The sequence below is a fragment of the Rutidosis leptorrhynchoides genome, chromosome 7 (assembly GCF_046630445.1).
Source record: "Rutidosis leptorrhynchoides isolate AG116_Rl617_1_P2 chromosome 7, CSIRO_AGI_Rlap_v1, whole genome shotgun sequence".
NCBI lineage: Eukaryota > Viridiplantae > Streptophyta > Magnoliopsida > Asterales > Asteraceae > Rutidosis > Rutidosis leptorrhynchoides.
Window position 1 is genome coordinate 332,958,152 of NC_092339.1, and position 72,089 is coordinate 333,030,240.

Here is a 72,089-nt window from a genome sequence, read left to right on the forward strand (position 1 = left end):
GCTGGAAATCCACTGACCTCAGCATCAAACAGGGTCGCCAAGTGGTCAGACTTATCCTAACCATGAGAGGATCTGTCTCGTACAATGGGGGGCACCGTGCAAATTAGCTTATGAGACTAATAAATCAGATCCCCAGAAAGGATAATCTCCTTAAAGATCAAAAATCAGCTTTTAAGACTGATATTACTCAATCCTTGAGATTGACCTTAAAGATTGAGAATTCAAACTCATGGAATTCGATGATATCTAAACTCGAGCTTGAACGAGAAAATATTTTGATCAAAATTACAAACCGATTTGTTTTCTGAAAACCCATTTTCAATGCGTTCATTACCATTGAACGTAAAATCCTAGGAATTCACCTGGAATTCATTAGGTCACCTGAACCAAATCGAGTGTCAACCGTAAGAACGGTGGTTGCATAGCATGGTCAAAGATAGGACCTTGTGCCAGACCGGAAAATTATAAGGGTGAGTTTTACTATTGCTCCTACAAAGGATAGTAATTGCATCTGATATGTTATAGACCATAATTAAAAGCATGTCAGGGGACATTGCCTTAACGGTTGCTTGTTCAACGCTTTCCTTTACAACCGGACAGTAGTTTACCGAAAGGTAATATACGGAGTAAGTATACTGGACGTGTTGCTTTCCTAATACAAGGGTAGCAAGTGGGTGACACAAAACCGCAAGTTTTGAGCTAAAATTTTCAAATCTGAAACCCACCAAACCCACAAAAAGAATTTGCAAACACCGGTGAAGGGTTATTCCTGAAAACTTATCTTGGGTAAAAACTTGATTGAATTTTCAAAAAGATCAAATGTTTTCATAAAGATCCAATTTCGTTAAAGATCTAAATTTTTATAGTCATGTGGGACTGTAAATCATAACGTTACTACCATTGTTCATACCACCGTAATGAAATCACTGATGTACAAAGTGTGAAGAATAAAGAAGTGATTATAGTATATTTCAAGACTATATTGCTTGAGGACAAGCAACGCTCAAGTGTGGGAATATTTGATAATGCTAAAAACGATCATATATTTCATCGCATTATCCCTCAAGAAAGACAAGCTTTTAGTTGCAACTGTTCTATTTACAAGTGATATTCGTTTAAATAATAAAAGGTGAAGACAAAAGACAGATTCGACGAATTGAAGACGCAAACGACCAAAAAGCTCAAAAGTACAAAGTACAATCAAAGTGGTTCAAATTATTGATGAGAAACGTCTCAAAATTACAAGAGTACAAGACGGAAAACGCAAAGTATAAGATATTAAATTATACGAAAGGACGTTCGAAAATCTGGAACCGAGACATGAACCAGCTTTCAACGTACGACGCAACGGACCAAAAGTTACAAATTAATTATGTATATAAATATAATATAATATATAATTAATTATATAAATTATATATTTATATTATATTTATATAATAAAATCCGTCGGCAAGCTAGGAGCCAAACTTGTGTGAGCTGGATTCCACAGCTCCGCACTCGCGGAGCTTATAAAGGTAAAACCCACCGCACTCGCGGAGCACACAAAAACAGTAATCTGCCTATAAAAGGCCATGCAATTCGACTGATTATTTACTTCTTTTTCTTTTCTAATATACGTAAAATATATATATATATATATATATATATATATATATATATATATATATATATTATAATTTTAATTTTAATTTTAATTTTAATTCTAAATTCTAATAATAAGGATATGTTAGCGAATGTTGTAAGGGTGTAAGTCGAAATTTTTTCCGTGTAACGCTACGCTATTTTTAATCACTGTAAGTTATGGTTAATGTTATTTTTTAATGTCTCGTAGCTAAATTATTATTATGCTTATTTAATGCCAAAGTAATCGTGATGTTTGACTAAAAATATTAAAATTGGGTAATTGGGCTTTGTACCATAATTGGGGTTTGGATAAAAGAACGACACTTGTGGAAATTAGACTATGGGCTATTAATGGGCTTTATATTTGTTTAACTAAATGATAGTTTGTTAATTTTAATATAAAGATTTACAATTGGACATACCTATAAATAACCATATACACTCAATCGAACACGATGAGCGGGATATTTATATGTACGAATAATCGTTCATTTAACCGGACACGAGAATGGATTAATAGTCTATGGAATTATTAAAACAGGGGTGAAATTATGTACAAGGACACTTGGCATAATTTATAACAAAGTATTAAAACCTTGTTACAGTTTAAGTCCCCAATTAGTTGGAATATTTGACTTCGGGTATAAGGATAATTTGACGAGGACACTCGCACTTTATATTTATGACTGATGGACTGTTATGGACAAAACCCAGACAGACATATTAAATAATACAGGACAAAGGACAATTAACCCATGGGCATAAAACTAAAATCAACGCGTCAAACATCATGATTACGGAAGTTTAAATAAGCATAATTCCTTTATTTTCATATTTAATTGCACTTTTAATTATCGCGCTTTTATTTATTGTCATTGTATTTAATTTCACTTTTAATTTTCGTACTCTTTAATTATCGTAATTTTATTTTATCGCACTTTTATTTATCGCAATTTCATTATCGTTATTTACTTTACGCTTTAAATTAAGTCTTTTATTTATTTAATATTTTACATTAGGTTTTAACTGCGACTAAAGTTTTAAAATCGATAAACCGGTCATTAAACGAAAAAAAACCCCCCCTTTTATAATAATAATATTACTTATATATATTTGTATTTTTATAAATTAAAACTAATATAGCGTTAAACTTTGTTTAAAAGATTTCCCTGTGGAACGAACCGGACTTACTAAAAACTGCACTACTGTACGATTAGGTACACTGCCTATAAGTGTTGTAGCAAGGTTTAGGTATATCCATTCTATAAATAAATAAATATCTTGTGTAAAATTGTGTCGTATTTAATAGTTATTTTCTAGTAGAATATACACTATTTCATATACACCTCGCATAGCATCAATCTTCTCTGAGACTTGTTAGATGTGATTGCATTAGATATGCTCATCATGATTAGTGAAAATTTTTGGTTTTATATTGGGTATGAAATGCATTTCCCTTTGTCTAACGGGACACACTTAGTGGTCCGTAGAGTTCGAAATTGGGACAGCGCGTTTTTATGGATGAATAATTTGAACATGGTGTTCCGTTGTTATGTTTTATGTGATTGCATGATATGTAGGTCAAAACTGAACTGCGATATGTGACAAGTGCCATATTGTGTAGTTATGCATGGTATCTAATTTATGTGACATGTTGCCATGCTCTTAGTAAGTAGTCCATTAGTCTAAACCTGATATATTGTTATGTGTGGCTTGATAGTGTTGTATAGGGATTATATGAGGTGTTGTTCCTTTACAGTTGACAGACGAAATGTACGTAGTGACCCGTAGGGACTGGCTAGGGTAGTAGTCCCCTTAATTGTTGACCAGAGATTTGGATTTTATTGAGTGACTTTATGAGGCGCGTACTCTACATGCTTAATACACCGTGATTGAATCAGTGAGTGTGACTGGTTTAATGATATTATAGTATGACTGAACTTATTGTGTAGGATTCGTAGGGTTGTCCTAAGGATCTGTCTTCCTTTCCTGGCCTGACGTGACCTTTCATGTGGTCCTTAGAATAAATGTGGGCGACTTTCCTTGAATTGGTCTCTTGGGAAAATAGAGACGAACTTTGACCTGACTGAGGACTAAGTTTTTTGGTGTGGGTTAACCTTGAGACTAGGGCGAGTGTTAGACTAAGATTGAGGAATTGTGAGTAGTTTTTGTGGGTTATATTTAGACATCAGGGAAACCCTTGACTAAAATGGGGGTTGTTATTGGGTAGATGTTAAGACCTAAAAATAATGTCGAGTGTTCTACCCCATTTGGAATTGTGACCACTATGTCAATAAGATGGAATGATTTGACATGATAAATACTTATGCTATGGAAGTCGTGTAACAGCTTCAATTGATGGCTGAAATTTTTTGGAAATTAACTTGTAGTATATGGTTAATTGTTGCATTAGTGAACCCTGAAAAATCGGTAAATCTAAGTTCAACGATCATGGAATTATTGATGTGAGTGTGTCTGCGAATAATAATTGAACGTAATTTGAGATAGTATATGTTTATGGGTTAATTGTGTTTTGAACTAAGAGTTCTTACAAATTGTCATATGTTGTCAACGTGACCGATTCATTGTTGGAGTTAACCAAAGAAAGATGTGACTTTAGGTGGAACTTGAAATAGAGATTGACTCTTCCAGTGCTGTATAGCTAAATGTGATTTTAAGACAGTGAGATCTTGGAAACTGTCAGATGTTATCAGATCTGGTTTATTTATAGAGTTGGATTAGAAAGAGACGTTAAATGTTTAATCTTCGGGATACTTCATAGTCCAAAAAACCTGAGGTTGTAAGAAGCACTAGAATGGGATTTTCAGTATGAATAAGAATGGTGTGATTGTGAATAAGGTGTCGACAATCAGTAAGTGTTATAACTGTGTGTTAAAGTATAGGTTTGTCAACCTTGTGTTCTTTGGAAATTACTTATTGTTAGTGGGTTGTAACTAACAGTGACTCATGAACGTAGTAATGGATAGACTGTTGAACATGATTAGGATCTTGCTCCGAGATATTTGAAATGAAATTATGATTTGAGACAATGTATTGCGTCTGGCCAACGAAAATACATTGTAGTGAATCATATAGTAGTTTCAAAAGTCGGAGAAGATATAGTAGGTGAAGGATATGATGTTGATTAACAGTGTTGTATGTTGTGACCAGGTGAGATTGGATATATTGATTGGAAAACATTGTATCAATGGGTTGAAAATTTTAAGTTACATTGAGATCAATATTATCTTCTGGAGGGAACTTGATGAGATATGACATATGATTATTCGTGGAATTTCCCTTAATGTCGATTTATTACGATTTTCTTAAGAACTTGACAGGGAGTTAACCCTTCAGACATGGTAATGATCATTGAGTTGGATCTAGATGTTGAATTATTATTAGTTAATCAGGGTTAAATTGTGAGTTCTGATGGAGTTTTAACTAAGTGATGACTTTACAAATGCTGAGTGGGTGGTGTTACATTCGTGTATCGATGTTATTTGATGGAAATAACGTGTGGATATTTGTACCATGGAAATATTAGTAGAAGTTCGCTATAAGGAACCATTAACGGTATAATTGAAAGTGATTTGATATTTGTGTTTGTAATAATTCTTACTATTGACGGTATGATCAGAGACATGTTTTAGTTGATGGAACATCTGGTAAGTAACGACATTGTTGCGAGGAATATGAGAAATTTCTTAAATACCGGGTTGAGAATGGGTATTTGATTATAGATTTGGGTAATTTCAACGAAATTAGTACTGTTATTGTGAGGAAATTAGTGTTGATATTGTGTTTTCCTGTGAGACGATGGCAACATATTGATGACATGGAACGACAGAATTGGAAAATTTGACGGAGTCATCTTATGGGTAATCTCGAGAACCTAACTAAATGGTTTGGTTAGATGGTTTATAGGTGAATTACCGATGGAATCTACGAGAATTAGTGTGCAATGTCAGTTTTGACGTGGACTTTTCATAAAACACCATAGAAACCAGATTGTTGTTATAAATTGATGGGCTAAATAATGGACAGTTACCTATGTTTCTAGAATTTAGTAGTTAAATAGAAACGTGATATGACTCACTTTGTGGAAATTTATTAGATCGATGATGGGTCGACGTATTGTTTATGAGTTGTCTCATGTTGAAATGGTGCTAATCATAATTGAAGTAGAATTGATGGATCGTTATCCTTTTAACTTAAACACTCAGATAGAAAATGACTTGCGCAGTTTTTGGTATACGTCTGATTGTTGGTATGTGGTTACTTCTGAAAAGGACGAGTGTGATACTGTAGGTAATCGTGTGATAGATTGTCTTACTGTCGTGTTGGGTAAAAGTAAATAGTGGAACAACTTATGTCAGAATTGACCATTTGATGGTAATCGTAATTGAAAAGTTGGTGTTTGACTTGGTGGTAGTAAGAGTTCAATTTGATAAATTTCGATGATAAGTTGCCATATGGGAAGACTCGTCGAGTAGTGAACCTAATTCGGTAGTGTCCGTGGCAATAAAACGCGTTTTGATCTGGTTCCTGGAGTGACCAATGGTGTAAGGTTTGTTAACTTGGAACCTGGTGTTTATGACTGACCAGATTCCGAGGACGGAATCTCTTTAAGGATGGTGGATTTGTAACAGACAGAAACCTGGGCTAGACGTAAGATGAGTATTTTGCCCTTAGGTTTATTTTTGTTTGATTATATGCTTTTATTTTAATAATAAGTTTATTACTAATTGGCTATGTGGTTAAGACCAGTTTATGACAAGGGTCACAGAACAGGTTTGTTTTTTGAGTTTGGGCTCCGTTAGAGTTGCCAAACTAAGTACGAAAGATAGCAGATAACTACTAAATACCCGTGTGTTATGAGGTATGGGTTTATTGCCCATTTATGTGCATGTTCTGGACACTTCTTAATCATCTTCCCTAATTGAGAAAACACACACACCGTACCTAAATTCTTTCACTTTGAAACCATAATTGATTCAAGACTTGAATTGGATTTATAAGCTTTAGAATCTGATTTCTTTCATCCTTGTGATCATCAAATCAGGTTTGTTTACTTGAATCCTTGCTTTGATTCTTATTAAATGGGTTTTTGTGTTCTTCAATAAAAAGTGTGATTTTGAGCTTAAATCTTCATGATTTGTGTTAGTTATGTTTAATTGATGTTACATATATGTTATATAGTTGTTATATGAAGTTTGTAAGTGAGTTTTGTGACCAGAACAAGCAAAAATCAAGATTTGGAGTCAAAAACGCGTGAGGACGAGTCAAAAATGAAGGGTTTCGAGGTCTCGTTTCGAAAAATTTTTGGGACAAACGGCCTACGGCGGTTTGCCAACGGATAGATCTCGAAAATATACACGATTTCAAAAAAAAACGGTGACTAAATCGGAGCTAAGGGTTAAAAGATATGATAGATCCAACATTTTGGCCAAAGACACAAAACACCAAGCACCACACACCGTCATTGGTGTTTGGTGCGCGGTACGAATTTGCGAGGAAATTTGTCTTTTTTGAAATCTACACGACCTAGAATGGCGAGCACGTTCAAAGAGTCTTGCTCTTTGGGCTGTTTTAGGGTGAACTTGAGAATTTCTGAACAATCTGAAACCTAAGGTTATGCGCCGCTAAATGTTACTCCATCTAGCGGCGCATATTAATGATTTATTAACCGTGTTTAATGAAGTGAAATTATATTCAAAATTATATGCGTTATATAAAATTACATTATGAGTGAAATAATAGGCCTTAAAACTATATATATCATGCTAGGTCATAAATACACAAAAGTAATAATACGATATATATTGAAAACGTTCAAAAAAGTACATTAAAAATGAATAAAATGTCTTTTTTGGGCATCGTGACGACCTCGAATGGCTAGACACATTCCTAGAGTCTTGATTTTAGGGTGATCTCGAGAATGTCTGAACAATCTGAAACCAAAGATTAGGCGCCACCAAATGTTACTCCATTTGGCAGTGCATATTAATGATTTAAAAGTCGTGTTTAATGAAGTGACATTACATTCAAAATTATACGCGTTATATATAATTATATTATGAGAGAAATAATAGTCCTTAAAACATGCTAAGTCATGCATACACAAAAGAAATAATATGATAGAAATTCAAAATGGTCAATAGAGCGTCAAAATCGAAAAAAGGCAAAAGTAAAGGTTTTCGAGGTCTCGTTTTGAAAAAAATTTGGGACAAACGGCCTATGGCGGTTTGCCAATGGATAGATCTCGAAAATATACACGATTAAAAAAAGTGACTAAATCGGAGCTACGAGTCAAAAGATATGATAAATCAAACATTTTGGCCAAAGACACAAAACACCAAGCACCACGCAACGTCGGTGGTGTTTGGTGCGTGGTGCGAATTTGTGAGGAAAGATGTCTTTTTCGAAATCTACACAACCCAGAACGGTGAGCACGTTCAAATATTCTTGCTTGTTGGGCCGTTTTAGGGTGATCTTGAGAATTTCTGTATAATCTAAAACCTAAGGTTATGCGCGCGCCAAATGATTTAAAAAGCGTGTTTCATGAAGTGACATTAAATTTAAAATTATACGCATTATACATAATTACATTGTAAGTAAATAATAGGCCTTAAAATTCTATAGATCATGTTTGGTCATGCATACACAAAAGTAATAATACGATATATATTGAAAACGTTTAAAAAAGAACATTAAAATGAGTAAAATGTCTTTTTTTCGGCATCCTGACGACCTCGAATGGCTAGACACTTTCCTAGAGTCTTAATTTTTGGGTGATCTCGAGAATTTCTAAACAATCTGAAACCAAAGATTAGGCGGCGCCAAATGTTACTCCATTTGGCGGCGCATATTAATGATTTAAAAATCGTGTTTAATGAAGTGACATTAGATTCAAACGTATATGCGTTATATATAATTACATTATGAGAGAAATAATAGGCCTTAAAACAACATTTATCATGCTAAGTCATGCTTACACAAAATGAATAATATGATAGAAATTAAAAACCGCCAATAGAGCGTCAAAATCGGAAAAAAGGCAAAACTGAAGGTTTTTGAGGTCTCGTTTCAAAAAAATTTCGGAAAAATGGCCTACGACGGTTGGCCAATGGATAGATCTAAAAAATATACACGATTTCAAAAAAAATGGTGACTAAATCGGAGCTACGAGTCAAAAGATATGATAGATCCAACATTTTGACCAAAGATACAAAACACCAAGCACCACGCACCGTCGGTGGTGTTTGGTGCGTGGTGCAAATTTGTGAGGAAAGATGACTTTTTCGAAATTTACATGACCTAGAATGGTGAGCACGTTCAAAGTGTCTTGCTCGTTGGGCCGTTTTAGGGTGATCTTGAGAATTTCTGTACAATCTGAAACCTAAGTTACGCGCCGCCAAATGTTACTCCATCTGGTAGCGCATATTAATGATTAGAAAAGTTTATTTAATGAAGTGCATTAGATTCAAACTTATATGCGTTATACATATTTACATTGTGAGTTGTAACACCCGTTTTTCTAGTTACATCGCATGGAGCATCTCATGTAGTCCAAAGGTATGTAATTTAGTGTTTAAAATGCATCTACATAGTTACATATGACTTAAATGGTTTCAGATTTTAGTTTGGGGTGCTTACTGGTAATCTGTCGCGTTTATAGGGGGTTTATCGCGTTTGGGCATGTCGCGAAACGCGACATGCATGCTTGGAACGCACCATACGAAATACCCAATCCCTGATTTACCTATCGTGTTTCAGTCAGTTTATCACGTTTGAGTGTGTCGCAGATCGCGACAGGTCGTCGCGGAAGGCGACCCGTGTGTAGATCTGGTATTTAATTCAAATTTAATGCTTACTTTTGGGGGTGTTTTGGTCTTTTCACTTTGTGGACGGTTTGAGCCATATGAACTGATCCAAAGCTTATCCTTATCTCATTTCTTACTCTTTCACCTACACACTTTCATTCTAGAGAGAGAGTTAGAGTTTTAGTGTGAGAGCTCATTTTGGGGAAGAAAGAGACCAAATCTTGCCCGAGTCCAAGTTTTAAGTTGTTCCCTACATCTCTAGCTACGTTTTGATAGTATTGGTAAGTTTTAACTCCGAGTTTCAAGTTCAATTTGAATTATAGCTAGAGTTTGTTCATGTGTAGCTTGTAAGACCCATTTTAGGGTTAAATTGGCGAATTTAGGGTAAACTTGATGTATGAAAACCCTAAGGTTTGTAATCTAGGGTTTAGCCATGTGATTTGAAGTTTGTATAGTTAATTGCGTTGTCGAATCACTAACACACTTATGTGTTAGTGAAAGATTTGTTATTGGGGTTCATGGTTGACTTGAAATGGGTCAAATGGGTAAGTTTGACCTAGTGCAATAAATTGGGTATTAAAACACCCTAGACTTGTATTAATGGAAGTCTTAGAACCTTAATCACTAGCTTTTAGTGATTAGTTGTGGACTTTGACCTTGTTTGAGCGATTTTGGTGCAAGTGGGTCATAAATACCCTTGTGGGTCATAAATGCACTAGTGGGGTTAGTTGGTAAATAGTCCAACTTGTTATGTGAATTAATTGGGCATTAATTGTATTAGGTGACTTGCTTTGAAGGTTGCAAGTTTCTTGTTGGAAATCTCACCAAGACGATAAGGTGAGTGGAATATTTATGTTTGTATGTATGTATGTATGTATATGATTTATTTGCCTGTATTAATTGTACACATAGTCGTGTTTGTGCACATGATTGTGAGTAATAGCCGTGTTTTACTCACACGTTGATTAAGTGTTGCGATAGCCGTTTTTCGTGCACTTGGGGGTGATACCATAGCCGTTTTTGGGACACCTCGGGGTTAGCATACCATAGCTGTTTTTAGGCGCTAATGGTTGTTATGAAAACTGATGACCCGTTCGCGAGGTCATTCCCTTGCGATTTTGGTTAACCGTGGTTTATACTTGTTGATTTTTAGCATTTCATTATTATACTGAATTGGAAGAGCAAGAACAAGTCTCTCCATTTTTTTGGGGGAGCAGGGATAGGCGGCCAACCTCCTGGAGAGAGCGATGTGCATGTTATGATTATTGTGCTAATGATGTTGCTAGTTGTACGATTTGACGATATTAGCTTTTGTTATGAGATGATACATATTTATTTTACTCACTAAGCTTTAGCTTACCCTCTCGTTGTTTACATTTTCAGATACATGGGGCGGATCGTGGCAAGGGTAAAGTTGTGGACTAGGTGTTTCCCCTTTAGTGCCTAGTGGAATGCTTTTGGAAGTTCGACCTAATGTTCAAGTAGTTTAACCCCAAACCCATGCTCTAGTGATGTTTGGAACTTAAACTAATTGGTCGAAACTAATTTTTTTGGGATTTGTAAAATGGGTCATTGAACCCGAATGGTTATTTAAAGTTTTAATTGTGTTGTATGCACCTTTTGAACATGTAACAATTAAACATGATGTGATGGTTTGATGAGTACGAAGACATGATATATTTAAAAAAAAAATATGTACGTTTTTCTTAATATAATGGGTTGGGTCGTTACAAGTGGTATCAGAGCATGGTCTAAGGGATTTAGGTGACTTGAGATAGGCGCCTAGACTTAGACTTTTGTGTTGCTATTTTATATGCGGGACTAGTAGGACTACGGGTCGGTACGGGTTTTTTTTAGTGCCTTGGTAAATAGGTGGACTAACTTTGCTAATGTCAAGATGTTACTAATTGTGCTTCATTGTTTTGAACACCGAGCAAGATGGTTGTGGTACGTTTGAGCGTGGCATGGCGTGCGAACGTAATAGTGATTCGCGACCACTATTACAGTTGCAAGTCAAGTCAAGCAAGGACATGCGACAAGTATTGAGCTAGGTGTGATATGCGCGGTGATATGTTTATGTGTGTGTGTGTATATATATATATATATATATATATATATATATATATATATATATATATATATATATATATATATGTATATATAGTGTTTTGTTGGTGGTGTCTAATCCATTTCGATCTTTAGAATGAAGACGAGAAATGGAACGGAGACAGTCAACGGTGGTGGTCCTCAACACGAGGAAGTGGACAAAATGACCACCTAAAAAGAGGCCGCTCTAGAAAACTACGTCTCGGTTTTCTCCCAAAAAGTTAAACAAATACTCGAAGAGTCTGTTTCGAAACATGTGGTTCATTTGATTCGAGAACAAATGGCCGATGCCGTGAAAGAAGAAGTTGAAAGGAGGTTTCCTAGACCTCAAAATGGGGGCGAGATGGTGTTTAGCTACAAAAATTTTACGGCGACTAAGCCTCCTCACTTTTACGGGGATCCCGACCCTATGAAAAGTACGGCTTGGATCTCCGATGTTGAAGGTTGTTTTCGCACTAGCGAATGCCCACCCGAAAAAAAGACAAGGCTTGCCACTAGTTTGATGAAGGGCAATGCTAAAGATTGGCTTGATGGTAAAATTTACATGGTGGGTGAAGCGGCTTTTGTAGGGTTGTCTTGGGAGGAGTTCAAGAAAGAGTTTTTCCTTGAGTATCGTATGCAAGCGGATTTTTCTAAATTGTGCAACGAGTTAAGAAACATGCGTCAAGGGTCTTTGGACCTAAACACTCTTAAAACCAACTTTCTCGCCAAAGAACGTTTTTGCCCCGAGTATGTGGGGAATGACCAATTGTTGATGGAAGGTTTTCATGTGACCCTTAGAGATGATATGAAGGGTAAGATTAGTATTGGTCATGTTGAGATTTTTGCTAAGCTCTTGGCGGTTGCGAAAGGGTTTAAAGTGCAAGCTCCGAGTCCGGTTGGTTATGTGTCGAGTAAAAGAAAATTTAAAGCATCTAGTTACTCCAACAAGAAAAGCAAAGGTGTGTCCGAAAGCGTCGGAAGTGTGAAAAAGGGTGGTTCGAGTAGTTTTTCACCTACGTGTTATAGTTACAGGAAGAAGATTCACTACTCCCGCGATTGTTTGAGTAAGACGGTCACGTGCTTTAATTGTCAAAAAGCGAGGCACCGGAAGTCAGAATGTCCCGAATTGTTAGGTGACCAAGTGCAGAAGCTTGAGAAGGCGGCGGGTACGGCTAGGGGAAGAAACTACTTGATGACCAATGATGAAGCCAAACAATCCAATGAAGTTGTCTCAGGTACTTTCATGGTTAATTCTAATCCGGCAATGATACTATTTGATAGCGGTGCTAATTTATCATTTGTGCCTCCATGATTTTTGTCTAAGCTTAACAAACCGCTAGCTAAGTTAAGTCATCCAGTAGAATTTAAAATAACGGATGGTAAGACGGTGCTAGGGGTTGATGTGTGTAAAGATTGTAATGTTGTGTTTGGTGCCAAAACCTTTAAAATCGATCTTATCCCGATGACTTTGGGTGAGTTTGATATTGTTGTGGGTATGGGTTGGCTCGATCGTTATAGAGCCGATATTGCATGCCATAAAAATTTTATTCGTGTAAAGGCCCCTAGTGGGGGAGAGTTAATTATTCATGGCGATAAGCGAAGGAGACTCGTATCATTATGCACTTATGCACGAGCGCGTCGTTTCCTTAATAGTGGTGGCATGATTTTTCTTGCCCATGTAGTTGATACTCGTTAAGAGCCAGCATCCATTCGTAAAATCCAGTGGTTAATGAATTTGAAGATGTGTTTCCAGATGAGTTATCGGGTGATCCGACGGAAAGACAAGTTGAATTTCTCATTGAGTTGATTCCGGGAGCTAATCCCATTGTTAAGATGCCTTATCATTTAGCACCAGTGGAAATGCAAGAATTGATGAACCAAACCCAAGAGTTGCTAGAAAAGGTTTTATTCGACCTAGTGCTTCACCATGGGGTGCTCCGGTTTTGTTCGTGAAGAAGAAAGATGGTAGTATGCGGATGTGCATTGACTATCGGGAGTTGAACAAAGTGACGATCAAAAATTGTTATCCATTGCCTAGGATCGACGATTTGTCTGACCAAATCCAAGGTGCGACTTACTTTTCTAAAATTGACTTACGGTTCGGTTATCACCAAATGCGGGTCCGTGAAGAAGATAGTGAGAAAGCCGCCTTTCGAACTGGTTACGGGCATTTTGAATTTGTAGTTATGCCTTTCGGTCTTACGAATGCACCTGCGGCATTCATGTATCTTATGAACCGAGTGTGCCAACCTATGTGGGACAAGTCGGTAATTGTGTTCATTGACGACATACTTGTCTATTCCAAAAGTATGAAGGAACATGAACACCATTTGCGTGAGGTGTTGAAGACATTGCGAAAGGCGAAGTTGTATGCTAAATTCTCCAAGTGTGAATTTTGGCTAAGGGAAGTGCAATTCCTTGGCCATGTTGTGAATAAAGAAGGCATTCAAGTAGATCTGGGGAAGATCGAGACGGTAAAGAGTTGGGGACAATCGACTACACCTACGAAAATCCAAATTTTTCTCGGATTGGCCGGCTATTATCGTCGGCTTATCCAAGATTTTTCTAAGATCGCCTCTCCATTGACAAAGTTGACAAGGAAGAACGCGAGGTTTAATTGGGAAAATGAGCAAGAGATTGCTTTCAAATTGTTGAAAGAGAAATTGTGTCAAGCTCCGGTCTTGGTGTTGCCAAAAGGTGTATAAGATATGACGGTGTATTGTGATGCCTCACTAAATGGGATCGGGTGTGTTCTAATGTAATGGGGTAAAGTTATCGCTTATGCCTCTAGACAATTAAAGGAACATGAAAAGAATTACCCGACGCATGATCTCGAATTAGCGGTGGTGGTCCATGCTTTAAAAATTTGGCGCCACTACTTGTTTGGTGTCAAGTGTACGATTTATTCGGATCACATGAGTTTAAAGCATCTCTTTGACCAACGGGATTTGAACTATCGTCAACGTAGATGGATGGATGTGGTAAAGGATTATGATTGTGAGATACTTTACCATCCGGGTAAGGCGAATGTGGTCGCGGATGCGTTAAGTCGAAAGAGTCAACATCCGGCGATACGAGTGGGATCGTTACACATGATTATTACTAACGATTTCCTTGTAAAGCTTGGGGAGATTCAAATTGAAGCTTTCGTTAATAACAAGCATGAGGAAAGAATCAAGGGACAAATGGATTCTATTCAATTAGGCCCTCACGGGTTGTTGTCCTTTCAAAATAGAGTGTGGGTGCCAAAGATGGGGGATTACCGAAAGGTGCTTCTTGATGAAGCGCACAAGTCGAAGTATTCCATTCATCCGGGTGCAACGAAAATGTACCTTGATTTGAAGAAAGAGTATTGGTGGCCCAGAATGAAACGCGATGTGGTTAAGTATGTTGAACAATGCATTACGTGTTTGCAAGTAAAAGCTGAACATCAAAAACCTTATGGTAAATTGCAACCTTTAGAAATTCCGAAGTGGAAGTGGGAGCATATTACCATGGACTTTATTACAAAGTTACCGAAGACGGCGAGGTCCCAATATGATACTATTTGGGTAATTGTTGATCGATTGATGAAGAGTGCTTTGTTCCTTCCGATTCATGAAGCGATTACGTCGGAGGCACTTTCAAAGTTGTTCCTTAGAGAGGTGGTAGCGAGACATGGAGTTCCCGTGTCTATTGTTTCGGATCGAGACACCCATTTTACATCTCGATTTTGGAAAAAGTTTCATGAGGACATGGGTACGAGGATGAACATGAGCACGGCATATCATCCTCAAACGGATGGTCAAACCGAACGTACTAATCAAACCTTGGAAGACATGTTGCGGGCATGCATGATTGATTTTGGAGGTAGTTGGGACGAACATTTACCATTGGTGGAATTTTCGTACAATAATAGTTTTCATACTAGTATTGGAATGCCACCATATGAGATGCTATATGGTAGAAGGTGTCGAACCCCGATTTGTTGGGGTGAAGTGGGTCAAAGGGAAGTCAGGAGCACCGACTTGGTATTAGAGACTAATAGTAAGATCCAAATGATTTGGGCTCGTTTGAAAGCGGCACAAGATAGACAAAAGTCTTTTACGGATAAACGTAGGCGACCGATCGAATTTGAAGAAGGTGATATGGTGATGCTTATGGTTTCACCATGGAAGGGTATTATACGGTTCCGGAAACGAGGGAAACTTGCTCCTCGGTTTATTGGACCTTTCCAAGTTTCAGCTCGAGTTGGTGAAGTGGCGTATCGGTTGGAGTTGTCCGAAGAACTTGCCGGGATCCATAACACAATTCATGTTTCCCATCTTCGTAACTGTCTAGCGGATGACTCGACGTGGGTTCCTTTAGACGAGATTGTGTTGAACAACAAGTTGGAGTGTGTTGAAGAGCCGATTGCAATACTAGATGAGAAAGTGAAGATATTGTGAAACAAAGAAGTTAGAACTTACAAAGTGTAATGGCGACATCGAAAGGGTTCCGAGTTTACGTGGGAACCCGAAGAGTTTGTTTTGGTGTATCTTCCGGCTTGTCATGCAGCTTGAATCGTGAGGACGCGCTCCGATTCAAGGGGGGAGAGTTGTAACACCCATTTTTCTAGTTACATCGCATGGAGCGTCTCACGTAGTCCAAAGGTATGTAATTTAATCCTTAAAACGCATCTACATAGTTACATAATACTTAAAGGGTTTAAGATTTTAGTTTGGGGTGCTTACTGGTAATCTGTCGCGTTTAAAGGGGGTTTATCGTGTTTGGGCATGTCGCGAAACGCGACATGCATGCCGTGAACGCGACCACTCGAAATATCCAATCCCTGATCTACTTATCGCGTTTCAGTCGGTTTATCGCATTTGAGTGTGTCGCGGATCGCGACAGGTCATCGCGGAACGCGACCCGTGTGCAGATCTGGTATTTAATTCGAATTTAATGCTTACTTTTGGGGGTGTTTTGGTCTTTTCACTTTGTGGAAGGTTTGAGGCCATAAGAACTGATCCAAAGCTTATCCTTATCTCATTTCTTACTCTTTCACCTACACACTTTCATTCTAGAGAGAGAGTTACAGTTTTAGAGAAAGAGGGAGCTCATTTTAGGGAAGAAGGAGACCAAATCTTGCCCGAGTCAAAAATTTAAAGTTGTTCCCTACATCTCTAGCTACGTTTTGATAGTATTGGTAAGTTTTAACTCCGATTTTCAAGTTCAATTTGAATTATAGCTAGGGTTTGTTCATGTGAAGCTTGTAAGACCCATTTTAGGGTTAACTGGGCGAATTTGGGGTAAAGTTGATGTATGGAAACCCTAAGGTTTGTAATCTAGGGTTTAGCCATGTGATTTGAAGTTTGTAGGGTTAATTGTATTGTCGAATCACTAACACACTTATGTGTTAGTGAAAGATTTGTTATTGGGGTTCATGGTTGACTTGAAATGGTTCAAATGGGTAAGTTTGACCTAGTGGAATAATTTGGGTATGAAAACACACTAGACTTGTATTAATGGAAGTCTTAGAACCTTAATCACTAGCTTTTAGTGATTAGTTGTAGACTTTGACCTTGTTTGAGCGATTCTACTGCAAGTGGGTCATAAATACACTTTTGGGTCATAAATGCACTAGTGGGGTTAGTTATGTGAATGAATTGGGCATTAATTGTATTAGGTGACTTGCTTTGAAGGTTGCAAGTTTGTTGTTGGAAATCTCACCAAGACGATAAGGTTAGTGGAATATTTATGTATGTATGTATATGATTTATTTGCCTGTATTAGTTGTGCACATAGCCGTGTTTGTGTACATGGTTGTGAGTAATAGTCGTGTTTTACTCACACGTTGATTAAGTGTTGCGATAGCCGTTTTTCGTGCACTTGGGGGTGATACCATAGCTATTTTTGGGACACCTCAGGGTTTGCATACCATAGCCGTTTTTGGGCGCTAACGGTTGTTATGAACACTGATGACTCGTTCGCGAGGTCATTCCCTTGCGATTTTGGTTAACCATGGTTTATACTTGTTGATGTTTAGCATTTCATTATTATTATGATTATTATGCTAATGATGTTGCTAGTTGTACGATTTGACGATACTAGCTTTTGTTATGAGATGATATGCGATTAAATTCATTGTATAATGTCGTGGATGCATGTAGGTAAATTGTATATGCATGTACATATTTATTTTACTCATTAAGCTTTAGCTTACCCTCTCATTGTTTATATTTTTAGATGCGGGAGCGGATCGTGGCAAGGGCAAAGTTGTGGACTAGGTGTTTCCCCTTTAGTGCCTAGTGGAATGCTTTTGGAAGTTCGACAGAATGTTTAACCCCAAACCCGTGCTCTAGTGATGTTTAGAACTTAAATTAATTGGTAGAAACTTATATTTTTGGGATTTGTAAGATGGGTCATTGAACCCGAATGGTTATGTAAACTTTTAACTATGTTGTATGCGCTTTTTGAACATGTAACAATTAAACATGATGTGATGGTTTGATGAGTACGACGACATGTAATATTTAAAAAAATATGTACGTTTTTCTTAATATAACGGGTGGGGTAGTTACGTGAGTGAAATTATAGGACTTAAAACTATATATATCATGCTAGGTCATGCATACACAAAAGTAATAATACGATATATGTTGAAAACGTTCAAAAAGAACATTAAAAATGAGTAAAATGTCTTTTTTCGGAATCCTGATGACCTCGAATGGCTAGACACTTTCCTTGAGTCTTGATTTTAGGGTGATCTCGAGAATTTTTTAACAATCTAAAACCAAAGATTAGGCGCTGCCAAATCTCCATTCGGCGGCGCATATTAATGATATAAAAATCGTGTATAATGAAGTGACATTAGATTTAAAATTATATGAGTTATTTATAATTACATTGTGAAAGAAATAATAGGCCTTAAAACAACATGTATCATGCTAAGTCATGCATACACAAAAGGAATAATATGATAGAATTTCAAAATGGTCAATAGAGCATCAAAATAAAAACAAAACTGAAGGTTTCGAGGTCTCGTTTCGAAAAAAATTTGGGATAAACGGCCTACGGTGGTTTTCCAACGGATAGATCTTGAAAATATACACGATTTCAAAAAAATGGTGACTAAATCGGCGCTACGAGTCAAAAGATATGATAGATCCAACATTTTGTCCAAAGACACAAAACACCAAGCACCACGCACCATCGGTGGTATTTGGCGTGTGGTAAGAATTTGCGAGGAAAGATGTCTTTTATGAAATCTACATGACCTGGAATAGTGAGCACATTCAAAGAGACTTGCTCGTTGGGCCGTTTTAGGGTGATCTTGAGAATTTCTGTACAATCTAAAACCTAAGGTTATGCGCCGCCAAAGGTTACTCCATCTGGCGGCGTATATTAATGATTTAAAAACCGTGTTTAATAAAGTGAAATTAAATTCAAAATTATATGTGTTATACATAATTACATTGTGAGTGAAATAATAGGCCTTAAACTATATATATCATGCTAGGTCATGCATACACAAAAGTAATAATACGATATATATTGTAAATGTTCAAAAAAGATCATAAAAAATGGGTAAGGCATCCTGACGACCTCGAATGGCTAGACACTTATCTCGAGAATTTTTGAATAATCTGAAACCAAAGATTAGGAGCCGCCAAATGTTACTCCATTTGGCGGCGCATATTAATGATTTAAAAATCATGTTTAATGAAGTGACATTAGTTTTAAAATTATATGTGTTAAACATAATTACATTGTGAGATAGAAAATAGGCCTTAAAACAACATATATCATGGTAAGTCATGCATACACAAAAGGAATAATATAATAGAAATTCAAAACGGGCAATAGAGCGTCAAAATCGAAAGAAAAAGGCAAAATTGAAGGTTTGCGAGGTATCGTTTTGAAAAAAATTTGGGACAAATGGCATACGACAATTTGCCAACGGATAGATCTCGAAAATATACACGATTTCAAAAAATGGTGACTAAATCGGAGCTACGAGTCAAAAGATATGATACATCCAACATTTTGGCCAATGACACAAAACACCAAGCAACACGAACCGTCAGTGGTGTTTGGTGCGTGGTGCGAATTTAAGAGGAAATATGTCTTTTTCGAAATCTACATGACCTAGAATGGTAAGCACGTTCAAAGAGTCTTGCTTATTGAACCGTTTTAGGGTGATCTTGAGAATTTCTGTACAATCTGAAACTTAAGGTTATGCGCTGCCAAATGTTACTCCATCTGGCGGCACATATTAATGATTTAAAAAGCGTGTTTAATGAAGCGACATTAGATTCAAAATTATATGTGTTATACATAATTACATTGTGAGTGAAATAATAAGCCTTAAAACTATATATATCATGCGAGGTCATGCATACACAAAAGTAATAATACGATATATATTGAAAAAGTTCAAAAACGAACATTAAAAATGAGTAGAATGTCTTTTTTGGCATCCTGACGACCGTCAAATGGATAGACACTTTCCTAGAGTCTTGATTTTAGGGTGATCTCGAGAATTTCTGAACAATCTAACACAAAAGAGTAGGCGTCGCCAAATGCTACTCCATTTGGCGGCGCATATTAATGATTTAAAAATCGTGTTTAATGAAGTGATATTAGATTCAAAATTATATGCGTTATACATGATTACATTGTGAGAGAAATAATAGGCCTTAAAACAACATGTATCATGCTAAGTCATGCATACACAAAAAGAATAATATGATAGAAATTCAAAACGGTCAATAGAGCGTCAAAATCGTAAGAGAAACGTAAAACTGAAGGTTTTTGAGGTCTCGTTTTGAAAAGAATTTAGGACAAACTGCCTACGGCGGTTTACCGACGGATATATCTCAAAAATATACACGATTTCAAAAAAAACGGTGACTAAATCGAACCTACGAGTCAACATATATGATACATCTAACATTTTGGCCAAAGACATAAAACACTAAGCACCACCTAGCATCAGTGGTGTTTGGTGCGTGCTGCGAATTTGCGAGAAAAGATGTCTTTTTTGAAATCTACACAACCTGGAATGGTGAGCACGTTCAAAGAGTCTTGCTCATTGGGCCGTTTTAGGACGATCTTGAGAATTTCTGTACAATCGGAAACCTAAGGTTATGCGCCGCCAAATGTTACTCCATCTGGCGGCGCATATTTATGATTTATAAAGCGTGTTTAATGAAGTGACATTAGATTCAAAATTATATGCGTTATACATAATTACATTGTGAGTGAAATAATAGGCCTTAAAACTATATATATCATGCTAGGTCATGCATGCACAAAGGTAATAACACGATATTTATTGAAAACGTTCAAAAAAGAACATTAAAAATGAGTAAAATGTCTTTTTTCGGCATCTTGATGACCTCGAATGGCTAGACACTTTCCTAGATTCTTGATTTTCGGGTGATCTCGAGAATTTTTGAACAATCTGAAACCAAAGATTAGGCGCTGCCAAATGTTACTCCATTTGGCGGCGCATATTAATGATTTAAAAATCGTTTTTAATGAATTAACATTAGATTCAAAATTATATGCGTTATATATAATTACATTGTTAGAGAATTAACATGCTTTAAAACAACATTTATCATGCTAAGTCATTCATACACAAAAGGAATAATATGATAGAAATTCAAAACGGTCAATAGAACGTCAAAATCGAAAGAAAAAAGAAAAATTGAAGTTTCCGAGGTCTCGTTTCGAAAAAAATTTGGGCCAAACGGCCTACAGCAGTTTGCCAATGGATAGATCTCTAAAATATACGCGATTTAAAAAAACGGTGACTAAATCGTAGCTACGAGTCAAAAGATATGATAGATCCAAAATTTTGGCCAAAGACACAAAACACCACGCACCGTCGGTGGTGTTTGGTGCGTGGTGCGAATTTGAGAGGAAATATGTCTTTTTAGAAATCTACACGACCTAGAATGGTAAGCATGTTCAAAGAGTCTTGCTCGTTGAACCGTTTTAGGGTGATCTTGAGAATTTTTGTACAATTTGAAACCTAAGGTTATGCGCCGCTAAATGTTACTCCATTTGGCGGCACATATTACTAATTTAAAAAGCATGTTTAATGAAGTGACATTAGATTCAAAATTATATGCATTATACATAATTACATTGTGAGTGAAATAAAAGGCCTTAAAACTATATATATCATGCTAGGTCATGTATGCACAAAAGTAATAATACGATATATATTGAAAACGTTCAAAAAAGAACATTAAAAGTGAGTAAAATGTCTTTTTTCGGCATCCTGATGACCTCGAATGGCTAGACTTTCCTAGAGTCTTGATTTTAGGGTGATCTAGAGAATTTGTAAAATGTCTTTTTTCGGCATCTTGATGACCTCGAATGGCTAGACACTTTCCTAGAGTCTTGATTTTAGGGTGATCTAGAGAATTTCTGAACAATCTGAAACCAAAGATTAGGCGCCTCTGAATGTTACTCCATTTGGCGGCGCATATTAATGATTTAAAAATCATATTTAATGAAGTGACATTAGATTCAAAACTATATGCGTTATATATAATTACATTGTGAGAGAAATAATAGGCCTTAAAACAGCATGTATCATGCTAAGTCATGCATACACAAAAGGAATAATATGATAGAATTTCAAAACGGTCAATAGAGCGTCAAAATCGAAAGAAAAACGCAGAATTGAAGGTTTTCAAGGTCTGGTTTAGAAAAAAATTTGGGACAAACGGCCTACGGGGGTTTGCCAACGGATTGATCTTGAAAATATACACGATTTCAAAAAAATTCGGTGACTAAATCGGAGCTACGAGTCAAAAGATATTATAGATCCACAATTTTGGACAAACACAAAAAACACCAAGCACCACGCACCGTCGGTGGTGTTTGGTGCGTGGTGCGAATTTGCGAGAAAAGATGTCTTTTTTGAAATCTACACAACCTATAATGGTGAGCACGTTCAAAGAGTCTTACTCGTTGGGCCGTTTTAGGGTGATCTTGAGAATTTCTATACAATCTGAAACCTAAGGTTATGCGCCGTCAAATGTTACTCCATCTGGCGGCGCATATTAATGATTTAAAAAACGTGTTTAATGAAGTGACATTAGATTCAAAATTATATGTGTTATACATATTTACATTGTGAGTGAAATAATAGGCCTTAAAACTATATATATCATGCTAGGTCATGCATACACAAAAGTAATATCCGATATATTGAAAACATTCAAAAAAGAACATAAATAATGAGTAAAATGCCTTTTTCGGCATCCTGACGACCTCGAATGGCTAGACACATTTCTAGAGTTTGATTTTAGGGTGATCTCGAGAATTTCTGAACAATCCGAAACTAAAGAATAGGCGCCGCCTAATGTTACTCCATTTGGCAGCGCATATTAATGATTTAAAAATCGTGTTTAATGAAATGACATTAGATTCAAAATTATATGCGTTATATATAATTACATTGTGAGAGAAATAATAGCCCTTAAAACAACATGTATCAAGCTAAGTCATGCATACACAAAAGGAATACTATGATAGAAATTCAAAACGGTCAATAGAGCGCAAAATCGAAAGAAAAAGGCAAGATTGAAGGTTTTCGAGATCTAGTTTCGAAAAAAATTTGGGACAAACGGCCTACGGTAGCTTGCCAACGGATAGATCTCGAAAATATACAAGATTTAAAAGAACGGTGACTAAATCGGAGCTATGAGTCAAAAGATATGATAGATCCAATATTTTGGCCAAAGACACAAAACATCAAGCACCATGCACCGTCGGTGGTGTTTGGTGCGTGGTGCGAATTTGAGAGGAAATATGTCTTTTTCAGAATCTACACCACCTAGAATGGTAAGCATGTTCAAAGAGTCTTGCTCGTTGAACCATTTTAGGGTGAACTTGAGAATTTTTGTACAATCTGAAACCTAAGGTTATGCGCCGCCAAATGTTACTCCATCTTGCGGCGCATATTAATGATTTTAAAAGCGTGTTTAATGAAGTGACATTAGATTCAAAATTATATGCGTTATACATAATTACTTTGTGAGTGAAATAATAGGCCTTAAAACTATATATATCATGCTAGGTCCTGCATGCACAAAAGTAATAATACGATATATATATAAAACGTTGAAAAAAGAAAATTAAAAGTGAGTAATGATACGCATATCCGCAAGGTTGTGCGGATGTGCATCCAAAGCATTTAATCACACACAAAGGCATACAATACGGGTATAGCCGCATGCTATGCGCCTATACCATCTGGTGCGAGTTTCGTATACTTGCACAGGGGTCCGGTACATTCTAGAAGAGTGTACGGTATAATCAAGTCGGATTCTCTTCCTTAAATAACGAAAGTTAGTTAAGGATGAGATTGCATTTAATTAGGGAAAAGATTCTACCGAAACCCTAATTGGTGAGCCTATAAATATATAGCTCATAAACCCTAAAAACATAGACGTTCACTTGTTTACTCATACGTAAACTACAGCATACAAATCTCTATCATACGAACAAAGCTTCTTACGATATCTAAAGACTTTCAGGCATGTATTGAACTATAAAACCTTCATGTATTTGGGCCACTCAACCTCGTATGCTAGGTTGTTGATGGACTCTCAAATCGGCCACCCTGTCGGAATCAAAACGATACCGATGTGGGTTATCCATGACTAAGCGTCGAAGGTTCGAATATTGTTAGTCCTTAAACCTCTTTTATGCACTCAAGTGTAGGTTCACCTTGACCCCGTGAAAATATGTTTGATCATTTGGCACCATCCGTGAGACCGGTTATATGAAACAAAGAAGATTGGAATTTATGTTGTATCTGATTTCGTACCTTTTTTCGATAAAACTTTTTTGTTTAACTAATCGATCACTTTCAGGTTTTTCTTTATTGTCAGCAAGAATGGGTGGAGGAAGTAAGAGTGCAAAGAATCAAGGGCGATCGGACTCTCCAGGAAGTCCAGGGTTTCAAACACCTACGGCGACTGGTACGAACACACCGTCGACGCCGCCAGCACCAACCAAAGGCACATCAAAGCCTCCATCAACACCAAGTGTTAGAACAGGGCCGGTTACATTAGAAACTGTCCTGAATGAGTCATCTAAGGGATGGTGGCACACTCTCGATGGAAGTTTACTGGAAACAGGAACTGGCTTTAAACCATTCAAGGATCTGTCACCAAAAATCCTGAGCTTTGGTTCTCCAAGTAAAACGAATTATCACCTCGGTGGGTCTGAGAAATCCAGATGGTTCATACATCATGCTGACACCACAACAAAGGTCAACGGCACGTGCGTCTCCGCAATCAGTCCATACTATTGCAAGCAATCAATATAGCGGAACGAACTATGCCGCAACCCAGTCAAATAGCTTCATATCTCAATTACCGCAAGTCGCGCCACCACACTTGGCACCCGCTTTCAATGAGCCAGTGCGGGTACAAGAGTTTATGAGCAATTGGTTCGCAGTGATGCAAGGGCAAAAAGCTAAGCAAAGTCTTGAGCTAGCTCCTACAACAGAAAAGTTTGTGCCGCACATCACCAATCATCCCTTCACAGTCGCACCGGTGTTGCCTCTAACACTCTAAAGTTATGATGGGTTATCAGATCCGGATGACTTTTTACAAAAATTTGAAGGAACCGCAAGAACACACAGTTGGGGTGATGCAGTAGCATTCCATATGCTATCAATAGTGTTGCAAGGAGTGGCAAGGGAATGGTTCAATAATTTGCCAGCCCAAAGCATTACAGGTTTTGCGGATTTGAGCTCAAGGTTTTTATTGAACTTTCACAATTTGCGAGTACGCAAAAGAACACATGTCGAATGTTACGACATTAAGCAGAAATTGAAAGAGAGCTTGGGAGAAATAATAGACAGATATACTAAAGAGGTGGCTAAGATACAAAACTTGCCAGAAAGCCAGAAGGTATCCGGCTTTATTCATTGTATAGATACTGACAGACACCTGTCTTTGTGGCAACGGCTACGAAGAAGAGTGCCTGAAACTTTCGTGGAAGCCGTAAAAGAAACGCATGACTACATGCGGGCACAAGAAGATATAAAGCATAATTGCGGAAATACCTCTTCAAACATGGACATCGATGATGAATATTATCGAGTGCAGGGAAGAGGTTCGGAGCCGGGTAAACGTTATGGTGGTAATGGCTAACCTAGGGGTGGTACCTATCATAATGATAAGTATCGCAAGTTCAACAACAGTAAAGGGGGAGGAAGCCAGAGGTTCAAAAGCAGCCATGCTGAAAATGTTGCGTTAATAAAAGACCTCACCAAAACACCAAAAGAAATTTTGGCTACAGAGGCAGTGTGCAAAAGTTTCGACCCCCCAGTGCCTTTGTCAAAGTATTATGGAAACAGAGACAGAAGCAAATTTTGTGATTTTCACGATGATTACGGTCATGAGACCAATGAATGTCGGCACTTAATTGAAAGAGTTGTTGCTGAACTCAGAAAAGGAAGATTGTAACACTTGAAGAAAAGAGCAAGAGCACATGCTGACAAGCCAAAGGGAGAAAAAGAATATCCGTGGTAAAAGAAGAATGAGGGAAAGGAAATGGATAAAACCATAAACATGGTAACCAGTGGACGGATAAATCAGAGGCGCAAGTTAGAGGTATCTGAGGAATGGGAAAATACTCCCATCACATTCTCGGCCATAGCACAGGAACCCTCGAATGCGCACATTTCAATTAAAGGACGTGTCAAAAGTTGCGGGTACATCATCAAGCGATTGCATGTAGACACCGATTGCGGTGTTGATATAATGTACGAGCACTGTTTTCGCTTGTTACCAGGGGCTGTGCAAGCCAAGCTAGTGGCTCCTAACACTGCGTTATCAGGATTTTCTGGTGAGTCCGCATGGCCAATCGGGATCATTGAATTAGAGTTGGAGCTGGTGGACGATGATAATAAGGAATTAGTGAGAAGTACGACAGTAGAATTTTCCGTTGTAAGGTCCTACTCAAAGTATAATGCGCTTTTGGGTTGCACGACTTTGCAAAAATTAGCAGCTATCCCATCTACGGTACATGTCCTTATTAAATTCCCAACACCATTGGGAATTGCAACGATCATGTCAGAAAAGCAAGATGCAAGCATTGCAGCCGTGGAACATGCAGAGCAGCAGCCGAGTGAGGCAGAGCAACTTAGAAGCTGCATGATCATTGCAAACCCACGGCATCCAGAGCAGAAAATTAAAATTGGCGGAGGATTGTCTGATGAGATGAAGTTTAAGCTTCGCAATATATTAGCTTCTAATACAGACGTATTTGCTTGGAAAGAAGCAGACATGACGGGTGTACCAAGGGAAATTGCTGAGCACAAGCTTAACGCAAATCCTAGTCTGACGCCAGTACAACAAAAGAAACGCGGCATGGCTCCTGAAAGAAGCGAATGGTTGAAAGCAGAAGTCGACAAGTTGGTCAAAGTAATCATCTTATGAGAAGTAAGGTATCAAACGTGGGTAGCAAACCCAGTGTTGGTAAAAAAGCCTGATGGGTCTTGGCGTATGTGTGTTGACTTCACGGATATTAATAAAGCTTACCCTAAAGACAATTATCTACTGCCAGAAATAGACTGGAAAGTTGAATCGTTAGCTGGCTTCCGATACAAACGTTTCCTAGATGCGTACAAAGGATACCATCAAATACAGATGGCAGCGGACGATGAGGATAAGACTGCTTTCCACACAAGTCAAGGCATATACTGCTACACAAAGATGCCATTTGGTTTAAAAAATGCTGGAGCAACTTACCAACGGGTAATAGATGAAGCTTTCAAAGGTCAGATTGGAAGAAATTTAGAAGCATATGTTGACGACCTGGTCATAAAAAGCACAATAGAACAAGGTTTGTTGGAGGAAATATTAGAAACGTTTGGGTCGTTAAGAAAGATTGACATGAAGCTTAACCCGTCGAAGTGCAGTTTTGGAGAAGAAAAAGGGAAGTTTCTTGGTCATATAATAACTGAGCGAGGGATACGTGCAAATCCAAAGAAAATAGAGGCAATCGAGAATATGTCGTCACCAAGAAATAAAAAAGAAGTGCAAAGCTTAACGGGTAAGTTGGCGGCCTTGACAAGGTTCCTATCCAAATCCGCAGAGCGGTCACTCCCCTTTTTCGGAACATTGAAGAATTGCTTGAAGAAAACGGACTTCAAGTGGACGGAGGAAGCAGAAGTGGCGTTTCAAGAAATGAAAAAGTTGCTGAAAGAGCAGCCAACAATGACTGCACCAATTGCTGGAGAAACGTTGATACTGTACTTAGCGGCATCGAAGGAAGCAATAAGTTCAGTGTTAATAGCGGACAGAGGACAGGTGCAAATGCCTGTGTATTTTGTTAGCAAAGCTTTGACAGGGAGCGAATTAAATTATCCTGCAATCAAAAAACAGGTTTATGCACTCGTGCATACGGCAAGGCGCTTGCGGAGATATTTCCAAGCGCACCCAATAGGGGTCCTAACAGATCAGCCGATAAAGCAGGTGCTATATAAACCAGAAAATTCTGGTCGCATGGCCAAATGGGCTATTGAATTAGGAGAGCATGAAATAAGTTTCTCATTACGAAGTGCGGTAAAAGGACAAGTCATAGCAGATTATCTGGCCGAAACAGCCGGAGATATCGAAGTCTCGCATGAATCGAAAGAAATACCACCTCTGTGATGACCCCGGAATTTCCAACCAAATTTCAACTTAATCTTTATATTATTCCGATACGATAAGCAAAGTCTGTAATGTCAAGTAATAAAGTTTGTAAACTACATTCATAATATCATTTGACCTTTGACTAATCCCGACGATTCACGAACAGTAGTTTACGATTAGATCAGCATATGTATACATATGACCTTATGCAAAACAATTACAAAATATTAATTGATATACTATAAGATAATTGTATCAATACATGATTAATATATTTAACTACTCGATATTTAAAACTTAATTTTATATATATATATATATATATATATATATATATATATATATATATATATATATATATATATATATATATATATATATATATATGTATATGTACCTGGTTGCTGAAAATGATTACTGACTATTTTATATTAAACTAAAATGTATAAATATTAATATACAAGATATCTTATTATGTGATATATAAGTAGCAATATATAATGTTAATACATTAAATTTAAGTATAAATTAAAATATAGTTTTCTTATTAACACTAATAACATCATATGTATATTATTATCAATATTAGTATTATTGATATAATTATTATAAATATAGATATTAATAATTCTAATAAAGGTTATGATAATAAAAAAAATATAATGATAGATATAAATATTATTAGGAGAATAATTAAAACTATAATTTACATTTAAAATAAATTATCTACTATTAATAAGACTTATCATATTTTTTTCACCAAAATTATTATTGTTGTAACTTATTATTAGTATTACTATTATTATTACTAATTATTATTGATATTATTATTATTTGTATTTAAATTATTGTAAATATAATTATAATTGGTAATTTTTAATAAAAATAGTATAAAGTCTTATGCTTGAATCCAAATCAGTTCAAGATAATCATCAAACTGTATCATGCTTTGTTTCTATCCCTAATCTGTTACGTATCATTATCAGTTATACAAATCCAATCACCTTTACAGCTTAAATTTTTGGTTATTTAGTCCTTGATTGAATTGATCCTGTCTCCAATTTGTTAAATGTCTGAATCAACTCAGAATATAAACAAAAGGATTTACTGCATCTAATATTCGATTATTATTTGTATATAACTCAACCTTACACCAATATCTTCATATTTCTATATCTTCTCCATCTCTCTCGTAATCTAGGAAAAACTATCACAATCTTTTTACGATAACCATCACCACCTTCGGTTCATTTGAACATCACCCTACTCCTTCAAACAATCACCACTTCAATACCGTTTTAATATCATCCCTTGATATTGTTTCTTCTGCGACTAGCCACCCTCTCCAACTTCGAATCACAACCACCAAAACCACCGGGAACACCATTACCTTTAAACGCAAAACCACCACCTTCCCTCTTTTGTTGCAACCGTATGTTACCTCCACTCACTTTAATTCTGTATATACATGTGTAAATCACTAACTAGCAATCACACCTTTTACAAAGCCAAATCACTATCGCCACTATCTCTTGCATTCCATTCTTTAAGTGTGCGAAACAGTGGCAGTCTATCGAAGAGCACATGATTGATATAGGAGACGAAACAATAATCGTTTGTTGGGCTTGATTAAACGAAACATGATGATACATACGCGTTGCTGCAATCCCTTATTCATTTTTCTGATTAAAGGAACATTGAAAAGGTGATCTTTATAATTATATGTTAATTATCAAGGGACAAGAAGACATAAGGTGGATGATTGGTGTCATTTTCTTTTGTTTTCTTTTAAAAAGTGATATACACTATGAGTATCCATGAAAAATGCAGTGCACTATAAAAAACGATTAAATGATGATTATGAATAAAGTAGGTCGATGCCTTTTTGCTCTTGGTTAAAATCGAAGGTCCCACCCACTAAGTTCCTGTCAACATGTTTGATTCACCAGGCTAAGCATTTATTTATTGAACCGTGATAATTATTTTAATCCATTATGGGTCGGTTGCAAATAAACAAAAACCCTATTTCTCTACGTCACTGTACGACCCTTTTCTTGTTTATATCGACTAAGGAGTTCAACCGGAATTTTTTTTGGTTATTCATGGGCTTAGGGATCCAATTTAACACATACATGGATTATTATATAGTTGGGCCGAGTACTTGTTTTCGTATTGGACTGTATTCTGCTGTTGGGCCGAAAGAAGATGTAGAAACAGAAAAGAAATACAGGCTAAATGATTATAAGTTGAATATAACATAAGAAAAACATATTTGCTTGGATGGTTTATGGGTGTGTTCGGGTAAAGAGAGGTCGCAGGTACGAAACTGGTCGAATGCAAAGATTTTTTTTTTTTTTTTTTTTACAAAAGCTGGCTGCGCTGTTATGTTATTGGGCCGTTGATGGAACAAAGACGATAAATGAGTTCAATAGAGTGAGGCTGCATATAGGAATAGAAAAAAAGCAGATACACGAGTGGTTTGGAGTGTATCTAATTAACTGAAGGTCGTGGGTTCAATCCTAGTTCATGCCATATTTTTAGAAAAGCTTGAAGGTAGTTATATCATTATTATTATTAATATTCTCATCAATATTATAACTATTATTATCATTAATACTATTTGTATTATTAACATTAACTACCATCAAGTATTATTAGTATTAAAAGTTATTATTAAGAATTATAATTTTTATGGTAAAAATAATACAACTTTTTATTTTGTTATCATTATTGTTAAAATTATCAGTTTTACTAAAACTATATTTTAATAAAAAATAACATTTTTAATAAAATTATCATTCTTATTATTATTTGAATTGACATTATTGATATCATTATTATTATTATTAATATCATTATAAAGAGATTACACATTTTTAATTATTAGCATTAGTATTATTTTACCAAATAACAATTTGTACATAACACTATATTTAATACACATAACATAACAAAATTTATATTTTATTTTATATAATATGAATATATGAACCATATAGGTTATTAATATAAAATGATATAACTAATAAATTTATATATAAATTTGCTCGATTACAATTATGTGTGTTAATATACATAATTGATATAGGTTCGTGAATCCAAGGCCAACCCTGCATTGTTCAGTTGTTCAATATAGTCATATGTATTTTACTACAAAATACATTAGGTGAGTTTCATTTACTCCCTTTTTAAATGCTTTTGCAATATATATTTTTGGGACTGAGAATACATGCGCTTTTATAAATGTTTTACGAAATAGACACAAGTATTCGAAACTACATTATATGGTTGAATGATCGAAGCCGAATATGCCCCTTTTTGCTTGGTAAACCAAAGAATTAGTAAACCGATCTACTAATTGACGCGAATCCTAAAGATAGATCTATTGGGCCTAACGAACCCCATCCAAAGTACCGGATGCTTTAGTACTTCAATGTTGTTTTTATCATGTTCGAAGGATTTCTCGGAATGATAGGGGATATTCTTATATGTATCTTGTTAATGTCGGTTACCAGGTGTTCAATCCATATGAATGATATTTTTGTCTCTATGCATGGGACGTATATTTATGAGAACTGAAAATGAAAATCTTGTGGTCTATTAAAATGATGAAATGATTATTTATGTTAAACTAATGAACTCACCAACCTTTTGGTTGACACTTTAAAGCATGTTTATTCTCAGGTATGAAAGAAGTCTTCCGCTGTGCATTTGCTCATTTTAGAGACATTACTTGGAGTCATTCATGGCATATTTCAAAAGACGTTGCATTCGAGTCATTGAGTTCATCAAGATTATTATTAAGTCAAATATAGCTGGATGTATTATGAAATGGTATGCATAATGTCAACTTTCGATGAAAAGAAAGTTTGTCTTTTAAAAACGAATGCAATGTTTGTAAAATGTATCATATAGAGGTCAAATACCTCATGTAATCAACTATTGTGAATCGTTTATAATCGATATAGACTTCGTCCGGATGGATTAGGACGGGTCTCTACAGTTGGTATCAGAGCGGTGGTCTTAGCGAACCAGGTCTTGCATTAGTGTGTCTAAATGATAGATGTTTAAATGCATTAGTGAGTCTGGACTTCGACCGTGTCTGCATGTTAAAAGTTTTGCTTATCATTTGGTGTCGAAAATTATTGCTTATCATCCTTAAAGTCTAGACACATCTTACTGCCTCTATTGCATAGATAGTGAATAGACAAAATTCATATCTTAGCGTATCTGATAATTCATATCTTCGTGTATCTGATAATTCATATCATAGCGTATCTTTTACTGTAGACATTGCTTGACAACTTCCGTAGATTCCTCCGTAACTTATGGGATTTTAGTATTATATATGCATATGTAAATTATGTATTGCAGGGTACTAATCTACATCCTATAATCTATTTCTTATCGAAAATCCTTCATCTGATTGTACGAGATGAATCCCTCAACCAGTTCGAATTCCTCGGATTCCGACAGCTATTCCGATATGGAGTTTCACCTAAGCTCCGAAAGCAGTGTCACCAGAATGAATCAACCAATTCATCTGATGGGTTCGTAGCCTACTTAATCATTGGATACAAAAAGAAGGTAATCCTTTCCATCAACCAAATTCACCCCTTGGCGAAGAACCTGAAGCACTTACCGGTGAACCAGTCCGAAATACCATTTTCACCCTCATTTCCTGAATATCTCGTCATGATTACATACTATCTCAGATTCTAAACCTTATTCATTCGCTCGTTCTTACCGACAATCATCCCGGAGTAATAGCAAAAGTCAACGAACTTCGCGCCCAAGTCATAGCCTTGGAAAATATAGTGCAAAACGTACCAGCTTCAGCAACATCATCGGCACCAACAGTACCATCAATAAACAGCACCAGTACCATCAACAATCCATGCCTCAACATCTCATTCTGTACCTCGAATATGATCTTCGTTCTATCGTTCTACATCCTTGATCTTTGCTCGACATGATGATTATGTAATCTCTAGTGTTTTAGAGATTATATATTCTTGTTCTAAAGATAAATCAAATGAGTTTAATATCATATTAACTCATTAAATCCATGATTACATCTGAAGAAAATATATATGTATATATATTTTCATAAGGATTGTAATTAAAAATTCTTTTGTACAAACTGTTAATGGTGAAAATATTTTAACGGGTAGGTAATACCCGAGGAATATTTAGATTTCACATTTATATGTACATTCTTCGAATCTGATTCAACAGTCATTTACTATCCTACTCACATCCACCGTTATACGAATCCGTTCATCACAGAGTAATCATTTTCATTCAATTTCATATTTAGATTTTGACTTATCAGAATCCAACAAGTGGCATAATGAAGAAAACATTAGACAAAATAAAATTTGTTAGAAACAAACAAATTAACTATGAGAAATTTTATTAAGAATCAACGCTAACTGTTCCTAGCTAACTGTTAATTCCGTATTACCTTTTATTTATCGCAATTTATTTATCGCGTTTTATTTATCGCAATTTTATTTATCATCATTTAAATTCTGTTATTTACTTTACGCACTTTATTTATCGTCATTTAATTTCTGCTATTTATTTTTACGCACTTTAAATATCGGGACACGTATACAAGGTTTTGACATATCATATCGACACATCTATATATATTATTTGGAATCACCTTAGACACTCTATATTCAGTAATGATCGAGTTCTCTATACAGGGTTGAGGTTGATTCTCAAATAATATATATACTTTGAGTTGTGATCGAGTCTGAGACATGTACACGGGTCACGATACATATTAATTAATTTGAATATTATATATTAAACTATATATGAATTATTGAATTGCTAACTGTAGACTATCAACTGAGGACTACCAACATTGGACAATTAAAATGAATTAAAATATTGATTATAACATATGAAACTAAACAATTCTTCAAGTTTGTCACTTGATTTCATCTTAAACCTCATTTGTATCTTGACAATTAAAATCTGCGTTCAAACCTTTCATGATTCTTGAAAACACCTCAATCGAGAGGATAAACCAACCGCACTTCATCTACGGAAGAAAAGATTGATGCATATAGCTATTCACCTGAGAAACTCTCGGCAACTGAGTAACCGTTTAAAACGTAGCTACGCTAATTTCTTAGTGTTTATTATTACCCAAAATAACTTTGCAATCCCTTTCTAAAATTAGCAAATTTTGTCACAGCTCCAGCAAGTCAACTTTGACTTTTCGTTCGAAACAACCTTATTATAACCTTGATTTATATGTGTGCTCTTTTATAGTTACCGGGGAACCTTTTATTATATTCCACCATATTACCAGCAGATGTACCAGCAACCTCGTCGCTCCTTGGTTTAAATCTCTTCGAAAAATCACTAAATTTATCTAATGAAGTCTCATCATGTACTCATCCACATCTTGTAACAAGAATTGCCATACCAATTACCGGAAATCAGAAAATCTGTATTGTGAGTCTCGCAACGTTTCCACAACAACAGTTATATGTATCCATATAACATTTATCTCTTAGAACTATGATCTTTCATTCTGAAATTCTGAAAAGCACTCAATCTGCGAATTAATACTATGAATTTTGAAAAGTTGAATGAAGCAACAAAAATTGTAAACGACCTTAATAGCTGGAAGTTTGATGATAAAGAATAGTATGTTGGAAAAGCTCAGAAAAGTTGGAACTGGAAAACGGATTGAGCTAACCACGAAGGAGACTAAGGACAAATACAAGGACCATACCCTATATTCAAAGAATCCAGGTAATTCTGGATCCGTTGAAATCTTTAGAGAATATCTTGCTCCGAAGTCATGTTAAAATCTTGCGAAAATTTTTTCTTAATCAACCTTCGAACTTGGAAATTCCAAAATATCATCTAAATATCTTCGATATTTCTGAGGATATTTTCATAAATATTCTCGTCCGATAGTAATTGTCTCTCCGCACTATCTGTGATATATCATAAAAAGGAAACTATTTCAATTTCTAAATTCTAAAAAATTCGAACTTAAATTATGAATGGTTTTGAAGTAGTGTTGGGAACTGGAGCATGGGTTAGTATAATATAATGACACTTGATCAACGTGATTATATTACAGTAAGTCATGCTGAGTTTCTAATAGGACGTGATGATTCACAGATTATAACGTCATCACGTGCCATGTTACATAACTCTTTCATTCTGCTTAACTTCTAAACATATCAAGAAAGTATATTCTTGATAGTTCTATTCTCAGTGATTCTGGTAATTTGACAAATCAAATTGTGCTATTACGTTCTCTCTTATTTAGAACATTACGTTAATTCGACACTCTATACCTACGAATTCTGGATCATTACTTGCGAAAAGAAAACAAAAGCATGAAGCTCCGAAATAGAAAATGGGTATAAATCATAGCAAATAAGAGAGAGCATTAACCGTGAATGACAATGATTATAGAAGACGGGAGCAGGGACTCCGAAATATAAAGGAGAATATAACGGCTGATAACAACATATAAATTACAAACCGTGTATATCAATGTTTATCGCAACATAAAGACACGAGAGAATTAAAAATACTATAACCCCAAGGGCGAAGTAGAAGAAAACAGATTCCTCAGGTGGAAGTTGGAAAAGGAGAATGATTGTTGTGATAGTAAGGATTAGTAAATATCTATTGGATGTATAGTAAGGATTAGTAAATATAGTAAGGATAAGGACAAGGATTAGAACTGGATTAAGTATTTTCACAATCTTTTGGATGTATGAACTAAGAAAGAAAGTATAGGAATAGTAATAATAATGGAACGGAAGAGTTTAATTTATAATAGAAATATCAGACAGAGTAATCGAGGTAGATCACCGTATTTAATTATAAAGATCTTAATTTCCGTACTCGTCGAAGAATCAGATCCTATAGATTTTGAAACTTTTCTTTTAATTCCTTGAATTTCGGAAATCCACCGTGACTACATCAAAAGTTAAATATCTATCTCAAAATTTTATGACAGCTTCACTCATATGCTTCGAGTAAACGAATCGTTTTATCCAAATTATTCAATGATGATAAAACTCTATTTATCAACTCATATTCGTCATGAAAACATGTTTATTGTTAGCCATGACCACCTCACTCAAATTTCGGGACGAAATTTCTTTAACGGGTAGGTACTGTGACGACCCTGGAATTTCCAACCAAATTTAAACTTATTCTTTATATTATTCCGACACGATAAGCAAAGTCTGTAATGTCGAGTAATAAAGTTTGTAAAGTACATTCATAATATCATTTGACCTTTGACTAATCCCGACAATTCACGAACAGTAGTTTACGATTAGATCAGCATATATATACATATGACCTTATGCAAAACAATTACAAAATATTAATTGATATACTATAAGATAATTGTATCAATACATGATTAATATATTTAACTACTCAATATTTAAAACTTAATTATAAATCTATATTAGTTAATTATATATATATATATATATATATATATATATATATATATATATATATATATATATATATATATATATACCTGGTTGCTGAAAATGATTACTGACTATTTTATATTAAACTAAAATGTATAAATATTAATATACAAAATATCTTATTATGTGATATATAAGTAGCAATATATAATGTTAATACATTAAATTTAAGTATGAATTAAAATATGGTTGTCTTATTAACACTAATAACATCATATGTATATTATTATCAATATTAGTATTATTGATATAATTATTATAAATATAGATATTAAAAATTCTAATAAAGGTTATGATAATAAAAAAAATATAATGATAGATATAAATATTATTAGGAGAATAATTAAAACTATAATTTACATTTAAAATAAATTATCTACCATTAATAAGACTTATCATATTTTTTTCACCAAAATTATTATTGTTGTAACTTATTATTAGTATTACTATTATTATTACTAATTATTATTGATATTATTATTATTTGTATTTAAATTATTGTAAATATAATTATAATTAGTAAATTTTAATAAAATGGTATAAAGTCTTATGCTTGAATCCAAATCAGTTCAAGATAATCATCTAACTGTATCATGCTTTGTTTCTATCCCCAATCTGTTACGTATCATTTTCAGTTATACAAATCCAATCACCTTTACAGCTTAAATTTTTGGTTATTTAGTCCTTGATTGAATTGATCCTGTCTCCAATTTGTTAAACGTCTGAATCAACTCAGAATACAAACAAAAGGATTTACTGCATCTAATATTCAATTATTATTTGTATATAACTCAACCATACACCAATATCTTCATATTTCTATATTTTCTCCATCTCTCTCGTAATCTAGGAAAAACTATCACAATCTTTTTACGATAACCATCACCACCTTCGGTTCATTTGAACATCACCCTACTCCTTCAAACAATCACCACTTCAAGACCGTTTTGATATCATCCCTTGATATTGTTTCTGCTGCGACTAGCCACCCTCTCCAACTTCGAATCACAACCACCAAAACCACCGGGAACACCATCACCTTTAAACGCAAAACCACCACCTTCCCTCTTTTGTTGCAACCGTATGTTACCTCCGCTCACTTTAATTCTATATATACATGTGTAAATCACTAACTAGCAATCACACCTTTTACAAAGCCAAATCACTATCGCCACTATCTCTTGCATTCCATTCTTTAAGTGTGCGAAACAGTGGCAGTCTATCTAAGAGCACATGATTGATATAGGAGACGAAACAATAATCGTTTGTTGGGCTTGATTAAACGAAACATGATGATACATACGCGTTGCTGCAACCGCTTATTCATTTTTCTGATTAAAGGAACATTGAAAAGGTGATCTTTATAATTATATGTTAATTATCAAGGGACAAGAAGACATAAGGTGGATGATTGGTGTCATTTTCTTTTGTTTTCTTTTAAAAAGTGATATACACTATGAGTATCCATGAAAAATGCAGTGCACTATAAAAAAAATGATTAAATGATGATTATAAATGAAGTAGGTCGATGCCTTTTTGCTCTTGGTTAAAATCGAAGGTCCCACCCACTAAGTTCCTGTCAACATGTTTGATTCACCAGGCTAAGCATTTATTTATTGAACTGTGATAATTATTTTAATCCATTATGGGTCGGTTACAAATAAACAAATACCCTATTTCTCTACTTCACTGTACGACCCTTTCCTTGTTTATATCGACTAAGGAGTTCAATCGGAATTTTTTTTTGTTATTCATGGGCTTAGGGATCCAATTTAACAAATACATGGATTATTATATAGTTGGGTCGAGTACTTTTTTTGGATTGGGCCGTATTCTACTGTTGGGTCGAAAGAAGATGTAGAAACAGAAAAGAAATACGGGCTAAATGATTATAAGTTGAATATAACAAAAGAAAAATAGATTTGCTTGGATGGTTTATGGGTGTGTTCGGGTAAAGAGAGGTCGCAGGTTCGAAACTGGTCGAATGCATAGATTTTTTTTTTTCCAAAAGCTGGCTGGGCTGTTATGTTATTGGGTCGTTGATGGAACAAAGACGATAAATGAGTTAAATAGAGTGAGGCTGCATATTGGAACAGAAAAACAGTAGATACACGAGTAGTTTGGAGTGTGGCTGATTAACTGAAGGTCGTGGGTTCAATCCTAGTTCATGCCATCTTTTTAGAAAAGCTTGAAGGTAGTTATATCATTATTATTATTAATATTATCATCAATATTATAACTATTATTATCATTAATACTATTTTTATTATTAACATTAACTACCATCAAGTATTATTAGTATTAAAAGTTATTATTAAGAATTATAATTTTTATGGTAAAAATAATACAACTCTTTATTTTATTATCATTATTGTTAAAATTATCAGTTTTACCAAAACTATATTTTTAATAAAAAATAACATTTTTAATAAAATTATCATTCTTATTATTATTTGAATTGACATTATTGTTTTCATTATTATTATTATTATTAATATCATTATAAAGAGATTACACATTTTTAATTATTAGCATTAGTATTATTTTACCAAATAACAATTTGTACATAACACTATATTTAATACACATAACATAACAAAATTTATATTTTATTTTATATAATATGAATATATGAACCATATAGGTTATTAATATAAAATGATATAACTAATAAATTTATATATAAATTTGCTCGATTACAATTATGTGTGTTAATATACATAATTGATATAGGTTTGTGAATCCAAGGCCAACCCTGCATTGTTCAGTTGTTCAATATAGTCATATGTATTTTACTACAAAATACATTAGGTGAGTTTCATTTACTCCCTTTTTAAATGCTTTTGCAATATATATTTTTGGGACTGAGAATACATGCGCTTTTATAAATGTTTTACGAAATAGACACAAGTATTCGAAACCACATTATATGGTTGAATGATCGAAGCCGAATATGCCCCTTTTTGCTTGGTAACCTAAGAATTAGTAAACCGATATACTAATTGACGCGAATTTAAAGACAGATCTATTGGGCCTAACGAACCCCATCCAAAGTACCGGATGCTTTAGTACTTCGATGTTGTTTTTATCATGTCCGAAGGATTTCCCGGAATGATAGGGGATATTCTTATATGCATCTTGTTAATTTCGGTTACCAGGTATGCATGGGACGTATATTTATGAGAACTGAAAATGAAAATCTTGTGGTCTATTAAAATGATGAAAATGATTATTTATGTTAAACTAATGAACTCACCAACCTTTTAGCTGACACTTTAAAGCATGTTTATTCTCAGGTATGAAAGAAGTCTTCCGTTGTGCATTTGCTCATTTTAGAGATATTACTTGGAGTCATTCATGGCATATTTCGAAAGACGTTGCATTCGAGTCGTTGAGTTCATCAAGATTATTATTAAGTCAAATATAGCTGGATGTATTATGAAATGGTATACATAATGTCAACTTTCGATGAAAAGAAAGTTTGTCTTTTAAAAACGAATGCAATGTTTGTAAAATGTATCATATAGAGGTCAAATACCTCGCGATATAATCAACTATTGTGAATCGTTTATAATCGATATGGACTTCGTCTGGATGGATTAAGACGGGTCTCTACAACCTTCGTCCGAACAGCTGTGGGAAATGCACACAGATGGGGCTTGTGGTCCAGAAGGCGCAGGGGCCGAAATAGTCCTAAAAATTCCAGAAGGGGAAGAGTATACCTTCGCACTGCGATTCAGCTTCCCTGTCACAAATAATGAAGCTGAATATGAAGCATTGTTATCTGGGATGTGGGTAGCAAAATATCTGGAGGTTAAAGAACTATCAGTATATGTTGATTCGCAGTTGGTTGCAAACCAATTTAACGGAATATTTGAAGCACACGATGAGTCGATGCAAAAATACTTAAAGCTTGTGCAAGAGCTAGCAACCAACTTCGATTTATTCCAGTTAACTCGGGTTTCGAGGACGCTGAATAAAAAGGCGGATGCTCTAAGTAAGTTAGCCGCATTAACATTCAGTCATTTTAAGAAAGAATTTTGGGTTGAGGAAGTTAAAGTAAAATCTATTGAAGAAGACAGTGTTTCAGCTGCGGTTGAAGAAGAAGAGCGGAGTTGGATGACACCAATTATAGAATTTCTAACCAAAGGTATGTTGCCGATAGATTCAAGTGAAGCAAGAAAGATTAAGATGAAAGCACCAATGTATCTGTTGGACAAGGGAGATGAAAATCTTTTCTGGGGCCTCATTTGCGGTGTCTCAATCCTACTCAAGCGGAGTCAATTATACGGGAAGTACACGAGGGAATGTGCGCACTGCATTAGGGACACAAAATATTTGCGTCCAAAATAATGCGGATTGGATATTACTGGCCGTCAATGTACAGAGATGCCGCAGAGGTAATACGCAAGTGTCAATTGTGTCAACTTCATGCACCAGTAAGCAAGGCTCCGCGACATCCTATGATACCGGTCGCGTCTCCATGGCGGTTCTGCAAGTGGGCAATTGACATAGTGGGGCCATTCCCCGCAGGACCAGGGGGTGTAAAATTCCTGGTAGTGGCCATTAATTATTTCACGAAATGGGTAAAGGATAAACCGCTAAAGACAATTTCGGGCAAGCAAATTCGAAATTTTATGTGGAAAAACATCGTCTGTCGGTTTGGAATACCAAATGAAATAGTAAGCGACAATGGTACGCAATTCGAAGGAAATCCATTTAGTGGCTGGTGCCAAGAATTGAATATAAAGCAAACATTTACATCAGTCGCACACGCTCAGGTGAATGGTCAATGTGAGGTTACGAATCGGGATATCGTTTTAGGAATCAAAGCAAGGCTGGGATTGTGTCGAAGGGGTTGGATAGACGAATTGCCTAACATTTTGTGGGCGCACCGCACAACTCCGAAGGGCGCAACTATTGAAACACCCTTTAGTTTGGTGTACGGGTCCGAGGCTGTAATACCCGCCGAAATAAATGTTCCAACCATGCGCATAACATCCTTCGATGAAAGTAGCAACAGCGAAGGACTGCGTGAAAATCTAAACTTAGTTGAAGAACGTAGAGAAATGGCGGCAATAAAAGAAGCAATCAACAAACAAAGAATCACAAGCTACTATAATAAGCGCGTCCAACCATTATCCTTCCAATTGGATGATCTGGTGTGGCGAAAAAATGAAGCAAGCAGGGCAGAGGATACAGGTAAGCTTGGACCTAAGTAGGAAGGACCTTACAAGGTTATTGGCGTAAGCGATACAGGGGCGTATCAACTAGCAAGTTTGGATGGAAGAGCAATAAAGCGCACTTGGCATGCGCAAACACTAAAACGGTGCTACATATGAAAAACTGCAGAGGGACTGATCACCCCACATAACTGTTTAAAGTTTTTATTATGTGAATTTTTTATTTTCCATTGTAAACATGACTGCTAAGTGCTGGTCAAAAGACATGTTTGAAATAAATTGAATTATGCAATTTAAGCCATTAACTTGATTTTTTACATTTGTTGATTGCATGCCCCTTAAGCTGCACAGGTAGTTTGGTTACTAATACTATTTTTAATGGTGACAGTAGTAAAACATTGGTTTATTTCAAACGCTTGTACACCGTGCAAGACGGAGACTTGCACAGTCTAGACTATAAATTACAAGTTTGGTTACTTGTTTAAATAACCCGGACATTGGTGTGGCCGGAAGACTCTTGTGTATAGACATTGGTTTGTCTATAGTACGGGTAATTTGCATTGGATTGTATACGCGTACATACTTATAAATTTTTTTATAAAAGTCTTGAGTATAAACTTATAAGCATTGGTTTGCTTACTTTTGCGTACAACATTGGATTGTTGACGCAAGAATAAAACGATCATGAAATGATTGAAGGGTCGCTCCCATCATGAAATCATGGCATTTATTCTACATATGAGTTATTGAATGCATCATATTGTAACAAATCATTATAACCACCATTTTGATTTCGTAAAAACACAAGAAATGCACCTTAACCAAAAAAGTCATCAAAATTATATTCAATCAAAATATAACATATTACAGTTGGAGAATATTAAAATCAACCGCTTAGCATAAAAGTGGGACAAACACCAAAATTTGACCTAATATATGTCAATATACGCTATAAGCTAATAAAAAAAGGGGGTGGCAATTGGCGAGAACATTTGCCCTACACTAAGGAGAGTATGCCAGCCTCGTACGCAGCGATCAGATGCATACTCCGCTGTAAACATAAAAAGAAAATATATTATAGGGATGCGAAACCTTCGAGACTGCAAGGCCCATCCCTCGCTGGCAAAAAACAAGCCACCATGAATGGTAAAAAGTAACCACCCAAGGTAGCTTCACAAACTCAATCGAGTTTGTCGGAAATTATCTCCTGAGAGGAGATGCTGGGATCATTGACAAGAACTTCGAGACGGGGGATTGAAATATGTTGGAGTTGGGAACAAGCTTCATCACACTTTTCTTTGGCTCTATCAACAAGCAACTCAGCAATATTGGGGGGAATTACTAGAGGTACGCACATCTCCCAGCAAATGACATTCCAAAACAAGGTCCGCTCATAGGCGCGAGCAGCGACCATTGCTGCGCTAAAACGTTGCTCAACCGCTTTACAGTCGAGAGCGTGTTGGACAATTGTCAGAATGCCCTGACGGAGAATGTCGTATTGCGCTTTTATAACACCGTGTTTTGCACCTCAGGACTCCTGTGCTGAAATCCAGTCGCTAAAGCTCTCATTCAAAAACACGACATGGCTCTCTGCCTCTTTAAGCTTTGCAGAAAGAGCCGCAATCTCAGACTCCATGAATGCCTTCTCAGACATGTGCTAATCTTCCTCCTGATGCCTCTTGAACATCATCACATTAATTTGCTCCTCTGCTTGCTTGTGCGGGGTTACAGCAACCGTAAGTTGAGCAGTGAGTTTGGCATTTTCCTGTTGTAGTGTAGTCTCTGTTGGTGATGGCTGAGGTGGATGTGCAAGCACAGTAGATTTAAGTTGCAAGCGGTTGAGATCTTTGGAAAAAATTGAAAAATGTTGTTTGCGTGTCCATATATAGTTTCTCGATGGGAGAAAGTGAAGAAAGCTTCTGAATCAATGACTGGGGGCACACGATTGTAGGAAAGAAAACTGTTGGGCAAATGCTGGTAGAGAAACCTTCAGAAGTTCATCGATATTCGGAATTAGTTGAGAAAAATCTTCTGGGTTGGGGCACACACGCTTTGATGGATGAGCTGAACTGCTTGGACCTGTAAAAGCAATAAACATGGTGTATAAATATCATAATGTCACAAGTAAACTGAAAGGTCGTCGAATGAAATTCATACCTTCGTCGGGTAACCTTTTTTGGTTACACAACCCTCTTAAACCAGGCATATGGTACAATGACGGTAGCGAATCTGACCGGCTGGCTGGTGAACTTGACGGGTTACCAGAGTCGATGACCAGGTTTGGCGTGTACGATTCCAACTTCATCTGCAGCGACAATAGCCAAAACAACGAGTTAGAAAAATTTATGACTAGGGTTACATTATGCAAAAGCGTAAAAGTATAAGATATACCTTTTTTGAGTATTGGTAGAGAAGATGAATAGGGAAGATTGTCTTGAAAAGGAAAAAGATTGTGGGATGCGAAAAAGCCAAAAGGCTATTTATAGAGAAAATTTGAGAGTTAAAAGGAAATGCGGGTATCATGACAGCCGTACACGTGTATCAATCTCAAGTTAATTACCTTGTTAAGAGGTCCAGTGCATGTTAGCATCAACAGGCTGTTGCATAATTACAATCATTACCTTTTCGGTAAACAGTGACAGTTGTCACCTCGGGTGCAGGAATTGCAGCCGAAAAGACATGTTGGTGACTGCACGCATACATTGCATTTAATGCTAATACAGTATCCGGTTACGCGAATATATTTAAATAACCTCACAAACTGTCCGGTTACATTTGAAATCCGACTAGGAATCATATTGGCACTATTAAGTATGCTTATCTGATTTAAAGAAATTGTTAAGAGTTATTGTGTATCCATTTTTCTTTTCTTGCTAGTTCGACGTCATACACTATATTTCATTGTATATAACATCAAACTGGGAGGACTTACTGATACGCATATCCGCAAGGTTGTACGGATGCGCATCCAAAGCATTTAATCACACACAAAGGCATACGTTACGGGTATAGCCGCACGCTATGAGCCTATACCATCTGGTGCGAGTTTCGTATACTTGCACAGGGGTCCGGTACATTCTAGAAGAGTGTACGGTATAATCAAGTCGGATTCTCTTCCTTAAATAACGAAAGTTAGTTAAGGATGAGATTGCATTTAATTAGGGAAAAGATTCTACCGAAACCCTAATTCGTGAGCCTATAAATATATAGCTCATAAACCCTAAAAACATAGACGTTCACTTGTTTACTCATACGTAAACTACAGCATACAAATCTCTATCGTACGAACAAAGCTTCTTACTATCTCTAAAGACTTTCAGGTATTTATTGAACTATAAAACCTTCATGTCTTTGGGCCACTCAACCTCGTATGCTAGGTTGTTAGTGGACTCTCAAATCGGCCACCCTGTCGGAATCGAAACGATCCCGATGTGGGTTATCCACGACTAAGCGTCAGAGGTTCGAATATTGTTAGTCCTTAAACCCCTTTTATGCACTCAAGTGTAGGTTCACCTTAACCCCGTGAAAATATGCTTGATCAGTGAGTAAAATGTCTTTTTTAGCATCCTGATGACCTCGAATGGCTAGACACTTTCCTAGAGTCTTGATTTTAGGGTGATCTAGAGAACTTGTAAAATGACTTTTTTAGGCATCCTGATAACCTCAAATGGCTGGACACTTTGCTAGAGTCTTGATTTTAGGGTGATCTGGAGAATTTTTTATCAATCTGAAACCAAAGATTAGGCACCTCCAAATGTTACTCCATTTGGCAGCGCATATTAATGATTTAAAAATCGTGTTTAATGAAGTGAGATTACATTCAAAATTATATGCGTTATATATAATTACATTGTGAGAGAAATAATAGGCCTTAAAACAACATGTATCATGCTAGGTCATGCATACACAAAAGGAATAATATGGTAGAATTAGAAAACGGTCAATAGAGCGTCAAAATCGAAAGAAAAAGGCAAAATTGAAGGTTTTTGAGGTCTCGTTTAGAAAACAATTTGGGAAAAATGGCCTACGGGGGTTTGCCAATGGATAGATCTCGAAAATATACATGATTTCAAAAAAACGGTGACTAAATTGGAGCTATGAGTCAAAAGATATGATAGATCCAAAGACACAAAACACCAAGCACCACGCACCGTCGGTGGTGTTTGGTGCGTCGTGCGAATTTGAGAGGAAACATGTCTTTTTCGAAATCTACACGACCTATAATGGTGAGAACGTTCAAATAATATTACTCGTTGGGCCGTTTTAGGGTGATCTTGAGAATTTCTGTACAATCTGAAACCTAAGGTTATGCGCCGCCAAAGGTTATTCTATCTGACGGCGCATATTAATGATTTAAAAAGTGTGTTTAATGAAGTGACATTAGATTCAAAATTATATGTGTTATACATAATTACATTGTGAGTGAAATAATAGGCCTTAAAACTATATATATCATGCTAGGTCATGCATACACCAAAGTAATAATACGATATATTGAAAACGTTCAAAAAAGAACAAAAAAAATGAGTAAAATGTCTTTTTCGACATCCTCACGACCTCAAATGGCTAGACCCTTTCCTAGAGTTTGATTTTAAAGTGATCTCGAGAATTTCTGAACAATCTGAAACCAAAGATTAGGCGCCGCCTAATGTTACTCCATTTGGCGGCGCATATTAATGATTTAAAAATCGTGTTTAATGAATTGACATTAGATTCAAAATTATATGCGTTATATATAATTACATTGTGAGAGAAATAACAGGCCTTAAAACAACATGTATCATGCTAAGTCATGCATACACAAAAGGAATACTATGATAGAAATTCAAAACGGTCAATAGAGCTTCAAAATCGAAAGAAAAAGGCAAAATTGAAGGTTTTCGAGGTCTCGTTTCGAAACAAATTTGGGACAAATGGCCTACGGGGGTTTGCCAATAGATAGATCTCCAAAATATACACGATTTCAAAAAAATTCAGTGACTAAATTGGAGCTACGAGTCACAATATATTATAGATCCACAATTTTGGACAAAGACACAAAACACCAAGCACCACGCACCGTCGGTGGTGTTTGGTGCGTGGTGCGAATTTGAGAGGAAATATGACTTTTTCGAAATCTACACCACCTAGAATGGTAAGCATGTTCAAAGAGTCTTGATCGTTGAACCGTTTTAGGGTGATCTTGATAATTTTTGTACAATCTGAAACCTAATGTTATGCGCTGCCAAATGTTACTCCATCTTGCGGCGCATATTAATAATTTAAAAAGCGTGTTTAATGAAGTGACATTAGATTTAAAATTATATGAGTTATACATAATTACATTGTGAGTGAAATGATAGGCCTTAAAACTATATATATCATGCTAGGTCATGCATGCACAAAAGTAATAATACGATATATATTGAAAACATTCAAAAAAGAACATTAAAAGTGAGTAAAAGTCTTTTTTCAGCATCCTGATGACCTCGAATGGCTAGAAACTTTCCTTGAAATGTCATGTTCATATTGATTATAAACGTTCCATGTTAATTGATTTCGTTGCGAGGTTTTGACCTCTATATGAGACATTTTTCAAAGACTGCATTCATTTTTAAAACAACCATAACCTTTATTTTATCAATAAAGGTTTCAAAAGCATTACGTAGATTATCAAATAATGATAATCTAAAATATACTGTTTACACACGACCATTACATAATGGTTTACAATAGAAATATATTACATCGACATATGTTTCTTGAATGCAGTTTTTACACAATATCATACAAACATGGACTCCAAATCTTGTCCTTATTTTAGTATGCAACAGCGGAAGCTCTTAGTATTCACCTGAGAATAAACATGCTTTAAACGTCAACAAAAATGTTGGTGAGTTATAGGTTTAACCAATATATATCAAATGGTAACAACAGACCACAAGATTTCATATTTCAATATACATCAAATACATAGAGATAAAAATCATTCATATGGTGAACACCTGGTAACCGACATTAACAAGATGAATATATAAGAATATCCCCATCATTCTGGGACACCCTTCGGATATGATATAAATTTTGAAGTACTAAAGCATCCGGTACTTTGGATGGGGTTTGTTAGGCCCAATAGATCTATCTTTAGGATTCGCGTCAATTAGGGTGTCTGTTCCCTAATTCTTAGATTACCAGACTATAAAGGGGCATATTCGGTTTAATAATGAAACCATAGAATGTAATTTCAATCACTTGTGTCTATTTCGTAAAGCATTTATAAAAACAGCGCATGTATTCTCAGTCCCAAAAATATATATATTGCAAAAGCATTTAAAAGGGGATTAATGAAACTCACTTTCATAGATTTTTACGACCCAGTGTATATACGTCTCAGGCTAGATCACAACTCAAAGTATATATATTTTTGGAATCAACCTCAACCCTGTATAGCTAACTCCCACATTACTGCATATAGAGTGTCTATGGTTCTTCCAAATAATATATACACATGGGTCGATATGACATGTCAAAACATTTGCATACGTGTCTATGGTATCCCATGATTACATAATATATTAGAATACATGTATAATACAATATAAGTTAGCTAGGATATGATTAATATAGATTTGTTACCAATTTTCACGTTGCTACAACAAGAAAAATTATCCAATCTTGTTTTACCCATAACTTCTTCATTTTAAATCCGTTTTGAGTGAATCAAATTGCTATGGTTTCATATTGAACTCTATTTTATGAATCTAAACAGAAAAAGTATAGGTTTATAGTCGGAAATATAAGTTACAAGTCGTTTTTGTAAAGGTAGTCATTTCAGTCGAAAGAACGACGTCTAGATGACCATTTTAGAAACATACTTCCACTTTGAGTTTAACCATGATTTTTGGATATAGTTTCATGTTCATAAGAAAAATAATTTTCCTAGAAGAACAACTTTTAAATCAAAGTTTACAATAGTTTTTAATTATCCAAACCAAAACAGCCCCCGGTTTCACTACGACGGCGTATATTCGATTTTATGGTGTTCATCGTGTTTCCAGGTTTTAAATCATTAAGTTAGCATATCATATAGATATATAACATGTGTTTAGTTGATTTTAAAATTCAAGTTAGAAGGATTAACTTTTGTTTGCGAACAAGTTTAGAATTAACTTAACTATGTTCTAATGATTACAAGTTTAAACCTTCGAATAAGATAGCTTTATATGTATGAATCGAATGATGTTATGAACATCATTACTACCTCAAGTTTTCTGGATAAAACTACTGGAAATGAGAAAAATGGATCTAGCTTCAAAGGATCCTTGGATGGCTTGAAAGTTCTTGAAGCAGAATCATGACATGAAAACAAGTTCAAGTAAGATTTCCACTCGAAATAAGATTGTTATAGTTATAGAAATTGAATCAAAGTTTGAATATGAGTATTAACTTATATTAGAAAGATATATTACTGTAAATAAGAAAGATTTCTTGAAGTTGGATGATCACTTTACAAGATTGGAAGTAAGCTAGCAAACTTGGAAGTATTCTTGATTTTATGAAACTAGAACTTATAGAATTTATGAAGAACACTTAGAACTTGAAGATAGAACTTGAGAGATATCATTTAGATGAAGAAAATTGAAGAATGAAAGTGTTTTTAGGTTTTTTTGGTCATTGGTATATGGATTAGATATAAAGGATGTGTAATTTTGTTTTCATGTAAATAAGTCATGAATGATTACTCATATTTTTGTAATTTTATGAGATATTTCATGCTAGTTGCCAAATGATGGTTCCAACATGTGTTAGTTGACTCATATGGGCTGCTAAGAGCTGATCATTTGAGTCTATATACCAATAGTACATACATCTAAAAACTGTGTATTGTACGAGTACGAATACGGGTGCATACGAGTAGAATTGTTGATGAAACTGAACGAGGATGTAATTGTAAGCATTTTTATTAAGTAGAAGTATTTTTATAAGTGTCTTGAAGTCTTTCAAAAGTGTATGAATACATATTAAAATACTACATGTATATACATTTTAACTGAGTCGTTAAGTCATCGTTAGTCGTTACATGTAAATGTTGTTTTGAAACCTTTAGGTTAACGATATTGTTAAATGTTGTTAACCCATTGTTTATTATATCAAATGAGATGTTAAATTGTTACATTATCATGATATTATGATATATATATACAGTTAAATGTCGTTAAAACGATAATCGTTACATATATGTCTCGTTTCAAAATCATTAAGTCAGTAGTCTTATTTTTACATATGTAGTTCATTGTTAATACACTTAATGATATGTTTACTTATAATAATATCATGTTAACTATATATAATAATATCATGTTAACTATATATATATATATATTTTTACATAACTATTTTTGATGGTAAGTTTGTTCAACTCTCTGTAGTCAATACACAACCTAAATGTACCATCCTTCTTCTTGACAAACAAAACAGGAGCTCCCCATGGTGATGTGCTTGGTCGAATGAAACCACGTTCTAATAGTTCTTGCAGTTGGCTTTGCAGTTCTTTCATCTCGCTGGGTGCGAGTCTATAAGGAGCACGAGCTATTGGTGCAGCTCCTGGTACAAGATCTATTTGAAATTCAACAGATCGATGTGGAGGTAGTCCCGGTAATTCTTTCGGAAATACATCGGGAAATTCTTTTGCAATGGGAACATCATTGATGCTCTTTTCTTCAGTTTGTACTTTCTCGACGTGTGCTAGAACACCATAGCAACCTTTTCTTATTAGTTTTTATGCTTTCAAATTACTAATAAGATGTAGCTTTATGTTGCCCTTTTCTCCGTACACCATTAAGGGTTCTCCTTCTTCTCGTACAATGCGAATTGCATTTTTATAACATATGATCTCTGCTTTCACCTTCTTCAGCCAGTCCATGCCAACTATTACATCAAAACTCCCTAACTCTACTGGTATCAAATCAATCTTAAATATTTTGCTACCCAGTTTAATTTCTCGATTCCGGCATATATAATCTGCTGAAATTAATTTACCATTTGCTAATTCGAGTAAAAATTAACTATCTAATGGCATCAATGGACAACTTAATTTAGCACAAAAATCTCTACTCATATAGCTTCTATCCGCACCCGAATCAAATAAAACGTAAGCAGATTTATTGTCAATAAGAAACGTACCCGTACCAAGCTCCGGGTCTTCCTGTGCCTCTGCCGCATTAATATTGAAAACTCTTCCACGGCCTTGTCCATTCGTGTTCTCCTGGTTCGGGCAATTTCTAATAATGTGGCCCGATTTTCCACATTTACATAACTACATTGGCATAACTTTCTCTGACACTACTTGCTCCGCCATTACTCGTTCCGACACCATTTGTTCCTTTCGTTCTGTTAACCCCTGGTCCGTAGACCTCACACTTCACCGCGCTATGACCATTTCTTTTACACTTGTTGCAAAATTTGGTGCAGAACCCCGAGTGATACTTTTCACACCTTTGGCATAGCTGCTTCTGATTGTTGTTATTGTTGCGGTTGTTATTGTTGCTGGGATGATTGTTGTAGTTGCTGTTGTTGTTGTTGTTGTTGTTGTTGTTGGGCCGTTTGTTGTAGTTGCGATTGATGTTGCGATTGTTGGGATAGTTGTTGCGATTATTGTTGTAATTGCTGTTGTTGTTGTATTGGTGATTCTTATCACCGTTTTCTTCCCACTTTCTTTTGACTTGCTTCACATTGGCCTCTTCAGCCGCCTGTTCTTTAATTCTTTCCTCAATCTGGTTCACTAGTTTGTGAGCCATTCTACATGCCTGTTGTATGGAGGTGGGATCGTGTGAACTTATATCTTCTTGGATTCTTTTCGGTAATCCTTTCACAAATGCGTCGATCTTCTCTTCCTCATCTTCGAACGCTCTCGGACACAATATTCACAATTCTGTGAATCGTCTTTCGTATGTGGTAATATCAAATCCTTGGGTTCGTCACCCTCTAAGTTCTGTCTTGAGCTTATTGACCTCGGTTCTGGGACGGTACTTCTCGTTCATCAAGTGCTTGAATGCTGACCACGGTAGTGCGTAAGCATCATCTTGTCCCACTTGCTCTAGATAGGTATTCCACCATGTTAACACAGTACCTGTGAAGGTATACGTAGCGTACTTAACTTTGTCCTCTTTAGTACACTTACTTATGGCAAACACCGATTCGACCTTCTCGGTCCACCGTTTCAATCCGATCGGTCCTTCGGTTCCATCAAATTCCAAAGGTTTGCAGGCATTGAATTCTTTGTAGGTGCATCCTACAGGATTTCTTGCGCTGTTAGCTGCATTGCTAGATTCGGAGTTATTGTTGGTATGTAGCGCAGCCTGTATGGTTGAAGCAAGAAAGGCACGAAATTCCTCTTCGCTCATATTCAAGGTGTGTCGAGTAGTCGGTGCCATTTCCTTCAAAATAGTCAAATGAAACGAGTTAATCATATAGAATATCAAGAGTAGTCAATAGTATTTCGTAGCGTAATATGAACTTATTTATAAAAGCTCTTTCTTCATATTAGCGTTTTATACTCTTTAATTCGGATAGTACCTACCCGTTAAGTTCATACTTAGTAGCTAACATACCATTTCAACTACTACAATTCTATATGAAAAACTAATCACAAAAAAAATCATATTCAAACCTTTATACAATAACTTGCAAACTTACAATACCGCTTTTTTTTTTTTACATATAGCATGAAATATAGCACATAAAACTTTGATACAAAGTAGTTGCGAAGATAATTCTAGTTAATAAATAAGGCGTTCAGCAAAGGCAATAAAGACACGTAATTCATACGTCCAGAAACAAGTCATGCATTCTGGTTTTACTAATACCACTTCCCATCCTTGGTTTTGTGGAACATAACCGTTGTGACCGATAGTAAGACAATGTGTTGTAACGTCGTCAAATGGATGAAGGTTACGTAATGACCAACAGTCTCGTAATAACCTAAAAACCTCATTTCTTACCCCAATTACCGACTCCGTCACTTGTGGGAACGTTTTGTTTAATAGTTGTAGCCCGATGTTCTTGTTCTCACTTTGGTGAGAAGCGAACATTACTAACCCGTAAGCATAACATGCTTCTTTCTGTTGCATGTTAACCACTTTTTCTAAATCACGAAGTCCTCTATTCGGATATATTGAGTCAAAATAATTTCTTAACCCGTTGCGTAAAATAGCATTTAGGTTCCCCGCAATATATACGTCAAAGTAAACACATCGTAACTTATGGATTTCACAATGTGATATCCCCCATCTTTCGAACGAAATCCTTTTATAAATCAAGGCATTCTTGGAACGTTCTTCGAATGTCTTACAAACTGATCTCGCCTTAAATAGTTGTGCCAAGGAATTCTGACTGACTCTAGACAAGATTTCATCAATCATGTCTCCGGGTAGGTCTCTTAAAATATTGGGTAGTCTATCCATTTTGTGTTTTTATACTGTAAAATAGACAAGAGTTAGATTCATAAAAAAATACTTATTAATACAAGCAATTTTTACATATATCATAAAGCATAAGCACACTATATTACATATATTACACCACACGAATACAACTATCTTATTCCGACTCGCTCATTTCTTCTTCTTCGGTTTTGATTCGTTTAGCCAAGTTTCTAAGGATATATGATGTTCCCCTAATACGAGCCGTCGTTTTCCACATTGGTTTAGAAAAACCTGGTGGTTTAGAGGTTCCCGGGCTATTGTCACAACTTAAGAAATACAGGTGTTGACGATACATATAAAGTTCATCGGGTTTGGAATCAAATTTCTCTATTTTTATGCCCTTTCCCTTATTATTCTCTTTTACCTTATTAAATTGTGTTGGGGTAATTTCTATAACATCATCGGAATCCTTGTCGGGATCCAATTCATCGGAGAATTGGTAATCCTCCCAATACTTTGCTTCCTTGGCGGAAACACCATTGACCATAATTAACTTTGGTCAGTTGGTTGAGGATTTTCTTCTACTTAACCGTTTTATTATATCCCCCACTGGTTCTATTTCTTCTTCCGGTTCCGATTCTTCTTCCGGTTCCGATTCTCCTTCCGGTTCTGACTCTTCTTCCGGTTCCTCTTCGGGAACTTGTGAATCAGTCCACGAATCATTCAAATTTAAATTTGACTCTTCATTATTATTTGGTGAGTCAATGGGACTTGTTCTAGAGGTAGACATCTATCACATAATATCAAACACGTTAAGAGATTAATATATCACATCATATTCACATGTTAAAAATATATAGTTTCTAACAAAAATGTTAAGCAATCATTTTTAAAGAAAACACGGTCGAAGTCCAGACTCACTAATGCATCCTAACAAACTCAATAAGACACACTAATGCAAATTTTATGGTTCTCTAAGACCAATGCTCAGATACCAACTGAAATGTCCCGTTCATATTGATTATAAACGTTCCATATTAATTGATTTCGTTGCGAGGTTTTGACCTCTATATGAGACGTTTTTCAAAGACTGCATTCATTTTTAAAACAACCATAACCTTTATTTTATCAATAAAGGTTTCAAAAGCATTACGTAGATTATCAAATAATGATAATCTAAAATATACTGTTTACACACGACCATTATATAATGGTTTACAATAGAAATATATTACATCGACATATGTTTCTTGAATGCAGTTTTTACACAATATCATACAAACACGGACTCCAAATCTTGTCCTTATTTTAGTATGCAACATCGGAAGCTCTTAGTATTCACCTGAGAATAAACATGCTTTAAACGTCAACAAAAATGTTGGTGAGTTATAGGTTTAACCTATATATATCAAATCGTAACAATAGACCATAAGATTTCATATTTCAATATACATCCCATACATAGAGATAAAAATCATTCATATGGTGAACCCCTGGTAACCGACATTAACAAGATGCATATATAAGAATATCCCCATCATTCCGGGACACCCTTCGGATATGATATAAATTTTGAAGTACTAAAGCATCCGGTACTTTGGATGGGGTTTGTTAGGCCCAATAGATCTATCTTTAGGATTCGCGTCAATTAGGGCGTCTGTTCCCTAATTCTTAGATTACCAGACTATAAAGGGGCATATTCGGTTTAATAATCCAACCATAGAATGTAATTTCGATCACTTGTGTCTATTTCGTAAAGCATTTATAAAAACAGCGCATGTATTCTCAGTCCCAAAAATATATATATTACAAAAGCATTTAAAAGGGGATTAATGAAACTCACTTTCACAGATTTTTACTTCGTCGGGAAGTAAGACTTGGCCACTGGTCGATTCACGAACCTATAAAAAATATGTACATATATATCAAAGTATATTCAAAATATATCTACAACACTTTTAATACATTTTGATGTTTTAAGTTTATTAAGTCAGCTGTCCTCGTTAGTAACCTACAACTAGTTGTCCAACGTTAGATGTACAGAAAAAAATTGATATATATTATCTTGAATCAATCCACGACCCAGTGTATACATGTCTCAAGCTAGATCACAACTCAAAGTATATATATTTTTGGAATCAACCTCAACCCTGTATAGCTAACTCCCACATTACTGCATATAGAGTGTCTATGGTTGTTCCAAATATTATACACATGGGTCGATATGATATGTCAAAACATTTGCATACGTGTCTATGGTATCCCAAGATTATATAATATATTAGAATACATGTATAATACAATATAAGTTAGCTAGGATATGATTAATATAGATTTGTTACCAATTTTCACGTTGCTACAACAAGAAAAATTATCCAATCTTGTTTTACCCTAACTTCTTCATTTTAAATCCGTTTTGAGTGAATCAAATTGCTATGGTTTCATATTGAACTCTATTTTATGAATCTAGAAAGAAAAAAGTATAGGTTTAATGTCAGAAATATAAGTTACAAGTCGTTTTTGTAAAGGTAGTCATTTCAGTCGAAAGAACGACGTCTAGATGACCATTTTAGAAAACATACTTTCACTTTGAGTTTAACCATGATTTTTAGATATAGTTTCATGTTCATAAGAAAAATCATTTTCCCAGAAGAAAAACTTTTAAATCAAAGTTTATCATAGTTTTTAATTATCCAAACCAAAACAGCCCCCGGTTTCGCTACGACGGCGTATATCCGATTTTATGGTGTTCATCGTGTTTCCAGGTTTTAAATCATTAAGTTAGCATATCATATAGATATATAACATGTGTTTAGTTGATTTTAAAATTCAAGTTAGAAGGATTAACTTTTTTTTGCGAACAAGTTTAGAATTAACTAAACTATGTTCTAATGATTACAAGTTTAAACCTTCGAATAAGATAGCTTTATATGTATGAATCGAATGATGTTATGAACATCATTACTACCTCAAGTTTTCTGGATAAAACTACTGGAAATGAGAAAAATGGATCTAGCTTCAAAGAATCCTTGGATAGCTTGAAAGTTCTTGAAGCAGAATCATGACACGAAAACAAGTTCAAGTAAGATTTCTACTCGAAATAAGATTGTTATAGTTATAGAAATTGAATCAAAGTTTGAATATGAGTATTACCTTATATTAGAAAGATATATTACTGTAAATAAAAAAGATTTCTTGAAGTTGGATGATCACTTTACAAGATTGGAAGTAAGCTAGCAAACTTGGAAGTATTCTTGATTTTATGAAACTAGAACTTATAGAATTTATGAAGAACACTTAGAACTTGAAGATAGAACTTGAGAGAGATCACTTAGATGAAGAAAATTGAAGAATTAAAGTGTTTGTAGGTATTTTTGGTCGTTGGTATATGGATTAGATATAAAGGATGTGTAGTTTTGTTTTCATGTAAATAAGTCATGAATGATTACTCATATTTTTGTAATTTTATGAGATATTTCATGCTAGTTGCCAAATGATGGTTCCCACATGTGTTAGGTGACTCACATGGGCTGCTAAGAGCTGATCATTGGAGTGTATATACCAATAGTACTTACATCTAAAAGCTATGTATTGTACGAGTAAGAATACGGGTGCATACGAGTAGAATTATTGATGAAACTGAACGAGGATGTAATTGTAAGCATTTTTGTTAAGTAGAAGTATTTTGATAAGTGTCTTGAATTCTTTCAAAAGTGTATGAATACATATTAAAACACTACATGTATATACATTTTAACTGAGTCGTTAAGTCATCGTTAGTCGTTACATGTAAATGTTGTTTTGAAACCATTAGGTTAACGATATTGTTAAATGTTGTTAACCCATTGTTTATTATATCAAATGAGATGTTAAATTGTTACATTATCATGATATTATGATATATATACAGTTAAATGTCGTTACAACGATAATCGTTACATATATGTCTCGTTTCGAAATCATTAAGTTAGAAGTCTTATTTTTACATATGTAGTTCATTGTTAATACACTTAATGATATGTTAACTTATAATAATATCATGTTAACTATATATATATCCATATATATGTCATCATATAGTTTTTACAAGTTTTAACGTTCGTGAATCGCCGGTCAACTTGGGTGGCCAATTGTCTATATGAAACCTATTTCAATTAATCAAGTCTTAACAAGTTTGATTGCTTAACATGTTGGAAACATTTAATTATGTAAATATCAATTTCATTTAATATATAAAAACATGGAAAAGTTCGGGTCACTACAGTACCTACCCGTTAAATAAATTACGTCCCGAAATTTTAAGCTGTTGAAAGTGTTGACGAATCTTCTGGAAATAGATGCGGATATTTCTACTTCATCTGATCTTCACGCTCCCAGGTGAACTCGGGTCCTCTACGAGCATTCCATCGAACCTTAACAATCGGTATCTTGTTTTGTTTAAGTCTCTTAACCTCACGATCCATTATTTCGACGGGGTCTTCAATGAATTGAAGTTTTTCATTGATTTGGATTTCGTCCAACGGAATAGTGAGATCTTCTTTAGCAAAACATTTCTTCAAATTTGAGACGTGGAAAGTATTATGTACATTCGTAAGTTTTTGAGGTAACTCAAGTCGGTAAGCTACTGGTCCGACACGATCAATAATCTTGAATGGTCTAATATACCTTGGATTTAATTTCCCTCGTTTACCAAATCGAACAACACCTTTCCAAGGTGCAACCTTAAGCATGACCATCTCTCCAATTTCAAATTCTATGTCTTTTCTTTTAATGTCGGCGTAGCTCTTTTATCGACTTTGGGCGGTTTTCAACCGTTGTTTAATTTGGATGATCTTCTCGGTAGTTTCTTGTATTATCTCCGGACCCGTAATCTGTCTATCCCCCACTTCACTCCAACAAATCGGAGACCTGCACTTTCTACCATAAAGTGCTTCAAACGGCGCCATCTCAATGCTTGAATGATAGCTGTTGTTGTAGGAAAATTCTGCTAATGGTAGATGTCGATCCCAACTGTTTCCGAAATCAATAACACATGCTCGTAGCATGTCTTCAAGCGTTTGTATCGTCCTTTCGCTCTGCCCATCAGTTTGTGGATGATAGGCAGTACTCATGTCTAGACGAGTTCCTAATTCTTGCTGTAATGTCTGCCAGAATCTTGAAATAAATCTGTCATCCCTATCAGAGATAATAGAGATTGGTATTCCATGTCTGGAGACGACTTCCTTCAAATACAGTCGTGCTAACTTCTCCATCTTCTCATCTTCTCTTATTGGTAGGAAGTGTGCTGACTTGGTGAGACGATCAGCTATTACCCAAATAGTATCATAACCACTTGCAGTCCTTGGCAATTTAGTAATGAAATCCATGGTAATGTTTTCACATTTCCATTCCGGGATTTCAGGTTGTTGTAGTAGACCTGATGGTTTCTGATGTTCAACTTTGACGTTAGAACACGTCAAACATTCTCCTACATATTTAGTAATATCTGCTTACATACCTGGCCACCAAAAATGTTTCTTAAGATCCTTGTACATCTTCCCTGTTCCAGGATGTATTGAGTATCTAGTTTTATGAGCTTCTCTAAGTACCATTTCTCTCATATCTCCAAATTTTGGTACCCAGATTCTTTCAGCCCTATACCAAGTTCCGTCTTCCCGAATATTAAGATGCTTCTCCGATCCTTTGGGTATTTCATCCTTTAAATTTCCATCTTTTAAAACTCCTTGTTGCGCCTCCTTTATTTAAGTAGTAAGGTTAGTGTGAATCATTATATTCATAGATTTTACTCGAATGGGTTCTCTGTCCTTTCTGCTCAAGGCGTCGGCTACCACATTTACCTTCCCCGGGTGGTAACGAATCTCAAAGTCGTAATCATTCAATAATTCAATCCACCTACGCTGCCTCATATTCAGTTGTTTCTGATTAAATATGTGTTGAAGACTTTTGTGGTCGGTATATATAATACTTTTGACCCCATATAAGTAGTGCCTCCAAGTCTTTAATGCAAAAACAACCGCACCTAATTCCAAATCATGCGTAGTATAATTATGCTCGTGAATCTTTAATTGTCTAGACGTATAAGCAATCACCTTCGTCCGTTACATTAATACACAACCGAGACCTTGCTTTGATGCGTCATAATAAATCACAAAATCATCATTCCCTTCAGGCAATGACAATATAGGTACTGTAGTTAGCTTTTTCTTCAATAATTGAAACGCCTTCTCTTGTTCATCCTTCCATTCAAATTTCTTCCTTTTATGCATTAATGCTGTCAAGGGTTTTGCTATTTTGGAGAAATCTTGGATGAATCTTCTGTATTAACCAGCCAATCCTAAAAATTGACGTATATGCTTAGGAGTTTTTGGGGTTTCCCACTTTTTAACGGTTTCGATCTTTGCCGAGTCCACCTGAATACCATCTTTGTTCACTATGTGACTGAGGAATTGAACTTCTTCCAACCAAAATGCACACTTTGAAAACTTAGCGTACAGTTTTTATTTCCTCAATACTTCTAGCACTTTTCTCAAATGTTCTTCGTGCTCTTGATCATTCTTTGAGTAAATAAGTATGTCATCGATGAAAACAATGACAAACTTGTCAAGATATGGGCCACACACTCGGTTCATAAGGTCTATGAACACAGCTGGTGCGTTAGTCAATCCAAACGGCATAACCATAATCTTGTAATGACCATAACGCGTCCTAAAAGCAATTTTTGGAATATCATCCTCCTTTACTCGCATTTGATGATATCCAGAACATAAATCGATTTTCGAATAAACCGACGAGCCTTGTAGTTGATCAAATAAGTCATCAATTCTAAGCAGTGGATAACGGTTTTTGATGGTAACTTTGTTCAACTCTCTGTAGTCAATACACAACCTAAATGTACCATCCTTCTTCTTGACAAACAAAACAGGAGCTCCCCATGGTGATGTGCTTGGTCGAATGAAACCACATTCTAATAGTTTTTGCAGTTGGCTTTGCAGTTCTTTCATCTCGCTGGGTGCGAGTCTATAAGGAGCACGAGCTATTGGTGCAGCTCTTGGTACAAGATCTATTTGAAATTCAACAGATCGATGTGGAGGTAGTCCCGGTAATTCTTTCGGAAATAAATCGGGAAATTCTTTTGCGACGGGAACATCATTGATGCTCTTTTCTTCAGTTTGTACTTTCTCGACGTGTGCTAGAACAGCATAGCAACCTTTTCTTATTAGTTTTTGTGCTTTCAAATTACTAATAAGATGTAGCTTCGTGTTGCCCTTTTCTCCGTACACCATTAAGGGTTCTCCTTCTTCTCGTACAATGCGAATTGCATTTTTATAACATACGATCTCTGCTTTCACCTTCTTCAGCCAGTCCATGCCAACTATTACATCAAAACTCCCTAACTCTACTGGTATCAAATCAATCTTAAATATTTCGCTACCCAGTTTAATTTCTCGATTCCGGCATATATAATCTGCTGAAATTAATTTACCGTTTGCTAATTCGAGTAAAAATTTACTATTCAACGGCGTCAATGGACAACTTAATTTAGCACAAAAATCTCTACTCATATAGCTTCTATCCGCACCCGAATCAAATAAAACGTAAGCAGATTTATTGTCAATAAGAAACGTACCCGTAACAAGCTCCGGGTCTTCCTGTGCCTCTGCCACATTAATATTGAAAACTCTTCCACGGCCTTGTCCATTCGTGTTCTCCTAGTTCGGGCAATTTCTAATAATGTGGCCCGGTTTTCCACATTTATAACAAACTACATTGGCATAACTTGCTCCGACACTACTTGCTCCGCCATTACTCGTTCCGACACCATTTGTTCCTTTCGTTCTATTAACCCCTGGTCCGTAGACCTCACACTTCGCCGCGCTATGACCATTTCTTTTACACTTGTTGCAAAATTTGGTGCAGAACCCCGAGTGATACTTTTCACACCTTTGGCATAGCTGCTTCGAATTGTTGTTGTTGTTGTGGTTGTTATTGTTGTTGGGATGATTATTGTAGTTGTTGTTGTTGTTGGGCCGTTTGTTGTAGTTGCGATTGATGTTGCGATTGTTGGGATAGTTGTTACGATTATTGTTGTAATTGCTGTTGTTGTTGTATTGGTGATTCTTATCACCGTTTTCCTCCCACTTTCTTTTAACTTGCTTCACATTGGCCTCTTCAGCCGCCTGTTCTTTAATTCTTTCCTCAATCTGGTTTACTAGTTTGTGACCCATTCTACATGCCTGTTGTATGGAGACAGGCTCGTGTGAACTTATATCTTCTTGGATTCTTTCCGGTAATCCTTTCACAAACGCGTCGATCTTCTCTTCCTCATCTTCGAACGCTCTCGGACACAATAGGCACAATTCTGTGAATCGTCTTTTGTACGTGGTAATATCAAATCCTTGGGTTCGTAACCCTCTAAGTTCTGTCTTGAGGTTATTGACCTCGGTTCTGGGACGTACTTCTCGTTCATCAAGTGCTTGAATGCTGACCACGGTAGTGCGTAAGCATCATCTTGTACCACTTGCTCTAGATAGGTATTCCACCATGTTAACGCAGTACCTGTGAAGGTATGCGTAGCGTACTTCACTTTGTCCTCTTCAGTACACTTGCTTATGGCAAACACCGTTTCAATCCGATTGGTCCTTCAATTCCATCAAATTCCAAAGGTTTGTAGGCAGTGAATTCTTTGTAGGTGCATCCTACACGATTTCTTGCACCGTTAGCTGAATTGCTAGATTTGGAGTTATTGTTGGTATGTAGCGCAGCCTGTACTGCGGCTATGTTTGAAGCAAGAAAGGCACGAAATTCCTCTTCGCTCATATTCAAGGTGTGTTGAGTAGTCGGTACCATTTCCTTCAAAATAGTCAAATGAAACAAGTTAATCATATAGAATATCAAGAGTAGTCAATAGTATTTCGTAGCATAATATGAACTTATTTATAAAAGCTCTTTCTTCATATTAGCATTTTATACTCTTTAATTCGGGTAGTACCTACCCGTTAAGTTCATACTTAGTAGCTAACATACCATTTCAACTACTACAATTCTATATGAAAAACTAATCACGAAAAAATACCACTTTATACAAACCTTTATACAATAACTTGCAAACTTACAATACCACTTTTTTTTTTACATATAGCATGAAATATAGCACATAAAACTTTGATACAAAGTAGTTGCGAAGATAATTCTAGTTAATAAATAAGGCGTTCAGCAAAGGCAATAAAGACACGTAATTCATACGTTCAGAAACAAGTCATGCATTCTGGTTTTACTAATACCACTTCCCATCCTTGGTTTTGTGGAACATAACCGTTGTGACCGATAGTAAGACAATGTGTTGTAACGTCGTCAAAAGGATGAAGGTTACGTAATGACCAACAGTCTCGTAATAACCTAAAAACCTCATTTCTTACCCCAATTACCTACTCCGTCACTTGTGGGAACATTTTGTTTAATAGTTGTAGCCCGATGTTCTTGTTCTCACTTTGGTGAGAAGCGAACATTACTAACCCGTAAGAAAAACATGCTTCTTTATGTTGCATGTTAGCAGCTTTTTCTAAATCACGAAGTCCTATATTCGGATATATTGAGTCAAAATAATTTCTTAACCCGTTGCGTAAAATAGCATTTGGGTTTCCCGCAATATATGCGTCAAAGTAAACACATCGTAACTTATGGATTTCCCAATGTGATATCCCCATCTTTCGAACGAAAGCCTTTTATAAATCAAGGCATTCTTGGAACGTTCTTCGAATGTCTTACAAACTGATCTCGCCTTAAATAGTTGTGCCGAGGAATTCTGACCGACTCTAGACAAAATTTCATCAATCATGTCTCCGGGTAGGTCTCTTAAAATATTGGGTTGTCTATCCATTTTGTGTTTTTATACTGTAAAATAGACAAGAGTTAGATTCATAAAAAAATACTTATTAATACAAGCAATTTTTATATATATCATAAAGCATAAGCACACTATATTACATATATTACACTACACGAATACAACTATCTTATTCCGACTCGCTCGTTTCTTCTTCTTCGGTTTTGGTTCGTTTTTCCAAGTTTCCAGGGATATATGATGTTTCCCTAATACGAGCTGTCGTTTTCCACATTGGTTTAGAAAAACCTGGTGGTTTAGAGGTTCCCGGGCTATTGTCACAACTTAAGAAATACAGGTGTTGACAATACATATAAAGTTCATCGGGTTTGGAATCAAATTTCTCTATTTTTATGCCCTTTCCCTTATTGTTCTCTTTTGCCTTATTAAATTGTGTTGGGGTAATTTCTATAACATCATCGGAATCCTTGTCGGGATCCAATTCATCGGAGAATTGGTAATCCTCCCAATACTTTGCTTCCTTGGCGGAAAAACCATTGACCATAATTAACTTTGGTCGGTTGGTTGAGGATTTTCTTCTACTTAACTATTTTATTATTTCCCCCACTGGTTCTATTTCTTCTTCCGGTTTCGATTCTTCTTCCGGTTCCGATTCTTCTTCCGGTTCCGACTCTTCTTCCGGTTCCTCTTCGGGAACTTGTGAATCAGTCCACGAATCATTCAAATTTACATTTGACTCTTCATTATTATTTGGTGAGTCAATGGGACTTGTTCTAGAGGTAGACATCTATCACATAATATCAAACACGTTAAGAGATTAATATATCACATCATATTCACATGTTAAAAATATATAGTTTCTAACAAAAATGTTAAGCAATCATTTTTAAAGAAAACACGGTCGAAGTCCAGACTCACTAATGCATCCTACAAACTCAATAAGACACACTAATGCAAATTTTCTGGTTCTCTAAGACTAACGCTCAGATACCAACTGAAATGTCCCGTTCATATTGATTATAAACGTTCCATATTAATTGATTTCGTTGCGAGGTTTTGACCTCTATATGAGACGTTTTTCAAAGACTGCATTCATTTTTAAAACAACCATAACCTTTATTTTATCAATAAAGGTTTCAAAAGCATTACGTAGATTATCAAATAATGATAATCTAAAATATACTGTTTACACACGACCATTATATAATGGTTTACAATAGAAATATATTACATCGACATATGTTTCTTGAATGCAGTTTTTACACAATATCATACAAACATGGACTCCAAATCTTGTCCTTATTTTAGTATGCAACAGCGAAAGCTCTTAGTATTCACTTGAGAATAAACATGCTTTAAACGTCAACAAAAATGTTGGTGAGTTATAGGTTTAACCTATATATATCAAATCGTAACAATAGACCACAAGATTTCATATTTCAATATACGTCCCATACATAGAGATAAAAATCATTCATATGGTGAACACCTGGTAACCGAAATTAACAAGATGCATATATAAGAATATCCCCATCATTCCGGGACAACCTTCGGATATGATATAAATTTTGAAGTACTAAAGCATCCGGTACTTTGGATGGGGTTTGTTAGGCCCAATAGATCTATCTTTAGGATTCGCGTCAATTAGGGTGTATGTTCACTAATTCTTTGATTACCAGACTATAAAGGGGCATATTCGGTTTAATAATCCAACCATAGAATGTAATTTCGATCACTTGTGTCTATTTCCTAAAGCATTTATAAAAACAGCACATGTATTCTCAGTTCCAAAAATATATATATTGCAAAAGCATTTAAAAGGGGATTAATAAAACACACTTTCACAGATTTTTACTTCATCGGGAAGTAAGACTTGGCCACTGGTCGATTCACGAACCTATAACAAATATGTACATATATATCAAAGTATATTCAAAATATATCTACAACACTTTTTATACATTTTGATGTTTTAAGTTTATTAAGTCAGCTGTCCTCGTTAGTAACCTACAACTAGTTGTCCAACGTTAGATGTACAGAAAAAAATTGATATATATTATATTGAATCAATCCACGACCCAGTGTATACACGTCTCAGGCTAGATCACAACTCAAATTATATATATTTTTAGAATCAACCTCAACCCTGTATAGCTAACTCCCACATTACTGCATATAGAGTGTCTATGGTTGTTCCAAATAATATATACAAATGGGTCGATATGATATGTCAAAACATTTGCATACGTGTCTATGGTATCCCAAGATTACATAATATATTAGAATACATGTATAATACAATATAAGTTAGCTAGGATATGATTAATATAGATTTGTTACCAATTTTCACGTTGCTACAACAAGAAAAATTATCCAATCTTGTTTTACCCATAACTTCTTCATTTTAAATCCGTTTTGAGTGAATCAAATTGCTATGGTTTCATATTGAACTCTATTTTATGAATCTAAATAGAAAAAGTATAGGTTTATAGTCGTAAATATAAGTTACAAGTCGTTTTTGTAAAGGTAGTCATTTCAGTCGAAAGAACGACGTCTAGATGACCATTTTAGAAAACATACTTCCACTTTGAGTTTAACCATGATTATTGGATATAGTTTCATGTTCATAAGAAAAATCATTTTCCCAGAAGAACAACTTTTAAATCAAAGTTTATCATAGTTTTTAATTATCCAAACCAAAACAGCCCCCGGTTTCACTACGACGGTGTATATCCGATTTTATGGTGTTCATCGTGTTTCCAGGTTTTAAATCATTAAGTTAGCATATCATATAGATATAGAACATGTGTTTAGTTGATTTTAAAAGTCAAGTTAGAAGGATTAACTTTTTATTGCGAACAAGTTTAGAATTAACTAAACTATGTTCTAGTGATTACAAGTTTAAACCTTCGAATAAGATAGTTTTATATGTAGAACATCATTACTACCTCAAGTTTTCTGGATAAAACTACTGGAAATGCGAAAAATGGATCTACCTTCAGAGGATCCTTGGATGGCTTGAAAGTTCTTGAAGCAGAATCATGACACTAAAACAAGTTCAAGTAAGATTTCCACTTGAAATAAGATTGTAATAGTTATAGAAATTGAATCAAAGTTTGAATATGAGTATTACCTTATATTAGAATGATATATTACTGTAAATAAGAAAGATTTCTTGAAGTTGGATGATCACTTTACAAGATTAGAAGTAAGCTAGCAAACTTGGAAGTATTCTTGATTTTATGAAACTAGAACTTATAGAATTTATGAAGAACACTTAGAACTTGAAGATAGAACTTGAGAGAGATCGCTTAGATGAAGAAAATTGAAGAATGAAAGTGTTTTTAGGTGTTTTTGATCGTTGGTATATGGATTAGATATAAAGGATGTGTAATTTTGTTTTCATGTAAATAAGTCATGAATGATTACTCATATTTTTGTAATTTTATGAGATATTTCATGCTAGTTGCCAAATGATGGTTCCCACATGTGTTAGGTGACTCACATGTACTGCTAAGAGCTGATCTTTGGAGTGTATATACCAATAGTACATACATCTAAAAGCTGTGTATTGTACGAGTACGAATACGGGTGCATACGAGTAGAATTGTTGATGAAATTGAACGAGGATGTAATTGTAAGCTTTTTTGTTAAGTAGAAGTATTTTGATAAGTTTCTTGAAGTCTTTCAAAAGTGTATGAATACATATTAAAACACTACATGTATATATATTTTAACTGAGTCGTTAAGTCATCGTTAGTCGTTACATGTAAATGTTGTTTTGAAACCTTTAGGTTAATGATATTGTTAAATGCTGTTAACCCATTATTTATTATATCAAATGAGATGTTAAATTGTTACATTATCATGATATTATGATATATATACAGTTAAATATCGTTACAATGATAATCGTTACATATATGTCTCGTTTCAAAATCATTAAGTTAGTCGTCTTATTTTTACATATGTAGTTCATTGTTAATACACTTAATGATATGTTTACTTATCATAATATCATGTTAACTATATATATATATATATATATATATATATATATATATATATATATATATATATATATATATATATATATATATATATATATATATATATATATATATATATATCCATATATATGTCATCATATAGTTTTTACAAGTTTTAACGTTCGTGAATCGCCGGTCAACTTGGGTGGTCAATTGTCTATATGAAACCTATTTCAATTAATCAAGTCTTAACAAGTTTGATTGCTTAACATGTTGGAAACATTTAATCATGTAAATATCAATTTCATTTAATATATAAAAACATGGAAAAGTTCGGGTCACTACAGTACCTACCCGTTAAATAAATTTCGTCCCGAAATTTTAAGCTGTTGAAAGTGTTGACGAATCTTCTGGAAATAGATGTGGGTATTTCTTCTTCATCTGATCTTCATGCTCCCAGGTGAACTCGGGTCCTCTAAGAGCATTCCATCGAACCTTAACAATCGGTATCTTGTTTTTTTTAAGTCTCTTAATCTCACGATCTATTATTTCGACGGGTTCTTCAATGAATTGAAGTTTTTCATTGATTTGGATTTCGCCCAACGGAATAGTGAGATCTTCTTTAGAAAAACAATTCTTCAAATTCGAGACATGGAAAGTATTATGTACATTCGCAAGTTGTTGAGGTAACTCAAGTCGGTAAGCTACTGGTCCGACACGATCAATAATCTTGAATGGTCCAATATACCTTGGATTAAATTCCCTCGTTTACCAAATCGAACAACACCTTTCTAAGGTGCAACCTTAAGCATGACCATCTCTCCAATTTCAAATTCTATGTCTTTTCTTTTAATGTCAGCGTAGCTCTTTTGTCGACTTTGGGCGGTTTTCAACCGTTGTTGAATTTGGATGATCTTCTCGGTAGTTTCTTGTATTATCTCCGGACCCGTAATCTGTATATCCCCCACTTCACTCCAACAAATCGGAGACCTGCACTTTCTACCATAAAGTGCTTCAAACGGCGCCATCTCAATGCTTGAATGATAGCTGTTGTTGTAGGAAAATTCTGCTAACGGTAGATATCGATCCCAACTGTTTCTGAAATCAATAACACATGCTCGTAGCATATCTTCAAGCGTTTGTATCGTCCTTTCACTCTGCCCATCAGTTTGTGGATGATAGGCAGTACTCATGTCTAGACGAGTTCCTAATGCTTGCTGTAATGTCTGCCAGAATCTTGAAATAAATCTGCCATCCTTATCAGAGATAATAGAGATTGGTATTCCATGTCTGGAGATGACTTCCTTCAAATACAGTCGTGCTAACTTCTCCATCTTGTCATCTTCTCTTATTGGCAGGAAGTGTGCTGACTTGGTGAGACGATCAACTATTACCCAAATAGTATCATAACCACTTGCAGTCATTGGCAATTTAGTAATGAAATCCATGGTAATGTTTTCCCATTTCCATTCCGGGATTTCAGGTTGTTGTAGTAGACCTGATGGTTTCTGATGTTCAGCTTTGACGTTAGAACACGTCAAACATTCTCCTACATATTTAGCAATATCGGCTTACATACCTGGCCACCAAAAATGTTTCTTAAGATCCTTGTACATCTTTCCTGTTCCAGGATGTATTGAGTATCTGGTTTTATGAGCTTCTCTAAGTACCATTTCTCTCATATCTCCAAATTTTGGTACCCAAATTCTTTCAGCCCTATACCGGGTTCCGTCTTCCCAAATATTAAGATGCTTCTCCGATCCTTTGGGTATTTCATCCTTTAAATTTCCCTCTTTTAAAACTCCTTGTTGCGCCTCCTTTATTTGAGTAGTAAGATTAGTGTGAATCATTATATTCATAGATTTTACTCGAATGGGTTCTCTGTCCTTTCTGCTCAAGGCGTCGGCAACCACATTTGCCTTCCCCGGGTGGTAACGAATCTCAAAGTCATAATCATTCAATAATTTAATCCACCTACGCTGCCTCATATTCAGTTGTTTCTGATTAAATATGTGTTGAAGACTTTTGTGGTCGGTATATATAATACTTTTGACCCCATATAAGTAGTGCCTCCAAGTCTTTAATGCAAAAACAAGCGCTCCTAATTCCAAATCATGCGTCGTATAATTTTGCTCGTGAATCTTCAATTGTCTAGACGCATAAGCAATCACCTTCGTCCGTTGCATTAATACACAACCGAGACCTTACTTTGATGCATCACAATAAATCACAAAATCATCATTCCCTTCAGGCAATGACAATATAGGTGCCGTAGTTAGATTTTTCTTCAATAATTGAAACGCCTTCTCTTGTTCATCCTTTCATTCAAATTTCTTCCCTTTATGCATTAATGCAGTCAAGGGTTTTGCTATTTTGGAGAAATCTTGGATGAATCTTCTGTAGTAACCAGCCAATCCTAAAAATTGACGTATATGCTTAGGAGTTTTTGGGGTTTTCACTTTTCAACAGTTTCTATCTTTGCTGGGTCCACCTGAATACCTTCTTTGTTCACTATGTAACCGAGGAATTGAACTTCTTCCAACCAAAATGCACACTTTGAAAACTTAGCGTACAGTTTTTCTTTCCTCAATACTTCTAGCATTTTCTAAAATGTTCTTCATGCTCTTGATCATTCTTTGAGTAAATAAGTATGTCATCGATGAAAACAATGACAAACTTGTCAAGATATGGCCCACACACTCGGTTCATAAGGTCCATGAACATAGCTGGTGCGTTAGTCAATCCAAACGGCATAATCATAAACTCGTAATCACCATAACGCGTCCTAAAAGCAGTTTTTGGAATATCATCCTCCTTTACTCGCATTTGATGTTATCCAGAACGTAAATTGATTTTCGAATAAACCGACGAGCCTTGTAGTTGATCAAATAAGTCATCAATTCTCGGCAGTGGATAATGGTTTTTGATGGTAAGTTTGTTCAACTCTCTGTAGTCAATACACAACCTAAATGTACCATCCTTCTTCTTGACAAACAAAACAGGAGCTCCCCATGGTGATGTGCTTGGTCGAATGAAACCACGTTCTAATAGTTCTTGCAGTTGGCTTTGCAGTTCTTTCATCTCGCTGGGTGCGAGTCTATAAGGAGCACGAGCTATTGGTGCAGCTACTGGTATAAGATCTATTTAAAATTCAACAGATCAATGTGGAGGTAGTCCCGGTAATTCTTTCAGAAATACATCGGGAAATTCTTTTGCGACGGGAACATCATTGATGCTCTTTTCTTCAGTTTATACTTTCTCGACGTGTGCTAGAACAACATAGCAACCTTTTCTTATTAGTTTTTGTGCTTTTAAATTACTAATAAGATGTAGCTTCGTGTTGCCCTTTTCTCCGTACACCATTCAGGGTTCTCCTTCTTCTCGTACAATGCGAATTGCATTTTATAACATACGATCTCTGCTTTCACCTTCTTCAGCCAGTCCATGCCAACTATTACATCAAAACTCCCTAACTCTACTGGTATCAAATCAATCTTAAATATTTCACTACCCAGTTTAATTTCTCGATTCCGGCATATATAATCTACTGAAATTAATTTACCGTTTGCTAATTCGAGTAAAAATTTACTATCCAACGGCGTCAATGGACAACTTAATTTAGCACAAAAATCTCTACTCATATAGCTTCTATCCGCACCCGAATCAAATAAAACGTAAGCAGATTTATTGTCAATAAGAAACGTACCCGTAACAAGCTCCGGATCTTCATGTACCTTTACCGCATTAATATTGAAAACTCTACCACGGCCTTGTCCATTCGTGTTCTCCTGGTTCGGGAAATTTATAATAATGTGGCCCGGTTTTCCACATTTATAACAAACTACATTGGCATAACTTGCTCCGACACTACTTGCTCCGCCATTACTCGTTCCGACACCATTTGTTCCTTTCGTTCTGTTAACCCCTGGTCCGTAGACCTCACACTTCGCCACGCTATGACCATTTCTTTTACACTTGTTGCAAAATTTGGTGCAGAACCCCGAGTGATACTTTTCACACCTTTGGCATAGCTGCTTCTGATTGTTGTTGTTGTTGTTGCGGTTGTTATTGTTGTTGGGATGATTGTTGTAGTTGCTGCTATTGTTGTTGTTGTGGTTGTTGTTGTTGGGCCGTTTGTTGTAGTTGCAATTGATGTTGCGATTGTTGGGATAGTTGTTGCGATTATTGTTGTAATTGTTATTGTTGTATTGGTGATTCTTATCACCGTTTTCCTCCCACTTTCTTTTGACTTGCTTCACATTGACCTCTTCAGCCGCCTGTTCTTTAATTCTTTCCTCAATCTGGTTCACTAGTTTGTGAGCCATTCTACATGCCTGTTGTATGGAGGCGGGCTCGTGTGAACTTATATCTTCTTGGATTCTTTCCGGTAATCCTTTCACAAACGCGTCGATCTTCTCTTCCTCATCTTCGAACGCTCTCGGACACAATAGGCACAATTCTGTGAATCGTCTTTCGTACGTGGTAATATCAAATCCTTGGGTTCGTAACCCTCTAAGTTCTGTCTTGAGCTTATTGACCTCAGTTCTGGGACGGTACTATTCGTTCATCAAGTGCTTGAATGCTGACCATGGTAGTGCGTAAGCATCATCTTGTCCCACTTGCTCTAGATAGGTATTCCACCATGTTAACGCAGTACCTGTGAAGGTATGCGTAGTGTACTTCACTTTGTCCTATTCAGTACACTTACTTATGGCAAACACCGATTCGACCTTCTCGGTCCACCGTTTCAATCCGATCGGTCCTTCGGTTCCATCAAATTCCAAAGGTTTGCAGGCAGTGAATTCTTTGTAGGTGCATCATACACGATTTCTTGCGCCGTTAGCCGCATTGCTAGATTCGGAGTTATTGTTAGTATGTAGCGCAGCCTGTACTGCAGCTATGGTTGAAGCAAGAAAGGCACGAAATTCCTCTTCGCTCATATTCAAGGTGTGTCGAGTAGTCGGTGCCATTTCCTTCAAAATAGTCA

General features: G+C 35.6%; 2 protein-coding genes across 2 annotated transcripts; both read left to right on the forward strand.

Annotated features, from left to right (window-relative positions):
• The first annotated feature begins 26,113 nt into the window (after positions 1-26,113).
• Positions 26,114-26,983, forward strand: LOC139860309 (uncharacterized). The gene has a single exon (XM_071849074.1). It carries the CDS (start codon positions 26,114-26,116, stop codon positions 26,981-26,983), a length of 870 nt encoding a protein of 289 aa, XP_071705175.1.
• A 13,346-nt stretch (positions 26,984-40,329) lies between these two features.
• On the forward strand, positions 40,330-41,040 carry LOC139860310 (uncharacterized). The gene has a single exon (XM_071849075.1). It carries the CDS (start codon positions 40,330-40,332, stop codon positions 41,038-41,040), a length of 711 nt encoding a protein of 236 aa, XP_071705176.1.
• Positions 41,041-72,089: the final 31,049 nt, after the last annotated feature.

What these genes read in the sequence shown, in the direction of transcription:
- LOC139860309 (XM_071849074.1), top strand. Translation starts at nt 26,114, where the DNA reads ATGGTAACCAGTGGACGGATAAATCAGAGGCGCAAGTTAGAGGTATCT.
- LOC139860310 (XM_071849075.1), top strand. Translation starts at nt 40,330, where the DNA reads ATGCACACAGATGGGGCTTGTGGTCCAGAAGGCGCAGGGGCCGAAATA.